This window comes from Hermetia illucens, chromosome 2 (genome assembly GCF_905115235.1).
Source record: "Hermetia illucens chromosome 2, iHerIll2.2.curated.20191125, whole genome shotgun sequence".
Taxonomy (NCBI): Eukaryota; Metazoa; Arthropoda; class Insecta; order Diptera; family Stratiomyidae; genus Hermetia; species Hermetia illucens.
In genome coordinates this window covers 183,128,881-183,200,039 of record NC_051850.1, presented here as the reverse complement: position 1 = coordinate 183,200,039, position 71,159 = coordinate 183,128,881, and the positions used below count along the sequence as shown (strand labels likewise).

The following is a 71,159-nucleotide window of genomic DNA, read 5'->3' as shown; positions in this document are numbered from 1 at the left end:
GTTTAAATCCATCGTTTCCATATTCATATTTTTGGACACCTTTAGTGTAGTAGTAAACTACTACAGGCTCCCCCACCACGACAAGGTGGTGTCCGAGGGGGAGCACAGGCTTGGTACTAGCATACGAAAATAGCAATGGATAGGTCACATGTTAATAAGGGACGACAATTGCATTGCGGGCTATTCCATGTAGTGGAATCGACTCTCTCAAGATGGCCGACGAGTGAGCCACCCAAAGGACAATTGGCGCAGAACAGTAGAGGGCGAGTGCGAGCGTCTGGGAAGTTCATGGGAGGAGTTGAAGCTCATTTCAGGTAAACCGTTAGTGATCGCGCGTAAGTTTGGTTGACGTGCCATACCTCACCAAGGAGTGAAGGGCAACCATATATATAGGCATAACGACGGTTGTTGCGCCGTTGATAATTATGAAAGTCCTACACAACCAGATGCGGAAACAGGGTTTTTTCATGCTTACTAAAATGTCGTAATCACTAGTAGGTATGAGCCTAGAAAACTTTTATAGTTTCCTAATTTGTATTTCTGACAACATTTTTAGACAGCTTACTAGGGAGCCAGTTTCGCATTTTACCTTCCTTTCTTGCTTGATGAATTGTCTGTCATTTTCACATACCTGGAAGCAAAAGGAAAATAAAGTTATTACAAATTGCTTTGCAAACGAAATTTCAAATTTGATATAAAAAGTTTAAGGATCACAACTTGACATAGATAAATTTCACACTGCAATGCAAACCTGATTACAAGATACCTTTGTACGTTACTCTATACAGGATCATGCTCCATTTTCCCTGAACAACAAAAGGCATCAAAGCATAAAAACGACTCCCATGTAGAATAGACTCCTTTTCCATATTACAACTAAAGTTCCGACCTTTTGCTGCCCCAGAAAAAAGCAAAAACCCCACTCTGACGCTCACTGAACTCTCTTATATTAGAGCCCCTAATCCATTCATCAGAGTTAACATTAGGTTCCTCTTTATTACGGAACTTCAATAACCTGTTCGGCTTTTGTAGCTGTACGTACCCGATCCGACTAGACTATCTAAAACGACTACACATCCCTTCATCAGCGTAGTCTGCAAGGACACCAGCAACATAAGTAGGAGCTCCAGCTACAAGATAACATTATTTGACGTTCAACTGATGGATTTCTCATGGGAATGTGTATATTAAATTCTGTGACATTCCGGTAATTACTATTCCGGAGGAAATTCACTATAAATTCAGAATAAACCTAATGCAGACAGTTGGAATTATGGCAAAACAATGGGTGATGAAGCTTCCCATTTTTCAGGAATGTGCGTTTATCAACAATGATTTATTGCAGATTTATATGTTCCCAGTGAAAAATGAGCCTATCTGGCATCTGTTCTACGTGGGCTCGTTTTTAGTCCTACCATAATATGTTGCCTATTGCCTCAACTTGGGATCGTTTGCAAGTTCAAGTGTGTATCTGAAGGTTGCCGCTCCCGTTTTCACTCTCTCCGTACCTTCCATATGGTGAACATCCCAAGACACGGCTGTCAAAATGTTTACACCTTCCCTCAATGAGCCTTAAGAGCCCATGCCATCGTGTCAGTCCATGCAAATACTTTTCCTCCTTTTGTTCCTTTTTCTCGGAATGCTGTAATCCGCATTTGAATCGTATTACCATGATTTCCTATTTTATTAGCACTTTCCAAGGATTCTATCGTGATTTTTTGCGGAATAGGTCATGATGGCTGATGGAATCTCTCCTCATTCACTCTCAACAAACTTGTGCAAAACATGATGTAAGGGACGATTGCGAAGCTGTAGTTTGCCTCCCTGTGTGGATCCTGTGATTTCTACACTATCCGTCCGCCGGTTCCTCCGTGTTCCTCGCAATGTCTATGCAGGCTTCATGTCAAAACAACAACAGGATAATTGTGGTTCAGTTGAACAGCGCCCGATTCTCAGTTAAAGGGAAGCACTATGCAGCCATAATAGGTTATGATGTGTTAACCACTGGTGTGCCTTTGGAATGTTTGCATAATTGTTCAAGAAGATGGAGATAGAATAAGGACCCTTGGAACTTCAGAAATTTCGTTGGCTCCGATAAGTGTAGGATATGCCTTTTTAAGATTTGGGGGTTTCTATCTCAGAGTCTCAGATGGAGGAAGCCACAACTATTCACGGTAAAAAATACCGATTCCCTCCAGTCTTCAGACCAAAAGCGCCACCATTTGCCTTAAAATCATCGCCCACATAAGGTTAAACAATCCTTTTCCATCTCATCTATTTACCACCGAGTTTCTTTCGCTGTCTGCTATGTCCTATTGTGTATAACGTGTTGCAAATGGAAATGAGTTCCAACCAGGACGTGATTTGAATATCCCAGCAATGAAAATCTTCATTGTGGCTTTTCCAAGTGATGCCCTGATACTCTAATATGATGCTGCAACATTCCTCATCCTGTTTTTCTGTGCGCTCGGCGTTGTTCTCGGTAAGGACGACGGCAGGATATGGAGGAACAGCAACCAGGCCGCGATGTTATTCCAGAATTCCATATGCCTTTGTTCGAATCTATGCCACGATTCACAACATTCCGCTGTTGCTATCGTCCTGTAATAGCGTTACAAACGTTTTATGTGTTCACAAGAAAAACAAGAAATTCATATCGAAGGAAAATGCCGATTGGAACTATATGGGGACCTTAACCAGATGATGGCTGCAATTTGTTAGAAATTAGGTAATGATCGAACGTTTTTCAGGGAATTTGGGTTTCGCCCTAAATCTTGCTAGATTAAATGATGCACGATTTTTAGATTACCCGATTTAGTATAGAAAACGTGACCAATATCAATTTGAGGACAAGGTCCTTCGATAGGCATCTTACTCCCAGAAAGTGAGTAATAATAGTGAGAGTCAAAAAGAGCTTCCAATGGCAGTAGACTGACGCAGCAAGAGGAATTCGCAAGATCCCAACCAAATAGGCAAAACAGCATCGAAAAAAGGAGGAAATATTGCAACATCAGCGTAAGTTGGACAACGACCACAATGACCCCACTAAGGGAAAGTTGATGTTAACGACGATAGTAGTAGCGACATCAAAAGGAAAAGAAAAGGACCCCGTCGGAGGGTCCTTCCATCAAGCCGACCCTTTTTGCAAAAGTTCTCTGAGAAATCCACAACATCTTCAAGATCTGCCGAACAACGGTCAAAGAGTCAAAGACAAGAACAGCAAAGCAGTCCAGAGCACTTAAGAGACGAACGCAGTTGTTTTTTATCCTTAAAATAAGAAACCTGGACTATCTTATGGTCTAGGAAGATATCAGAGGGAACAAACGAACAACTGCCTAGGTGTGCCATATCTCGCTGCGATGCAGTCAAAAAAAGAAGGAAGGCTGCCGCTGTTGTCCAGTGAAATACCCCAATGGACGTTAAAAATGACACAATGGAAGTGAAGGATCTCCTGGATCTTACCAAACTTATCTAACAATCCCTCGACAGCAGTGCCTCGGTGGTGGATTACTTGGCCACCGTTGCATCGAATACTACAAGTAACCTGGAGAAAAGGGCATTTAAAAGGAGTACATCACTCCCGAGAGCGCCTGTTCAAAAAACACCGAAAGACGACCCACAAAGTGGTTACTCATTAGCCCATATTGGGGCGACTACACCTGGTCGGAATATGCCGCAGGACTTAGTACTAGATCCATTTAGGGGAAGCTCGACGATCCCGCGATCTCCTCCGAAATCAACGTTGATGAAGGAAGGAAATCAGGGAAGCTCCCGGAAGGCTAATAAATACGGAAGTGTCCAGTGGGAAAACCAAGCAGAGGAGCAGTGTCAGAATACGGAAAATTCATCGTTTGCCCTACTCGGAGGAAAAATAGTAGAGTTTGTCCGAATTTATAAAGGATAAACACAATGTGCATCAGGTCATCAAAAACATGGTCTGTACCATTCGTGTACTGTATAATAGTGCCAAGGACGGCAGCAGAAGTGACACCCGCTCAAAATCCAAAAAGCGGTAAGCTTGAAAAGAGGAGTAAATAGGCCGGGCACGATTTTTTCGGATCCTCGCAGGACGCGAAAAGGTAAAAACGCCTCTCACCGGCAAAGGGGAAGGCAAGCAAATTTATCAAGATCGTGGAAACGGTGGCGCCGGCTCTAATCGACCCAAGGGAGGTAACGCCCCAAAAGGAAACCAAAGAAGCATGGTCCACGGTTGGCGGAAAGAAAAATGCGACACATAAAAGAAAATTACGGCCCGAATTAATTATCATCTCCAAAAAAAGTGATACGACTTATGCCGATATCCTCAGGAAAGTCAAATCTGATCCTGAGCTGATGGACCTTGGAGAAAACGGCAGCCAAGTCAGACGCTTCCAAAAAAGAGATTTGATGCTGGAACTGAAGGAGTCTCCGAGCAAACCGGTTGAATACTTCCTCGGCAAGGTGGAGAAATCTTTAGGAGAAGAAGCACAAGTATGGAGCAGAAAGCAGGAAATTGTTTTACTATGTAAGGAGATTGATGAAATCACGAACAAGGACGATATACGCGCCTTAGAAAAGCAGGAGGAGAGAATGAGGAGAATGGCATAGTTTGCCAGTGAGCATTACACTCATAGCGATCACCAGACAATTTTCCTCCAGATCGAATATGGGCCATGCGACGATGTGCATTCCCGCGGAACTGGAAACCAGGGTTGGTCCGTGAAAAAGTTTGAAGAGGATGCATTCACAAAGATGCTATTGTGAGGCCACTATCCCGGTGGTGCGGCTGCATGATGAGACCATGCGACGTTGCTATGCTGATGCGGCGGGTCCTCGCAAAAAAGCGCTCAAACTATTGGTGGAATGAAGAGATCGCGGAGTTGCGGGATGTATGTTTTCGAGCTAGAAATATCTGCCAACAATCTAGAGGAAGACCGTACTTCGACGAGAAACAACAAATATATGTAAACCTTCGAGGTAGGCTCAAGCAGGCTATACGGACCAGCAAACGAGAATGCTTCAAATAACTTTGGTCAGAGGCAAACCTTCTTGAGGAACAGCGTACAGAGTGGTTATGAAGAAGATGAGAGGGCGAACACCACAACTGATAAGGATGGACTATCAAAGTGACAATTTGGATTTTGACAAGACCACTCAGCGATCGGCGCCGTAGACGCTGTTTTGAAGCTGGTTCCAGACGCGATGTCATCTAATAAATACTGTGCCGTGCGTTCAAATCCGCTAGCTGGGAAATGCTCTGTCGGAGGGAAACTGGTGTACGGTGATCTCCACAATCAAAAGTATGTAGGAGGAACGCGGAGCGCGCAAGAATGACGCGAAGAACGGAAGATTTAGTCGCTTAAAGCGCAGTCCAGCCCGCAAACTAATGCTTTGCGGCGATTCGCGAAGGAAGAAACCTTAAAAAAAGAGGAAATATTGCAACAACAGCATAAGTTGGGCAACGACCACAATGACCCCACTATAGGAAAGTTGACGTTAACTGCGATAAAGCACCAAAAGCAAAAGAGAAGAGACAAACCGTGGCCGGAGGCCCCTTTCATAAAGCCGAGGCTTTTTACATAGAAATCCTGAACATCTTCAAGAGGGAAGACTTACCGAACAAGGGCCAAACAATGATAATGAGCAAAGCAGTCCAGAGCCCTTCAAAGGCGGAAACTGTTGTTTTCTATCTTTAAAATAAGAAACCTGGGCTACCTTATGGTCTAGGAAGATATCAGATGAAAAAGACAGACGGGATTACCCGACGTGTGACATATTTCATTGTAAGAGTCACACCTGGCTAGTCGCAGAGAAACAGAGATTGCTGAACAAATGCGAAAGAAAATTAAAGTTACCGGCATCGTCCAGTGAAATACCACAATGGACCTCTTGGATCGTATCAAACATACATGATCGCCAAACAAAAATCGAAAAAAGAGCAACCAGCTAGTGTAACGCCCAGTGCCACAAAGCATGACACTCTCAATTCCCGGAAGAATACGAAGTAATCAGCAAAAAAATGAGGAGATGGTGTCGTCGACCAATGATGCAGCGAGAGGAATTCACAAGGGTGCAAAAATCGCATAAGTTGGGCAACGACCCTAATGACCTCACTATATCAAAGGTGAAATCAACTGTGATGGCAATAACGGCGTCAATAGGTACAAAGAAAGGTACAAACTACATCCAGAGGCCGTTTTCATCACCCCAATCTATGGAAGGCTTTTAGCGAATGTTCTTCAGGAGATCCAAATGGCCAAAAGACGACTAAGTGTCGAATCCACCCAGTAGACTCGAACCAGCGGTATACTTATAGAACTTGGATGGAGCAGTAACAGAAGGAATATCTCCTTCAGTGCAGACCATCCCAATAACAAAAGTAGATATTGCTATGCTCAAATCCAGCTCCACCCTTGAAATAAAATACATAAACCACCTTGTGATCTAGAAAGAGGTAGGGAAAGCAATCAAGTAGGACTACCCAGATATGAGCAATCCTGAGATATCTGTCATATTTGTCAACTTCAAATTATAAAACTGGCCCTTGTGGAAACAGCACAGGAGCTTCTCGATGGTTGGGAAAATAAAGAGCGGGTAGGTTGTGGAGGCGCTGTAGTGTGGAGCAGAGATTCGTCCGATCGTCAAGCAGAATATGCACATTTATTTTTTTCTTTACACGGAAGGAATATAAAACGAACCAAAATTAAAACAATTGGTGACTCCGAAATTCGTGTGCAACTAGTCATTCAAAGCACGTTCGGTACAATCAAAACTAACGACTTGTTGACGGAGCTCACCTTAGGCAACCGCTCCCCGCGCTAACTGCTACGTGAGGTGAAGCATTTGGGTGGGAACAAGGTCGGGATTGAGCTTCTGAAGTCGCTGTGCGACTTCCGAAAAGCACCCAGGTCATCTTGGCCTGTCCAAGCTCCGGATCTTTAGACGTGTTAGCAAATGCTGGTGACAAAATTCACGTGGTCAGTAAAATGCGCGGGAAGCCACGGACCAAATTGCTGAGAAAACCTCGCGGCAAACTGGTAGCAACAGTCGGGGCTTTGCGCTCAGGAAGTAGGTCCCGAATTCATTCGCGGTTATCCAATCGAAATGGGCAATCAGGTAGTCGCGCGTCAGGGACCTCAATGAGTCATGCAATTTGCTGGTATCATTGCATCTTTGCCGACAATTAGATGATCCCCTCGATTCCGCTAAGGTCACGAAATATGATTTTTCGACGCTTAGATTCGCTTTTACCGATTTAGTTTACACTAGAAATGTTATTAATCGAATTTGTCTCTACTGTCACTGCTTGTCTCCCACAAAAGTTGCTCTAATGCTAGATAAAGTACGAACGATTTACCTTCATGTTGCACCGGCCCAACCGACTCGAGTTGACATACACTTAAGAGCAACCCGCTATACCCAAGCATTCCGCATTTACATGTCGAAAATTTCACTTTAGTTAGAAAGAAGCATTAGAATTACATTCCGGAATATGCAACAAGATTAAGGATTATGGGTAAACAGCAACACTGAATGAACATGTTTTCTAAATGTTGGAAATTGTTCTATATTTACTCGTGGGGAATTAAAAAGGTGATAACACTTTGTTGAGAAAATTGTGAAAAGGATATATTTTGAGTTTTTATTTTAATTTAGAACAGATGAATGTCGGGACAGGAATTTTAAGGAGGGAAATCGAGGTGTTGAGGGGGTTAACTAAGCGTAACGCGAATATGCTGCTTTGGAGGAAATGAATCTCTCAACCTCTCGTCACTGAACAATGAAAGCCAAATGATGGATGAGGAAATGCCACGGACACTACAAAAGTGAAGGGTCTTCATGGACGCTTCAGTCCATTACGTGCCATTTACCAAAATTTCGCGTGGCTTTTAACAGATGCTGGTCATACCAGTATTTGGAAAACAAAAAGGGATTGTCTAGCGGATCTAGCGGAAAGTACAGGTTAGACCACATCTTCAATCGATTCGGGGCTTTTGTGGTTCCTCCGTGAAATTTTGGTAATTAAACCACCCCCGACTCCCTCCCTGCCCCGCGGAACGACCATAAGGTATTACATCACGGGGCGGAGTCAGCTCACTCTAGCCTAATCCCATTTCTCTGCCTTTCGCAATTTATCTTGAATAGATGCGATCATGGAGTTGACCGCATCCCAATTCTCTTGATGTGCTAGCATCTTCGGCACCAGATTTTCTGGTACCAGCACCTCTCCTAGAGTCTCCTCTAGATTCCTCCTTTCTTCCACAAATCTCGGACAGTGGAAGAATACATGCTGTGGGTCCTCTGGCACTCCCTCGCAATTTGGACAGTCGGGTGAGGTCTCCAATTTAACCCTGTGAAGGTATTGGAGATATCCTCCATGTCCCATGAGAAACTGGGTGAGATTATGATTAATCTCACCGTGTCGTCTCTCCAACCACTCCTTGATGGCAGGAATGAGCCTGTGAGTCCACCGACCCTTTCCCGAGCGTTCCCACCGCTCATGCCATCTATTTATGGATCTCTCCCTCTTAGCGTTCTTCGTCTGCAATAAGGGAGAGATTGGCTTCGCATGGTATATATTCGCCATCTCATCTGCCAAGATGTCAATGGGCATCATTCGAGAGATGACGAATGCTTCATTATCTGAAACAGTCCTGAAGGCAGAGCATACCCTCAGAGCTGTCCTCCTGTAGACTACATTCAGTTTGCTAGTGTTAACTGACATCCGCAATGGCTCGCTCCAAACTGGGGTCGCATAGAGCATGATTGAGGTCACCCCTCTGGCTATAAGCAACCTAGAAGTATCCCGTGGCCCTTCCACGTTCGGCATCATCCTCGCCAGGGCTATACTGGCAGTGGATGATTTATCACAAACATACTGTACGTGTTGCTTATAGCTGAGCTTCCTGTCTATCACCACCCCCAAGTATTTGATGGTCGGCTTGAAAGTGATGATATGATTCCCGATTCTAACACAGACGTAATTTCTCTTCCGGCGCTTCGTGATGAGGACCGCTTCTGTTTTTTCCTCCACAAGTGTCAAACCAGAGCTCCCCAACCAGCATTTGATAGCACCGATTGCCTCGCTTGAGAATAACTCAGCATCTTCAAGATGCTTTGCGACAACAACCAGTGCTATGTCGTCAGCGTAACCCACCACCGTGGCTTCCGCCGGAAGGGGAAGATTAAGTATATCGTTGTACATGAGGTTCCACAGTAGTGGGCCCAATACGGAGCCCTGTGGGACACCCGCGGAAACAACGTACTCCTGCGGTCCGTCATCAGTGTCATACCAGAGCCTCCTTTCAGTTAAGTAACTATCGACGATAGAAGCGAGATAGGCGGGAATACCAACCTTCGCTAGGGATTTGCGTATTAGATTCCTATTGGCCGAATTGAATGCATTTTTCACGTCCGGGGTAACTACCATGCAATATTTGCTGGTACTACCCTTTCCGTGAATTGCATCTTCGGCCAAGCCAGTAACCAATTTGATGGCATCAATGGTTGATCTGGCTTTACGGAACCCATACTGCCGATCTGAAAGGCCGCCTTGGCTCTCAACAACCGGGAGTAATCTATTATAGATTACCCGCTCTAACATTTTCCCCACCGTGTCCAAAAGACATATGGGTCGGTATGAGAATGGTTCACCTGGAGGTTTACCAGGCTTAGGCAGAAGTACCAACTTCTGTCGCTTCCAAGCCGCTGGAAATATTCCTTCGGACATGCACGCTTCGAACAACTCAGCGATCATGTCCGGCCTGGATTTCACGGCAAGCTTAAGGGCCTTATTCGGTACTCCGTCCAAGCCCGGCGCTTTATTGTCTCCTATTCTACCGCAGATCTCCAGCAGTTCGTCTCTGGTGACTGGAGGAATTGCCGTCACATTCAGAGGTGGTTGGAATATGTCGGTGCTCTCCTCTTGCTGGGGGAATAAACCCTGGATGATTTTCAGCAAGAGGGTGGGACACGTGATCTGCGGAAAGGAGCGGCCTCTGAATCGTCCCATCACTATTCTATAAGCACTCCCCCACGGGTTTATATCCGCTTCTGAGCAGAGCTCCTTAAAGCATTTCCTCTTGCTTCGCTGGATGGCGAGCTTGAGGGTCCAGTTGACTCTACCTACCGCCCTCTGAGCCGCTGAAGTATCTAAATGGGCCTCCACCCTCCCGAGACTGGCTAGCACAGAGGCGGACAAGTCTAAGTCAGCGCGACCTCCTTCAGTGTAACTTGATTAACTTCGACATATTTTTAAGTTCTTGGCATAGTTACATATTCATTATCAAATTCGAGCCAAAGATAAAAGAAAATACTGTTATTTATTAAAAAAGGATTCTCAAGTACATATGCAATGGGAAATGAAGGAAGAACCACCCAGCTCTGTAGGCTGGAGCTAGGAAAACATATTCCTCCGGAGGGAACCAAAACATTCCATGACTCCTTGAGATGGGTTATTTAAAGGAAATACGAACCAAATTAAATCCATGACATGGGAGAAAAGAAAAAGCAATAATTTTGTAAGATACCCTGTTGACAGGGTAGTTTAGTGAGCATTACAATAAACTCAAGGTTTTTGCTTCCTTGTGGCTCTGCTGAACATTTTGATAAATCATAAAAACCTGCATCAACTGCTCCTTCAATTCCAGCTCCACCAACAACGAAGGAAATGTTGCCAGTAGATGAATCCCTACTACCCCCATTGTGCTCGTCCTTTCCTGCATAAGAATATGTGAAATTGCTGGATTCTCATTAAAACAAAAGGATCTCCTTCGATTTGAACTCATTGCATGAGTGACTATATTCCTCTCCTTTAAGGTACATTAAGGAGCCCCGGGATAAAAGAAAATTCCTGCAAATTGTACAGGAATACACAAAAAATGCATAGAACCAGGAAGAGAAACGATCAAACTGCAAGCCAACAAATAAACAAGCAATAGCAAGTCATCAAGGAACCGCACAAACAAATTATTCTGTAGTTTGTCTAAAAAGGACATGGAACGGAACGAATGGAAACATTTCTATTCTATTCTATTCCGTGTCCTATACAATGTTGTGTATTGTTTGCGACCGGATTAAGGTTTTCATACATACACAAACCTTCCTTGTTCCTGCTTCCTGCATCCACCGCGCACACTTGTGTACCGATCCTCTTAGGGGTTGTTTGCTTTCGGAATTATGTGCTAAAAAAGGAATTTTTCACATGGTTGTTTCTCCACAAAGAATATTTCCTAGTGAACTTTTTACCCACAAACTTTGTACTTAGACGACAGAGAAAGGAAACTTAAATAATAATTGCAGGAAGTCTTTTAACGTTGTATTGTTCTTGCAGAGTTCCATGGCTTTCATCCCCTGAATCCTGCAATTTGTCTGTGATATCTATCTATCGATTGGGATTTTTTGGAGCAGCAAAGCTCGAGATTGGAATTATGCGATGGCAATAAAAAATGTTTGCATATAATCGAGCTTGGGTAAGATGTTGGGGTGGCCAGGATACTTAGTGCTGGAGGAGTCTATACATTTGACAATTGGGTTGATTAATTTGAGCAGGAAGAGCTGTTGTAGGAAGAAAGCGGAGGCGGGAGGGGTAGACCACATGAGGGAAGTTTTTCTTAAAGAAGAGGGAACGGGTGAATTTACGTTGCACATTTTCAAGAACAAGACAATCACAGTAACGGGAAGGTGACCAGATCAAGGAGCAGTACTCGAGGGTATTCTTCACAAGAGAATTGAAGAGAGCTAAGGAGGGTTGAATGGAGTCAAAATCACAGGAGGAGCGAAGTATAAAGCCTGACAATTTTGCTGCTCGATTGGTGACTTCGAGTCAATGAGTGTCAAAGCGGAGCTTATTGTCGTAAGTGACTCCGAGGTCTTGAGTGGAATTTAAACAGGATAAGGAATGTCCGTCAAGCGAATAGGAGAAATAAGTGGGTGAGGATTTTAGGGAGTAGCACATAGAGTGACACTTTCTGACGTTTAGCGCTAAACCATTAGTTGAGGACCAACGAACCAGAGTGTCCAGATTATTCTGAAGGGAAACACAGTCCATAGGCGACGATATAGCGGAAAACAGCTTAAGGTCGTCTGCATAGAGCAAACAGGGACAAGTAAGGAGGAGAGGAAGGTCGTTAATAAAAAATAAAAATAGTAAAGGACCCAGAATAGACCCCTGTGGGACGCCAGAAGAGGGGGAGAAGGAGCGGGAAGTACAGCCGTCAAAAGAGACGCGGCAGGATCGGTTGGAAAGGTAAGAGGCAAGCCATAAAACAAGTGGTATGGGAACGTTTAGGGACGAGAGTCGAAGGCTTTCGCGAAATCAGTGTAAATGGTATGCACTTCTTGCCGTGAATTTAGACATTTGGCGACAAAGTTGGTAAAGTCAAGCAGGTTGGAGGCAGTGGACCTACGTTTAATGAAGCCGTGTTGTTCTTTCACTATGTGTTAGCCAAAGTGGGCGGACAACCAGTCGCTGACATATCTTTCCAGGATTTTGGAACAGGAGGAGAGGAGGGAAAAGGGACGGTAATTCTCGGCAAGCGAACGATCGCCACTTTTGTGAACGGGGATAATGAAAGCCTCTTTCCACAATCCGGGAAAATGATTCTCTTTGAGACTTTTGTTGAAAATAAGAGATAGGGGAAGGGAGACGGTCTTACCAGTTTTGAGCAAAAAGAGGTTTGGAAGGCCATCGTATCCAGGTCTGACGTTGGCATCAAGTTTGCCAATGAAGTACTCGGCATGAAAAAGGTAAGAAAGCGAATGGTAGGCGATAGGGGCAGGCTACATCCACTATCAAGAGGGGTTCGAAGGAAGGAGGGGGAACATAGGCTGAGGAAAAGTAGCTGCAGAGTAGTTAGTTAGTTTTGTTAACTGGGGCGAGCCGCAGCTCCGAGCACTCAGGCCATTATTAGGCCCATTGTACTATCCCCGTAAGTTGCCTATTCAATGGCTTTCCGCCTACAGTGCTCACAGGCTTTAGCGAATCTGAGAACATTCTCAAGAGGCAGAGAATGTGCAGATTCTTCATTGAAGAAAACCTTGCCAAGGTGTCTTCGTCTGAGATCTGAGGATTCCGGGCAGCTGCATAAAAAGTGCAGGGCTGTCTCCTCCTCCTCCTCACATTGGCTGCACACATCCGAAACCACTACTCCAATCTTTTCCATATGGTAGTTTAAGGGGCAGTGTCCCGTCAAAAGCCCTACTAGGGTTTTCATGTCCCACTTCTTAAGGGACAACAAAAATGCCGCTCTAGTGGCCCTAGGCTCCTCAACAAGGATTTTCGCTTGCGGCAGAGTAAATCACAAAATAGTTGGGGGGAGTTAACTGAGGAGCCGAAGAATTTAATGGACGGAGGAGATAGCTGAGCAGGAAAACGGGAGTTGCTAATGTGGGACCAGCAATGTTTGAGGTTTCCGCGCTTTAGTGAATTTTCAACATTTGACCGGGGAACATAGAGATTTGAAAAAAGCTTAAATTCTAGACGGGTAAGAGCGTATGCATTAGGAGAAGAGGGGCGTAACAAGGAAGAAGATCAGATAAAATGGTATAGAAGGTCTTGAGTGCTTGGTCACACGTAAATGCAGAGAGGAGGGGAACCCAGTTGATTGTCGCCAGGATTAAGTTCAGACCTTCGAAGTTCGCATTACGAAAGTTGAACTTGATAGGCTTGCGAGCGACAGGAGAGTGTAGTCGGGATATCTGAGCATCGAACTCGAGAGCAGGATAAAGGGCGTCAGGGGAAATGTAAGGCGGGATATGAAGAAAGGACAATGTCACGAGCGCGATCTGAGTGGTTTTTAGAAAGGTTAAACTGGAAGACGGCACAGCTATACATTAAAGTGGATAGAAGAAGGGGAGGGTGAGTGAAGTTATTAGGGAGGGAGAGAAGGCCAGGAGAGCATGGGAAGATTAAAATCGCCACAGATGATGAAAGGAACTGAGGGAAACAAAACGATTAGGACCTCTTATAATCTGTCGAAGAAATCCTCGTACAGAGAAGGCGGACTGAGGCATGGAAAATATACACACGATATAATAAAGGGGCGTACGTTTGGCGGAATGACTCGTATGGTGACAGAATCGCAGGTGGAGGAGGAAGAGGGACGGACTGTGTACTTAACAGCTATTAGGGCATTTCTGCCGGTTGTCTTGCCAAGCCCAAGGCAGTTTCTGTCACAACGAAAGTCAGAGTACATTTTGGTAAAAGAGTGTAAAGTTGTCGGAGTCATTTGGATTTGGCGAGGCAGGCGGGCGGGCGGGAAATTTTCACAAAGTTTAGTTCTCTGATAAGGCTTGACGAAGATCCCCTATAGTCAAAAGGAAGATTGGATGATAGCATCGAAGTGATGGGGATATGTCACTTTGAAGGAAGCTATCACTCGGTCAGCAGAGTCATCCTTCGTCAGCTTTGGTTGGTTTTGCTTCTAATATAGGCCGGAATTTCGTCAGGCGTGGTAGAGTACGCTAGCCTCGACACGAATAGCTATTTCGGTGGCGAGGCGACGTTCAATTAGCCGCTCGGGTGGCATGAGGTCGGAAGGGCATGTGTTTCAGCGATAGCGGGCGTCGATGATGCACAGGAGGAAGCATGTGGTGTTGCTAATGCAGCGACAGTAGGAAAATCGTCAGAAGTGCGTGGCGTAGCCGATTCTGAGTAGTGAGCATGTCCCTCGAATGGAGGACGATTTTCCAATTGGCTAGTGGACGTCGTCAGGCTGATACAATCTTTTATAGACGCAGTGGAACAGTGCGTGACAGATATAGGCAGAGAATTAGTCGACCGGGGCGACTTAGATATGGTGCCAGTATTGTTGGCGCAGGCAGGTTATAAGCAGAGCCAATCAGCAGGTTATAAGCAGAGCCAATCAGCGGCTACGCTGGTGCTCGATGAAGCAGCAGCTTGAGGGGGCAGAATTAACGGTGATTTTGAAACTGCATGATGAATCAACGATGAATTAACGGTGATTTTGAAACTGCATGATGAATCAACGCTAAAGTCACCGTGTGTTGATGCAACAGATAGCGTGGTGTTACAACGATAGGTACCGTTCGGTGAAAATTTTGGGTGAATTTCGATGAACGCAAACATTTTGCGCGGAAGGTCGTATCACAGTACTCATCGCACTCTAGAAATTTGGAATGAATAGATTCCGGCTCCTTACAAATAGCACACAGAGGTGATCTACACCTGCACGAGGATTGACCGCCGGAGCATTGCCCTACGCGGTTAGTCTCTGTGAAAGTCCGGTGAGGAGCCTTGATAAAAGGAGGGGATGAAAGAGGGAGGGGAGGCGTGATGTTTGACAGGGAAATTATTGTCTGAAAGGAGAGGCAGCCATGACATGTAGTACCCCTGCTCGCGTAACGAGGTATTGAGCCTAGCGAGATATTTTATCAGTGGGTTAGGGTGGGACAGCCACTTCTTCAGTCCGACGCACGACAGGTTGATCACATGCAGAATTATGGTACAAACCCCGAAGTGGTCGTACAGAAGAGAATTTTTGTGAAATTTTAGGTTTGACCTTCTGTATTTCGCCGTGTGGTCGAGATGGCTCAAGTGGTTAGAGCGCTGGGCCGCGGAAGGCCGCGGTTCAAATCTCACTGGTGGCAGAGAGATTTGTTATAGCGACTGGATGTCGGATACCAGTCGACTCAGCTTCGAATGAGTACCTGAGTCAAATCAGGGTAATAGTCTCGGGCGAGCACCACGCTAATCGCATTGCTTCCTACAGAGTACTGTAGTGTACCGTTACGGTCTTGAATGAAGTGCTCTAACACACTTTAAGGCCCTGATCCAATACGGATTGTTGTGCCAACGATTATTATTATTATTATTTGGCTGTGCATTTCCTGAGTATCGTCCTTTCAAAGCATTGGAGGGCTTCTGCTACGTTAGTTGACATGGTATCCCATGCTGGGAAACCAAAAGTCAGGATTGGTCGAATAAGAGTTGTGTATAAAAAGGTTTTGGTGGCGGGGAACAGAGCCCGAGATGAGAGGAGGTTTTTTAAGGCAGCTGAGGTCTTAGAAGCATTGGCAATAGCTTATCTGACGTGAGGGTTGGATTTAAGTTTGTTATTGAGAGAGATCCCCAGGTATTTAATGTTTGGTTTTGGCTTAAGAGTATGGTTGGCAATGGTTCTTATTTTCTGGCACTGTGCGCTAGTGGCACTTCCCGCTGGGGTTTCTCAAGCAAATAACCTCAGACTTAAGAGAATTAACGGTGAGGGCGTACCGGTTGAAATACGCGATGGCCCTATTTATTAAGAGCTTGATATAGAGAGAGGCTAGTGAGGACCTGGATCCGCTCACATATAGGTTAGTGTCATCAGCGGAGAGGATCCCTCCTGATGCGGGAGGATCATTGTCGTTGGGGAAAAAGGACGGATGAGGGGCTGCCTGAGTTGCCATTGGCGTGGGGGATACGTTTACGGCAGGGAGGGAAATATCGTGGAGAAAGATGTTAAAAAGTTTAGGGCGTGAAGGGCTCCTAAGTTTTCCGAAAAGTGGATGGGGCGAAATCCACCGAAGCGCACGTGGCAAGTTCTGTTGGAGAGTGATTCTGAATAGGGCGAGGGGGGGGGGGGGGGGCAATTGGTCTGAATTAATCCTTTTTCCAAACAGAATCAAATTCAATTTTCAAGATCTAAGGCGCAGGCCACGGTGCAATGCCTATTTTCCAGGTGATTGAGGATGAGGTCTTGCAGATGCAGGATTGCTTGCTCGGTGGATCTGAGGTTTTCGAAGCCGAATTGATTAAGCGGGATGACAGGGGAGTAGTGTCTATTGAGGTGACTTAGCAGGATACGTTCGAAAATTTTTCCAATATTGGAAAGAAGAGAGATAGGCCTCATATCTTTGAAATCGCCTGAGCACCCCTTCTTAAGGATAGGTATAAAAAGAGCTGATTTCTATGACATCGGGAAGTGTCCCTTGTTCGAGCAGTTGTTGAAGAGAATGGCAAGATGTTCACTGATGTTAGGCGCACACTTCCGCCTCACAAAGTTGGAGACACCGTCGTGGCCCGAACATTTTTTATTGTTGGTGATTGAAAGTTCGACTTCTTCTAGGGAGGTAAAGAAGAAAGCAGACGGAGCTTTTCTGACTATATTAGCCCGGCAGCTGGCAGAAACGGGGAAAGGTAAGATCCTTCCAAGCTCAACCTTTTAACCTTTTATCGTTGACAGTAGGGGCGACCACCGAGTTCCAGATGACGATTTTGCTCTGAATAATTAGCTGAAGTAGCCTATACAAGCGGATATGTTTTCCACGGGGGATTGAAACCGTAGGTTACCTATTTTAATCGGGTAGTAGTTGCCGTTAAGAGGAGATTTTTTTCTTCCAGCCAATCGATTAATTATTGAGAAAACTTGTGGCCCAGGTTTGAGGGATTTGAGGAGTTTCTTTTAAGACGCATTCAGTTCGGACCGAATAGCTCCTTTGATTTTCCTGGACAGTTCTTTGATGATCTCAGAGAGGAGACGGTAGTCAGTGTTGCATCTGTTCTGTAATCGATGAATTAATCGTTTCCTGCGCTGCAGTAGTCTGTTTCTATCACGGACTAAGAAGATTGTTAAGGGGGAAAGGCACCCGTATTTGCAGTAACCAAGTTCTTTAACTGGAGCGTGTTTACCAATTGTAGTTTCGAAGGCGAAGTTGACTTTCCAGATGTATATATCTAGTTCAACATTAGAGTGAATGCGCGATTTGTCCAAGGGAGGACCCAGCGCGATTTCCCAGAGCTCGGACAGAATGGGAGTGACGTGATGACCTGGGCCGCCCGGGAAGTAGAGAGAGCCGATTAGGATCAGGAGGACGCCTCACCCTTAACAGGAAGACTGACTACTGCTAACAGGCAGTTTGATGCCAGTGCAGCGGATGGGATTCTATTTGCCCTAATTCCCGCTTTGACTAGAATGTCTCCGGCCGCGTCGTTGCGGAATATAATGAGCATATAGTTTTACATTGTCGGCTCCCCCAGTCTGGTTTTGTCTAGGAGAGCGAGGTTATGATTGGAATCCTCGAGGGGTTTGTGGAGATCGAAACGTTTGTCGTTAGAAACAAACGAATTAGTGTTGAGTCTGAGCACCTTCATTTTGATTGTCTAGCGATTTGAAGAGGAATTGTAAGTATGGTTCGGGTTTGTCTTCAGGGGGAGACGAAGATAGTTGTGGTAGAAGTCAAAGATTATGTTCCACAGGAGAATGACATATTGAATAAGGGCCTGGCTTCCATGAAAAAGCCCCTTGGAATGGAAGAATGTGGGGGTGATAAAGAGCTAAGAGATTCAGGTCTTACTCGACCCCTAGCCACTGCGGCGAAAGACCGTGTCATCTTGGCATGCGGCAGAGGGCTAGACTGGGAGACACGAACAGCGGAGGGCCTGTCAAGGTTGAGGAAGAACGGAGCAGATCGGGAATGTGGGATGCTTTTAGCTCTCTTTTTTACGCTAGATTGATTCCGGTCTACGGGGGTATTTGGAGAAGTTGGCCCCAGTTTGAATATTTGAGGGGCGCCGCGACTCCTCATCGGCGTTGTCTTGTACATTTGAATGGGGGCAGTCCCTAAAGGCGTGTAGGTCTGCGCACTTGACACATCTGGGGTCATGTCTGCAGTTTGGGGAAACTTGGCCACATTATTGGCAGTTAAGACATTGGGAGACGTTCCCTTTTCTGGGTTTCTCCCAGCTAATCCGCTGATGGTTTAGTTTAGTTTAGTGTCTTCGGGAGTGAATTTGTTAGGGGAGATTCGTCTGAGGATGAGGGTTGACTTCTTCTCCTCCTCCACGGTGAAGGAATTCGCTTCACCGTTCCGAGCGTCAGGCTGGTCCCTAAGAAGGAAGCTCTGATCATCGTCAATGATTATGGCAGGGCAGTGGTCGTTAATCATTTCTTCAACCGTAATGGTCTTGGCGGCCGAATGCAGGAGTTGTGTGGTGACGTTGGAATTGGCCAATCCACAGGACCGCCGCGAGGCTTGTGCCGGCTTCGTTTTGTTATCGAGAAGGCACGTGTATTAAATCTCTAACTGCCACTGTTTTATCGTTAAACCGGCTAAACAACTAGAAACATTGACACGCGGAATTGATTTGCTAAAATCAAGAACACGCGGAATTGATTTGCTAAAATCAATTCCGCGAATGCCACTTAGTAACCTCATCAAACTTTTTAAATTTTCCTGGAATCGAAATGGGATATGGACTAAATTCCTCGATAATTACTCCACAGATGAAGCATAGTCATCGATTAACTAACAACACTTCAGTGGAAGGAATTTTCATTAAAAAAAAATTTCAATCCTAATCATCACTTTCGGAGAAGCAGGGACGTGACTGACTCGACGATGGTGTCAAAGGAAAGTATCTTGTGTAATTTAAAACATTGTCATTTTGAAAAGACATTTTTCCATCATTGGAAGTCATTAGCAGCAAAGGTATCTTCCTTGATGTCAGGGTCTCTTCTATCTCTCCATCGTGCTGGAAACCCCAGTGGCTCGAATTAGCGGCGGAAATTAGATGACTGCAAAACCAGATCTTCGTGTGAAAGTGATAGTGTAACATTCTGAGCAATCTGAAATAGGAAAACTTGGGCTGAGAGTAATGGGATGAGGTTAACCCAACCATGAACCAGTGCTGGTTAACTTTTTCACTTGAATGGTGCGAAAAAGTTACAGATGAATGTGCCATCCTAGCACCATAGAACAGCTCAATTCTTCAGAGTAATATTGTCCATGGCGGGGTCGAAAACCGCTCTTCATTTTTCATTGATTCACAGACCAACTTCGGCAAAATCAATTTCGTATTCGTCAATGCAACTCTATAACCAACAATGAAACCTAAATGATTAGAACCTGAGAATCCAATCATCTCCAATTTACAATATTCAGATTGAAACACAACTAATTGTCAATGAACAATGCGGGAACAGTATGTTGCCAGGCACACTCAAGAAACTTGTCTCCAAGCTAGCCAGCATCTAAGAAAATATGCAATGATTGACGTGTAGTCGAGGTTGTCGTTCTGCTTCATTTGCGACCAAGGGAAGTCTGACTTTGTCCCATATCACGAGACGGCGAGACATCAATCAAAGATGACTTTATGACATCAGAAGATGAAACGATCAATATTTCCCTGATACTATCCATTCTAGCTCGGAAGATATATGAGTGTCACTGTAAATTCTCGCTAAAAGTATTTAAATTTATTTTATGTATGCCGGGGACGTAGTTGTTAACATGATGTCTTAGTTATGCTTCTGGGTGTGCACGATATTGGTGTGGTGTCGGTTCAATGAAGTTATGAAAAGATTTTTCATTATTTCTACTTAGGAAATTAGATACAGAGAAAAGATATTTTTATTTCTTGGTATACGACCCCATCATAATTGGAAATTTTTAGGCAAATAGTAACAAATCCTTATATGACTCCTCAGAGTTGATAAAAATCATGATTTTTTGTTTTGATTAAAAAAAATCAAAAAAATTATGATTTTTTTTATTTATTTGTATTTATTGTAAATTTCTCCTAATTAAAATATAAAAAGTGGATTCTTCCCTTAATAAAAGCTAACTAGAAAGTTACTATTTAATAAAGATACTATTTTTTATACTCAGGGCGATGTTCAATCCAATGCGTTCCCAGTAGAGTGGAAAAGTTATCAGGGGAAATTTTGAATAAAACCACGACATCATCTCCGACATCAACAAATATTTTCGGAAATATCCTCGAGGACTTCCAATAATTTTCGTCGGGCCGATACGGCAAAAAAAAATCTGGGATTCCTTTGTTCCTTCGTTCATAATCGTTCGTCGAATTTACGGGTGAATCAACTGGAAGCCAGAAGGTCGATGTACTTTCAACGGTAACAAATGCTATATGATTGAGGCCTCCATCTCAGTAGAAAATATTGTAACATCTTCACCACCTCCGAAAACTGGAAACCTCAACCATTGTCAATATTTGGTAGTAAGGATTCTGGGTGAACTCAAGTAATAGATAGATGGGCAAATTTTGAAAGTTATATACGACATAAAGAACAGCTTTGCTATGACTGAGTATCAGCCACAATCACGATTTGACTTGGGAAAGAGATCACTTGATGAAACTTAAAATAAAAAGAAGGGAAGGGATTTTCTACTGTAAAAGAGCAGACAGTTGATTTGTCATCAGAGGTATGTTCAAATGTTCACATTGATCCTATTATTTTCAGGTATATTACATCCACTTGATGACAGACTAGACCAATTCAACTACTTTTTTGGGGCTAACGCCCAACGTAAAAAAATACAAACAACTACGGTTTCGTCCATGGTTAGGCAGCGTCTCTAATCGGCTGAATCACAGTTAAGCAGCATGGTCAATTAATGCCTATCTTGTGCTAGTTGTTTGCAGCCCTGGCTCCCTCTTTCTCCGCATAAAAGATGTTTCCAAAGTCTGGTCTGTTCCAATCCAAACTTCGGAGCAGACTAGGTAGCGAATAAGCAGCAATAAATATTTCAGTAAATATGTCTTGCTAACTAAGCTCCGCAATGTTATTTACATAACATGCTGGCCCCAAACCGAAGTAAAGAAGGAGGGTTTTTTTTTTTTTTTTTTTTTTTTTTTTTGGAGTAGGGTAGGTGAATGCGTTTACGCACAGAGTGTTGGACTCCCGCAAAAGCACGCTGGCGGACTAGCAACTAAACACCTCCCTGTCATCAGAGAACTAGCCTGGAACCGTTTGACACATTACTTCGGGCTAGCCCTCCCGCTCTCCCGGCTTTGGGAGCCTTCAAGTCAGGGAATTCCTTTCACCAACGGGAGGGGAGGGGAGGAAGGGAGTTGTTAGTTCAGGGAACCCCTTACCGTCCGATCCCTCTGCCGGTCGAGTTCAATCTTCTTCGTAGTAAGAAGAGCCCGAACATAATGCGCAATACGATTCCAGCTGCCAGCGCTCTTCAGCATCTCTCTGACAATGTTGTCTGGAGAGAGCTCCCCTGTGTCTGCATAAAGCTGCTGGCGGAGGCCATCCCACCTCTCGCAAGAGAAAAAGGTGTGCTCAGCGTCATCCGGCACTCTATTGCAGAACACACAATCAGGAGATCGCGCCTTCCCAACCCTGTGCAGGTAAGACTGAAAACCTCCATGCCCACTTAGAAGTTGGGTAAGGAAGTAATCAATCTCACCGTGCTTTCTGTTCAACCATGGGTCTACTTTGTCGATGAGCCGCGCAGTCCACTTGCCCCTTGGCTCATTTTGCCAAGAAACTTGCCACTCGTTAAGGGTGCGTTGACGCTCTTCACGGGCAACCACTTCTCTTAAGTTTTCGCCCTTACGGCGATAGATAGCTTTGCGCTCCTTGGCAAGGAGGGCAACGGGGATCACTCCCGCAATCACCATCACAGCCGGTTCGGAGACAGTGCGATAAGCAGACGCCACTCGCAAAGCTCCCCGCCTATGCACTTGAGCTAGGCGTTTACGATGCACCTCCTTGTCAAGGGCATCAGCCCATACCTCCGCACCATAGAGAAGGACGGACTGCGTTGCTCCCATGAGGAGACACCTCCTAGTTGATATAGGGCCGCCCACATTCGCCATTAGCCGACTCAAGGCCGCGACTCCTGTTGCAGCCCTGTCCGCGGCTGCTTTGATTTGCTCGAAGAAGCTCATCTTCGAGTCGAGCATTAAACCAAGGTATTTAACCGCTGGTTTTGACTCTATAGTCAACTCGCCGATCGATATGGGACGCAAGGTCGGGATTCTCCTTCTGGTCAGAATGACTACTTCGGTTTTTTCCAGCGCAAGGTTGAAACCGTGAGCAGTCATCCATCCGCTTACCCGTCGCATCAATATGCCAAGTCTGCTTTGCGCCTGTTCAACAGTGCGTCCGGCAACAAGTGCCGCAACGTCGTCTGCATAACCGACCAGGCGCGACTCTTCAGGCATATCGAGTCTCAGCAGACTATCGTAGGAAGCGTTCCAGAGGTCCGGCCCTAGGATGGATCCCTGCGCTACTCCCGACGTGATTTCCATCCTCCTCTGGCCCTCTAGCGTCTCATAGAACAGGGAGCGGTCTTTCAGATAATCCTTCAATATCCGCAAGAGATAGCTTGGCACGTGAAAGGAGTTCTCTAGTGTGCCCAGCATATCTGTCCATCTTACGGAATTGAAGGCATTTCTGACGTCAAGCGTTATGAGGAGCACTATCCGTCGAGATCGGCGGCTGTGTGCCCCGGCTCGATTAAACGCATCTACGACCTCCATAACAGCATCCACTGTAGATTTCCCTGTTCTAAACCCGAACTGCCTTGCGGATAAGTCCCCGGCAACACGGATCGCTTCAGCGAGTCTACCCCTGATGAGCTTCTCGAGCACTTTTCCGGCCGTGTCAAGCATACACAGCGGTCGGTATGCAGACGGGAGCTCCGGTTCTCCTTTACCCTTACGGATTAGCGCGAGTCTGGCCACTTTCCAGCGAGAAGGAAAAATGCCCTCCTTCAAGCACGCGTTGAACGCTTCGAGCAGCAATTCTGGCCGTTGGCGGAACACCAGTTTGTAAACTTCCGCCGGGATGCCATCAGGGCCTGGCGCCTTCCTGTTTTTCATAGTGAGAACCGCTTCTTCGAGTTCTCCCATTGTGAAAAGGGGGCAATCCACGAGGCTTTCCGCGCTGTTTACATCAACCCGTACAGGGTGTCTGGGGAACAATGCCCGCACAATGCGGTCCATCTGGTCGGTGCTCAGTATGCAGGGCTTCCGCAGAGCCCCGATTTTCCGAGTGACAAGCTTATAGCCAAGTCCCCACGGGTCATCATTCACCTCATTAACGAGATTTTGCCAGCCGCGAGCTTTGCTTTTATTTATAGCGCTGCGGAGTCTCCTTTTCGCTGATCTATATTGTGCCTTTATGGCATATGCCTCCTCGTTGGCGTACAAGCGTTGTGCCAAACGGCGGAGCTTATGACACTCCTTCCGTAGGTCGGCAATTTCCGCCGTCCACCAGTACATAGAAGGCTTGTCGCGCCTGGGGCCCCTCCGGGGCATGGAAGCCTCACACGCCGCCGTTATCAGATTCATCACTGAACTCACGACGGTGTCAGCTGCGACACCACCACCCCCCGGAGTGCCCCCCGGTGCGGCCCTACCTGTTCCAAGAGCTTCGACGAACCTTCCGATGTTCACCTTCGCGACATTCCACACGCAGGGGGAACGTCGTGTTGGTGCTCGCCGGCAAGTAGCGTCAAACACTTCGAACGCAATGTACTGATGATCACTTGCCGAGAAGTCTTCTAGGACTCGCCACCCGTCCACCGATGATGCCAGAGATTCCGACGCAAAAGTGATGTCGGGAATGCTTCTTTCACAACCTGAGCGCCGAAACGTTGGCATGGATCCGGTGTTTAAAATTACGAGTCCGGTTCTCGCCGCCATTTCCAGAATCCGTTTCCCTCTGGAGTCTGATTGAGGCATGCCCCATTCAAGAGCCCTGGCATTAAAATCACCGCCAACCAGGATTCGTCCCTCCGTGCTCGAAACGGCGTCCTCCAGAGCATCAAGCCGACGTTGAAAGTCCGGAATCGACTCATTCGGCGTCAGGTAAACGCTAAAAAACGTTATCCCTAAACACCGGATCCAGGCAAATCCGTCTCCCCGGCCTTCGGCAAGAACACGAAGTCGAACGTCGTCCCGAACCCAGATGGCAGCGGTGCCCGATAAGTCCAGATACCATGAGGACGGGTCCTTGTTTCGGTATTGCTCGCTAATCAGCACTAGATCAGCATTTACTTCCGCAGCGAACTGTGCTAGCAACTGGTGAGCGGTTGCACTCCGGTGCATATTAATTTGCAAGATGCGGATCATGGCGTTCGCACCCTAGCCCTCTCCAATTCCGCCCTGAAGGTCGGACACCGTCCCGAGCCCGCAGTGTGTGCGACGCTTTCGCCAGACGCACCACGATCCCTGCAGAGAACACAACTCTCGTTTTCCTTGCAAGTCTTCGCTTGATGACCCGCTTGGCCGCATCTCCGGCATGCTGTCCTCCTGTCCGGACCCTTGCAAGCTGCTGACGTGTGTCCATAGTCCAGACACCTGTAGCACTTGGTGGGGACTATCCGCATTCGTACCCTGCATACTACCCATCCGATTTTGATTCTCCCGCTGCTAAGGAGCTTCCTCGCATATTGCTCGGGGACATCCACCACGGCAAGTTTTTGGCCTCGAGCATTTACAGAGGTAATAGCTACCCGGGCATTGGTTACCTCTGGACATTCGCGCTTTAGCGCCTCCTCTACTTCGACCTTTTCTGTGAGGCAGTCAAGATCCCGTATTTCCAGAGAGCACATGGGTTCTAGGCTGGAAACAAGGGCCTTCTCCCCCAATAGCCCCTTGACCGCTTCGCAGAACGTGCTCTTGTTGGTCGTCTTTGGGCCCAGTTCGACGAGAACTCCACCACTCCTCGTTTTCCGTATCGAAGACACCTCTGCTCCGTTCTCCTCGGGTTTCATCCTGTAGCGGATTTCACTAAGGACTTCCGCAAATGTCTTGCCTTCCGTCGGCTTAATGAGCAGAGCCGACGGTCTAGTCCTTCTTCGTTTCGTCGTTTTTTCCGCTACTGGCTTTGGGTTGGCAGCCTCCTTGTTTTTGGGCAGACGTGTCTCTGGCGCTGGAGTCCGTTGTTTCCTTTTATCCTTTTTCGCCTTTTTTTTTTGGGCCTTGGAGACTACTTCGATAAAGTCTCCTTCAGGCACGTCGTCCTCTTTCCGCTTTTTCCCCTGTTCACTTTGCAGAGGGCTATCTGCGGTCCGTTTGACGCAAGCAGCATTCTCAGCGGGGAGTGCGACTGTTTCTGCTCTACAATCGTCTTCCGCTGCTCTCCACGTGCGTCTATAAAAGGAAACGCGGTCCAGTAGTTCCTCCAGTTCCATCAGCCCGTTTTTGACGCCTTTGCTGACGTTTCTCTGAAGGAACGTTGCCGACCGCATACGCTTCACCACTGCTGCGCACTTTCGGATGAGCCTTTCCTCTTCGGCTCTAGCGAGGACAGTCGAATGCATTTCCACTCGATTTGTGCCCAAATCCATCTGCTCAGGACTAGCGTTTCTCACTGAGCTTACTTCCAGGACAGGGGCACTGCAAGGTAGTGGAGTTGCCATCCCCGCACGGTCAGTCGCACCACTTGATGAGGCTTCCTCTTTATTTGGGCGCCCCAGTGTCTCATCGGGTATATCAGCCCACGTTGCCTCTTTCACTGGTCGCTGCGGTGAGCGACGCATCTTTGTGCTCCGCCCAAACGCACCCAGCTCTTCCTCCTTATCTGTTGTTTCGTCTTTTTTTTTTTATAATTGTCAGAACATTCTCCATGAAAAAGTTACCAGAAGAAGGAGGGTTTGAGGTAACGTATTTTGTACTATCTTCAGCAAAACAAAAATAAAATGTTGAGATCAGAGAGATAAATAAAGTATAGTTGGAATCATTCCAACCTGATTTCATTTGTGACAGGTCGCACGACAGACCGACTAAGAAAATATATCCAATATATCCAATGGATTGAGTAACAAATCTCGGAGAAATTCTAGGACTTTTACCTCAATCGATGTTACAGGGCCGGCCCCGGTCCTCTCGAGAAATGGGCAAGGGTTCTTCACGCATGGGCGAAGTCAGGACTCAAGTTAGTTAGTCAGAGCAACCGAGCCAAAGAAATATGTGTCTACACGCTAAATATTGGCAAAACACGCATTGATATCTACGCTATAAGCTGAGACATAGACTGTGAATGCCGTAAAAGCGGCTATAAACTTCTTTATTTTGGTAGCCACACGCTCAGTGCGATCCACGACGCCATTGAAGAAGTCGAGCTATTTGATAACCGGCTGATGAAGCTCACCATTATATCAGCTGATCACATTATTCACTTCATCACCCCGTACGCACCACAAACAGGTCGACCTGATGCTAAGAAGGATGTCTTCTGGCAACTTCTCGATCCAAAAACCTACAACGTGCCTGCTAATGACTATATCATCATTGTAGGTCACCTTAATGTGGGTGAAATGGCAGATGGTAATAGGTGCAATGGGGGAAAGGGGTTTGAAGGGCTCAGTGAGGGTGTGTAGTTTCCGCGGTGGCACAGTATTCCATTCGTCTTTTGCGGGGTCAATTTGACCAAATAATCTAGTCAATAATGTGTAATAGTCCCTTTATCTTCAATTTTTTTCTACCTCTTTAGTTTTCCCAATTATCCCTCTTTATTTCACTATTCCCATTGCGTCCTTCATTTAAAGACAAATACTTAATACTTCAACTAATCAATTTTTCTTATTTTTTGAAAACCATCCAACAACTGGTCCCTCTCCTTTAAATTTCTTAGTCCAATTTCAATTAACCAATTTCGAATTCTATTCTTTCATAATTTCCAATGTCGCAAGTCAGAATCGACCGGGCCAACCTTCTGTTGACCCTCATAAATTTGCCCATATTGCACATTATTTGGTGCAGGCAGCCGATTGATTGTGGTTGAAAGAAATGACCTGCCGCACCTTTCAATACACCAGTGTACGTTGATGCTGAGCCCAGCGTGGACTTTTAAAATCAAGGCCATGGACTAGAAACGAAAATTAGCAAGACCGAGACCGGCTGATCGATTGACAGCGATGAAGCTAGACCAAAGAGATGAGCTAGTAGAGGTTTTGAATTTAGACGGAAGAGTGGCGAGTGCGTCATCGAGATTTTGACGGTGAAAAGGATAATCATCTTCTAAGGTATTTTAGGCGTGTGCTATAACGTTAAGAAAACAAACAATTAAATTGCTTTTTCTTTAAACAAAGTAGTGAAGGAAAAAAATGGAAATAATAAAAGAAAGAGCACCCCTTTGAAAAGTGTATGCAGAAGGAAGGAGGAAAACTAACCAGACCGTGTCTGCCGGTCATCGTAAAAAAAGGCCTCGAAAATGAGAAAACAGCATTTAGTGCTCTTTGATTTGACTCTAGGAAAGTTCTATTTTTAAGATTTTGTGTAAAGCAAAACCTTATTAAAATCGACTCAATGTCTGTCTGTCTGTCTGTTTGTCACACACACTTTTCTCCAAAACGGCTAAACCGATCCGAACGAAATTTGGTGGACAGATGGGAGCTATGAAATCCCACGTATACAGCGAGTGACATAACTTTAGGGGAAGTTTAAAGGGAGCTCCCCATACATGCAAAGGGGGGATTCAAAAATTTTTTTCACCGGATATAGTTGTGTGGGGTATCAAATGAAAGGGATTTGTACTTTCCGAAACTGATATTAGTTTTGACATCAATTGCAAAGTGCGCGAGTAAGGGTACGCACTTGACGTGACGTGAGACAGGACTCATTTTCGGAAACTACCCAACCTAAAAATCCGAAAAAAAATCAGGTTGGTGTGCCTGGATGAAATCTAGGCCTCAAAATATGTCCCATTCCGATATCTGCTCAAATAAACTTACTAATAATATATTACTACTTTTTAGAAATTTACTGAAAAAAACCCCTTAAATTCATCCTAGGCTTCCCGAAATTAAGCAATTGGGTGGGAGCAAAATCGACGACGACCTGATACTGCGACGACTTCCGAAGAGCACCCAGGCGGTCCTCGCGTGCGTCTCCGCTTCTTTATAAGCACTGGCAGCTGCAGCTCACAAGGTGCATGAAGTACACGCGCGTCCCACGATAGCGGCCGTGCCACAGCCTTCAGAGGAATTAGGTAAGCTGAAGCGTGAGATGGCCACTCTTGTGGCCAGTATGGCGGAGATGAGGGCGACGCTGGACGGACAAACTACGGACCGAAGCATTTGTTGGTACCATCTTGGTACCATCGCAGATTCGGCGAAAAAACTACCAGATGTACGCTCCCGTATAAATTCGCGCTTACCTCAAAAAACTAGGTCCGCGGGGGGTCCTGGCGACGGTCACCCAGAACGCAGCGCCACGTCGCCTAACAATTTATGAGCCTCTCAGCAGGCGCAGTTATCTTGTAGATACTGGTGCGGAAGGGTGCGAGTAAGATAGGACAGGATAGGGTAGGAAATGTATGAGGGGGTCTGGGCTGAAGGGTTAGTTTGGTGAGAGGGATGGGGCTAGGTTTTGGTAGGAAAAACGGATTGCGTTCGGCGGGTGTGAGTTTGAACGAACATCAGGCAGTTGTGACAACTCGTCGGATGCGCGTTTGTGGTCCAGCTAATGCAGGTGGAATTATCTCCGGCTTTTAGGGCACTGGCGCCGACCGTGTAGGATGGTGTACTTTACACAACGATAGGGTAGGTTGCAGTTGGACGCGGCGTGTCCAATTCGTTGGCAATTGCGGCATTGGGTAATCTCATGGAATCGGATCGCTCCGAATTTCAATAGGGAGTGAAACATCTGGACTGCTGGACTTTTGGGGAGAAAGCGATGAGAGGCATATGCGGAGGTTTATTGTTTCGGCGGGATGTACTCACCTCGCCAGACGATGGAATTCGTCTAGGATCTCCCGAGGGGAGTATGTATAATAAAAGCTAGACCGCTGAGGACTAGGTTGGTGTGTATGTAAAGGGGGGATAGTTCCCTTTCTTTCAGTAGAACCTTCGGTAATTTGTAGTCGGCCTGAGACGAGGTGAAGTCTTCTTAAGGATGATGTTGTTCACAACTTTGTTCGGCCGTTATCATTACGAAAATTATTGAGCTAGTCGACAGTATACTAAAAGTTATAAGTGAATATCTAACTAGTATACCCACAAGAGCAATATACACACCCTGAAAGAAACATTTAGACAGTCGGAGATGCCTTTTGCCAGGACGGTGGAAGTTCTATTCTGCCTTCCATATTTATGTCACCCCAATTGCGCTAAGAGTGTGCAGCGCATTTAGGACGGCGTCGACGGAGGCAGTGTGTGCTATCGCAGGAATGATCCCTATAGATATTCTAGCGAGCGAGGCACACTGGCTCTACGAAAAACGGAAGGCAAATCCAGCCGAGGTGAATGCGAATTTCCGAAAAGCCATCAGGAGAGAGTTGTGTGGCAAGTGGCAACAACGATGGGATACCTCCGACAAGGGCAGGTGGACCCATACATTGATCCCGTGTATCGAGAAATGGGTCAACCGAAAGCACGGAGAATTGAACTACCACCTGACACAGTTCCTTACGAGACACGGTGGCTACAGGAAGTACTTGCATCGCTTCGAGTTGGACGAGTCTCCCAACTGTCCTGAATGCGGTGCTACACTTGAGGACCCGGAGCACGTTATGTTCCACTGTCCCAGATTTCTGCAGCAGAAAAGGAGGTTGAACAGCATCTTAGGGGCGGACATCGAGCCCTCCAACCTGGTGGAAGAGATGTTGAAGTCGGAGGAAAACTGGATGGCGGTAAATGAGGCAGTAGCCGTGGTGCAGACAAAACTCCTGGAGTTGGATCGAGCTCGAAAGGCGGCGCGATGGAAACGTGACATGGACGAGCTGGTATTGCGAACCAGAGCCTCCCCCGCGAAGTAATACTTCACGGTGGTCCCGCGGGGAGGGGCGGAAGAGTGGGGGTGGTTTTAGTGGGTGTGAATCCCACACACTGCTGCAACCTGGCGCAGCAGCGTCTTTCTAAGATTTCCACCTCCATCCATAAAAAAAAAATATTTATGTCACCCTCTACAGTAAGGGTGGGATTCCAAACAAATGAAGCTATCTTAAGGAATTTCTACAAAGGAGTTGTTTAGACCCAATTTAGACACAATCAGAAGATATAGCCATACTGCTTTTCCTTGCTTCCATAGGAGCCTTATGCAGGCCAGTCCATATTACTCTATTCATCCAAAGGACCAGTTCTATGCTACAGGGTCTACCTTATTATCCATCGCAACGTCAAGAAGCATTTATTTTGGTGCAAATTACGGTATCGTCCTTGTTATTACATATTTGAGATGTCTGGGAGTACCAACTGTATGAAAAATACAAACCGTACACGTCACAATCTTTGGAATCTGATTCAACCACAACGCATTGGATTATGGCAGCCGAAACGAAAGTTCAAAATGGTGGAATGACCAGTTTCTGATAGCATCACGGACGATAAATAAGCAATATCGGAGGCAAGTGAACAGATATAACTTATTAGGCCAATTGCACAAACTCCTAGAACATCTCCAGATTCCCAAAATCACAACCCCCTAATATAATGACAATATTTAAAGAAAGATACATCCTGATTACTATCTTCAATGGCAGTAAAATTCCCTCAACAATGAAGACCTAAAGCCAATCATTATCCCTGAACACATACATAAATACCATCATCAACAGCAATCTCCTGAAGTAAGACAACATTACTGATGATCCATCACTGCAATAGCACTATGCCATGTTCCTCGCAAGGATTCATTAGCTCGTTCGTTGGCCGACTCATCTTCTTTGTAATCCTGTCTCATGACTGTAGAAATTCCTTTGGAAAAATTATGTGAAAGAACTATATGAGTGAAAGGCGGCCTTTCTTCTACGCTTTGTTCCTTTCTTCCTGTCTTTCCTCATCTTGAGAAATTTTTCTTGAGTGTCCTTTTTAACACAAAGAGCCAAGTTGAAATTCGAGAGATTTCGGATGGATATAATCATTCCAACAGCATCGTCATTAACTCTAATGTTGCGCCATATAAGCGATCCTGTGTAGGGCTTCCCGTCAGAGTTGATGGGAGTAATGCGCAATGGTTATAGATGTATGTAGTTCGCTCCTTTAAGTCGATGCAGTCATTCTGACCATAGACGTGAAACACACACAGATGCATCGAGGCTGGCAACTTCAACTCTTTTTGAAAGATTTCGGAAGCTTTAGGTTGGATGTCTGCTAAGTTGCTAGTCGTGTTCCACTTTCATTCAACTGAAGATTTCCTCTTGGATTTTTTGAATGAACTCCTGGAATGAGCCTTGTTTTGATTTGAAATGTCTTGGCTTGAATTGATAGACTTTTTTGCTTTGCTATCCATTTAAGTGTCCTTTTAGCGACTGATGAACTTAGTGGAAATGTAAATAGAGGTTTTCTATTCTTGGGTGTAGTTTGAGGGTTTCTTTTTAATCGAGAACCTTTACAGGACGTGTCGTATAGGCATAATCCCACGGTCCTCGTCAGACACAGATTGATTTTGGGACCACAATCAGAGCCCCGCCATGACAGTGGATGCAAGGCCTATCTAACACCTCAACTCCACGCTTGAGCTCCGAGGAGCTCTGCCTGCGATGTAGGCATAACCACAACCATCCTGAAACTCCCACTAGCGGGCCAACCGCAAATAACCGGGCCGAGAACACATCCTCCGGGAATTCTCCTGGAGCATATGCTCTCATAGGGCCATCCCGGTTCCCATGGTACCAGATAACTTCCGGTAAGGCTTCGTGGCAAGAACCTTGCAGACTCTGGTCTGATAGTCCTCCTCGAGTACGTGGGGACGGCAGTCCCCAACGAGTTAACTGGAATCAGCCCGAGACGGAGAACCGCAACGAAACTTTTCCACCAATTAACTACCGCTCTGCGTACAAAACATAAAGGACATCACAAGACACCACTAACACAAACATGCAAGACTGGTGGCTGTCCACCACGGCCATTATGGTTATTCGCCCATCATACTGCAGGCGAAGCAGCGTCGAGGAGTTCCCTCCTTCGTCGGAAGGTAGCACGCCCGAATTCATTAGCGCATTTCAGTGTCTCATTGCTAGCAAGGCACTAGCTAACATCGTAGATACCGTTCACCACGTGAACGCCCCTGTCGTCTAGATTGCGGGTGTCACAGTACGCTGGATAGCCACAGAGGACATGGAATCAGTCCTCTGAGTCTGCCCCATATAGAACACAACCCTGACGGGAGGCAAGGTTCCGCTTGAATAGAAACTGATTCAAGCTACCATGCCCCGTCAGGAGCAAGCCCATCTCAAGCCCGAAATTTACGACGAACTTCCTCTGGAAGACACTTTTCTACTCTTACGTGACCCAAGCTTTTCCACATTCATTCCATCTAAGCTGCCACTTGGATGTTATACTCTCGTCTAACACCCTTTTGACCACAAGCGGTCCTAGCCCCTCCACCTGATCAACACTCACTAAGTCTGTTTGCAGCAAAGGTACGCCTCTCCTGATCCTGTAGGCCGTGGCATGCTGGACTATCTCCAGATCAAGAGGAGGAACACCCAACAAGACCTGTATGGCGTCGGTCGAGACCGTACGACAGACAGGAAGACACGCTAACAATGCCACTCGCTGACAAGCATAGAACAGTTTCCTGCCCTGCACCGCCATTGCAAAAGCACACAACGTAGGGGACCCGTACGAACTACAAGTAAAGAAGAGTCCCACATAAATGCTTAAACCCCATTCACATCTCATCACGCGCCTCAACATACACACCAGTTTAGTCAAGCGTGGCTTAAGACATGCGTTACCAAGTATGTCACTTTCCACCGTAACTCCATTGACGGACGGATGTAACTCCATTATGGCGGACGACATAGGATGCCTTTCAGCATCATCGCGACGGTTTTTTCCGTAGAGACCGCGACACCGGCTTTCAGAGACCACGCGCTACCGATGCCCATGAATTCAGTAGCCTGTTGTTCGAGCTCAACGCAAGTGTTTCCCTCAACAAGAATGAGGAGATTAACCGCGTAAGCAACACATTCAACAACGATAGGAAGCTCACCCAACAGTTCGGCCATCATCAGGTTCCATATAAATGGACCCGCGATAGATCCCTGGGGGCAGCCGCGTTCCACATTCCCCACACACGCTCATTGACATCTTGGACGAATGTATTCTTACCATGAAAGTAGCTCTTCCACAGAGCTAACTTCTGGCAGTCACACTCACAAATTTTTGACAACACAGACGAGCAACTTAGGCAGTCAAATGCGCCTTTGAAATCTACAAAGACTCCAAGGACGTACTTGTTATGACAACGGACAATAAAATTCTTCGCATGCATTAAGACGTCATCGGTGGACCTACCCGTACGGAAGCCATACTACCTGTCAGACACCAGATGAGATGTTTTCACCCCGAATCGTTGGACCATAATCCTCTCCAAGACCTTTGCAAGGGTCGATTGAAGAGATATCGCCCTGAACGACCGAGTATTACTCTTACCCTTCTCTGGCGACTTCAGGAGCACAACCACCCTGGCAGTCTTCCAGAATGCAGGGAAATAACCCTCCCGAAAACAACATTCAAACAAACACTAGATATGAGATAGGATGGCCTGCCAGATGGCTTTGTACATCTCGCTAGATATCCCATCCCAGCCAGGTGACTTCCGAGACCTGAATCTCGCCATGCTCTCCTCGGTCTCACAACACCTCAAGGGAGGAATTTCTTCACCTCCTTGAGCGCGGCTGAGGAGATAAGCGCAATCAAATGAAAGAGGTAAATAATCCAGATCCTGTTCACAACAGGAAAAATCACCGCCAAAACCGCGTTCATATTAAATAGCAATGACCCTATCAATTTTGCCTAATTACCAGGTGTTTCGCACAGGGATGTTTCCGCCACCAAACACGATTTCTATTGGCACTTGCATATGTAAAAACGTAAAACGTTTACCGCAATTATAATTGATCCACTGATTTACACATCCTGCAAATGATCCTCTTTCGCTGCTCGTCAGGAATGCTCGGTGCAAGCCCAACAGGCTGGACGCAGCTACACAAATTCTGGTCCATCCTTGCATCCCATCAATGATACGTGTCGTTACGGTTGCATTCCAGTGTCCCATTACACCTGCCTGGCTCACCGACCTGAACTGCAAGGACGAATGTAATGTGAGTATTTGACCATCGTTGCAGTTGCCAATTACCGTAAAAGGATTCTCACCCATCAATATAGCGTCCTTAATCAGATTATGTCGGTTCTTACTCGTTGATGATTGCCCGTGAAAATTGTTCAACGGCAATTTCATTTTTAGAGGAAATTTAAAGGTGCCATCATGATTAGGTCTTTAAATGGACTTAATGGATTCCTGCTCGAACTATCGATGGGAAATGTTATAAAACTGATTCCAGTGAAAGTTGTGCAAGGACCAAATAAAAATTGATAAAATCGGGTTGATTAATTCTTTTTCGACGAATAAACGCGGAAAATACAGGAGTGAAAGCTCACATACCATCAATCAGCATGCGAGCAAATTAAAGTTCTCATCAAATAGGTCCTGGGGGACCTGAGCTCAGATCAAACGCAATTTGATTTGAATGCATCAATTAATCAGCCTCTGCCATAGACCTCCCCAAGCCCCATTGACAGGGCAGGAATGAGGAGCAACTATAGAGTGAATGACCGCCCAATACCCAGGCATCCCAGGGCATAGGCATGTCCTAAAAAGCGACTAAAGAAAGTAGATATTTGTGAGCTAACAACCTGCTAATCGATGTGAGCTCCCATTCTTATATAGAGTTCGAAAACAGCTACTATGCTTCGAAGGCCGGTTGATTTCCTGGCTGCAACCTTTTGCGATCAACAGATAACGATTTAATTCTGAAATATGCGAATGCTACGGGCTGGCTCTGAAGATCCGAAGCGGCTGGACTCTGCATCCCTGCTCCCATAACAACAGTCACGGTCTTAGGAGTTTGTGGCATCAAAACAGCGCACCAAAGCGCTAATTGGGCTCCTCGGAGCGGGCACTGATACCTACCTACCTACCATGCGAACGCTCCTAAAAAAATATATATAGACCCCCAAAATGCTGGTTCTCGACAAGTTTAGGGTTCGGTACAGACTGGTCATTCTGGGGTTAATCGAAGTAAAGAGGAGGGACTAGTTGCTACTAGTACAGTTCTCTCCTTCTTCCGGTACTGTGTTATTATACTTTGATAAACCTGCCGAGTTACTCTCACCTGGAAGCCGTTTTCTGATAGGATCTTAACTGCGAGATCCAGTTTACCGACGGAGAGATATAGAGAGCAAGGAGGTTTTCTATAAGCGGTCCAGGAAAGCCTCTCAAAGAGTGCATTGTCACCGTAATAGGCGAATGCTAAGATCATAAATGACAACACCTTTCTCAGACATGTCATGGGAAAATTTGTGGGTTCCTGTAGCTTCCACTGCCTCTTCACTAGTTACATAGTTGGGGCTCTATTGACAGGCGACATTTGAACACTCCAGTCCTCACCACCAACATCAAGTTGATACCGTCCGGAAGACTTCGTTGGTGCACGACCAGATACCCGTAGACGTATTGGTCAGAAGGCCGAGGTGGCAGTGAATAGGTCACATTGTTAACGGTGCCTTGAATCCAGTATCCGGAGATTGGGGGTCTCCTGAAAAACACTTGGGGCAGTACAGTGCAAACTTTTTAGGAAGTCCTGTATGGAGGTGAAACTCATTTTAGAAAACCGTCAGCAATGGCGGGAAACCGTGGCGCGAGGTGCTTCGTTTAGGGATTTATGGCAACCATATAGCTTCTGATCAAATTTGATGGGGACCATTTCTAGGCATTGGATACAAATGTTTATTATCGCCTTAAAACTCCCCCTCGGACAACGCTTTTTCATGATGGAGGAGCCTGCAGTAATTTACTACTATGTTAGCGGTGTCCAAAGCTATGATTATGGAAGCTATTTTAACTCTCCAAGTGGAAGAAGTCACAGACTTCGAATCCATCCACGATCATGAGCAATCAGGCCGCACGAGTGTTGGAGGTCTCATCAAATTTCTGTCCTCCTACGGAGCAACTTTGCAGTTAGTGCCGAGGTCGCAACTAGCCAGAAAGGAAAGTAAGGCAACTGTCCCCTTGGGAGAAACTGAAAATATGATCACGCTCGATCCGTCCGCGGTACTACAAGCTAAATCTACTCATAAGCGGAAGAGGATGGCTAGGCAGAAGGTAACTTCAGCCACGAAGGAAGGGGGACTATTGACTGAATCCTGCCTGTCAGAACCTTCTTGTTCGCCCTTAGCAGCAAAAGAGGAAGAAACGAAAACAGGTGACGTGGATGCTAGTGGTTTAATGGTGGTGGTATACGAAAATGAAGCCAAGCGGCCCAGACAACGTGAACCTGGGAAAGCTCCAAGCCGTCGGCACTGCGGAAGAAGGGAAAACACCTTGGGAATGAGGACGTGGATATAGCTGCATCACCAGATGCGGTAATATCCAGAGAAATTTGACGTAATCAAGGGGAATATTCGGTCAAAAGGTGAGGACAAACTGGTCACCCTGGTGAGAACCACACTGTACTCACTAGACTCTTCTGTTAGCGGTACTGTGCACAAAAGGTGTAAAACCAATACATCTGTGGATCGCCAAATGTCAGAGGGACAATTCACCATCCTCCGGGAGTGCCTATGGAAAAGAATGCTGGAGCCTGAAATATACCCAAGATTAAATAATCAAGGTTTGCGCGGTGGACTCCTTCATTTGGAGTGCGCTGATGGGGCTACTTTAAAATGGCTCTAACAGGTAATCCCAGCTCTAAGTTCTGGCGGTTGGCCCAAGTTAGCTATTGTGAATACCGAATTGCGCAGGACAAATTATGTTGGATACCTGGCCCTCGAAGCAAAGCGGAGGACATCATCCGTATGTTGGATGAACGGAACCCGGACAGGTATTCGGACAGTGGAGGCTAAAGCTCATGAGTGCCAGGAAGAACCAATCTACAAACATGGAGGGTTTCAGCTAGGTATTTGAACTGGATCAAAAGAACCTAAAGGTGCCCAGGGACTGTCACCAGATAGTGCTCCACTTTTTCCTCGATGGATTGAAATTCAAACATATCACGAAACTGTACAGTACCATCTTCATTTTGAGAGCGAAAAACAATAATGGTCGCACAAAACCAGAGGAGGTGTCAAATGGAAAACAGACGAATGTTCTGCATGATGAGATGAGATCTTTTGGGGATGAGGACATAGAAACTGTTGCACCTCCAAATGCGACAATTTTCAGAGAAGTCACACACGAGGGGATCGGGTCTTTGACAGTACGGTAAGAGGGAAACTTAGTCACACGTCGACCGTGGTAAACGGTTCTAACTGCCCTCCTTTCTCCCACGAATTTCGGAAGTTGTTAGAACACGTGTGGTGTGTCCTCCGGGACTCCATCGCAGTTTGCACAATCAGGTGAAGTATCGAATTTAAACTTATGGACATATCGACGTAGTAAACCACGGTCCTCCTCCGTTCGACATTATTCTTGCCTGAGCCATACTCAGGGTGAATTCAATGCGACATCTTTTACTCCACTTATTGCTTAAAACTGAGTTTTGCAGTTATCATCATTCCTAAGTATTTGATGACCCGCTTGGGAGTGATGAAATGACTCCCAATTCTAATGGAAGCGCAACTTCCCTTGCGGCGTTCCGTAACGAGGACCGCTTCCGTCTTTTCCTCTGGAAGTGCAGGTTCGGCACTCTCCAGCCAAACCTTAACAACACTGACTGCTTTGCATGAGTACATCTTCGAGATACTTGGTGACCACAACCAATGCTATGTCGTTGCGGAAACCCACTATCATGGCCTCCTCCTCAACAGCATTGGGTCCAGTGTAAAGCTTTATGAGAATCCAATTGATGCATCATCGATGTCATACCAGAGCCTCCGTTTTTTTTTTCAAATAACTACCAAAAATAATAATCTGAAGGGGGGGGGGGCAATCAATGGTTCAATATAAAGCTCCAATTGGCTGAATTGAACGCATTTCTCACGTCCAAGGTCAGCACCACACTATATTTGCTGGTACTATTCTTTTCGCGAAGGTCAGTTACGAGCTTGATGGTGTCAGTGATTAGTCATGGTTTACTGGAAGCGACCTAGCAGATTATCGTCTTGAACATTTTCCTTATAGTATAGAACGATGGAGGTTTACCAACCTAAGCTACCAGCACCACCCTCTGTTACTTTCATGGCCCGGAAAAATCCTCTCGAACATGCGTGCCTCAAGCAGCACAACGAACATGTTTGACCTAAACTTCTTAACGAGCTTAAGAACATTATTCAGTCAGGCGATGACAGCTTTACGGTTTCTTATCAGGGCAGAGGCAAATCGACAGACGCTGCCTCACCTCTGCCGTGGGAGCAGCGTGACCGAAGCGGCTCGCAGATGTTGAGTGCTCCTTTATATAACTCGCAGAACACGACCAGAGCTTGGCCAGAGCTCAAAAAAAAAAATACAATATTTGGTACTCCGTCCAGACCCGGAACTTTATTTTCGCCTATTCTAATACAGGTTACTAGGAATTTGTCTCTCGGGGATTGCCATCGCATTCAGGGGTCTCCGAAAGCTGTCAGTGTTCCTCTTTTCATGGGGGATTGATGAATGGGCAGCAAGAGAGTAGAGTACAGAGTCGTCCCATATGCTCATATGCACATTTTATATGCTCTCCCATATGGGTTAACGGCCACCTCTGAGCAAAGTTCCATTAGATAGCCAGCTTAAGACTTCTGGGGGCTTTCTTAGAGATATGGTGTTTTAGTCCTGGTTGTTCTATCCTGCCGCCCTCAAAGCTACTCGTCTGGAACTGTGGCAAATCGATTGAAGGTAGTCCACTAGCAGTTGGATCTTCTGCTAAGGAACGTGGATCTTATTGGCATGCGAACATGATATCCTTTAGTTATGCATGGCGTTATATGGACTGGCTTCTCTTATTAGGCTGGTTTAAGCATACCGCCATGAATTTTAGCTCATCCACTGCCTTTGCAGACCAACTTGAGATTCTGTTTGGTTTTGGCTGTGGGCATGCGGGTTTTCTGCCGCCTGGCTTCCTGTAGGTGAAGTCCTTGGTAAATTGTCGGGGCATATTACGAGTCAGCGCAAGGCTTACAAAAGTCCGATATACAATTGAACTAGACCCGTTTTACGATAAATGTTTACATCACATTCGTTGGTCCATACTACATCTAACTCGGTAAAGACTGCTAATAAACTGTGCCCCTGCGTTTTGCTATCTGCTCCCCCACTCGATAGCCCACGCACTGAAGTCACCGGTAATCACCTTTCAACTTCATCCCCTTGCATCAAGGACAAAATTGACTAGCCAGTCTTTAAATGCAGACAATTTGAGGTTAGTATGGGCGTAGCAGCATTTATTTTGGATCATACAAAGCCGCTAGCCGACTGATTCAGCGTATATTGTATGGCTTCGCGATCGCACGCCGATGTCACCGCTCCCCTATTCGCATTTGTCATTCATACATTTACGTCAAAGCTTCCTTATTCCTTCCTTCTTATTCTCAGCAAACACTGAGTGTCCCTGCTATGATAGTGATTGATTTGAATAAACCCTATTTTCTGATTTCGGGCATTTGCCACTTCCGGTGATATGCAGGTTTCCCTGTCCTTCCTCTTCTTCCCATAAAATGCGTTCGGGGTCTGCATTGCCCTCCTTGGCAATATATCCTGTCCTGTCTCCGCACACCTTCTACATTTATTTCTGTGTCCTTCGGTCCTTGTTAACATTTTCTCTTAGACTGCAGTCAGCCAAAACCTCTATTAAGATTTTGTTTCACACAATCGACTCGTATATATCTGTCCGTCTGTCTGTCTGTTACACGGGATTTATTTAATATCTCCGCATTGGACAGTTCGCCTTTGGTGGAGAGGATATTTCCCTCTGAGCGATTTCGCATCTTTACTTTTTTCTTTGCCTTTATATTCATGACATCGGACTCCGGTTTGCTAACCGACGTTGAGGCACATGATTTCCTCCTTCCGAACTTTGAGTTCCGATTTGTGAAACCGCCTTTTTTCCTTTTTGGTCCTTGCAGATGCGGTAAATGCCCCCCCTTTTCCAGCACTTTTTTATTCAGCTGCAAGTTGATGGCAATGAATTTTGTTGTTTTTGAGTCATCTGAGACCCAGTTGAAGCAGCCGTTTTCAGCTTCTACTTGAGACTTCTTTCTTTCTCATTCGACCTATTCTAAAGGACACTCAAAGCTCTTTATTTCTTTTCGCTAGGTGCATTTTGCGCTCGCCCTGATAAACTAGCAGTTCTTCCCGATCAGGGCTCTATTGTCCATGAGTCTCGGCGGGTTTACTCTTTTTACGTACTGCTTCACCTTTACCATTTGTGAAGCTTCTCTGAGATCTATCTCTTGCTGTCCTTGGCGTTGGAGGAGATCTTAAAATTGAATAAATGTAGTGGGTCTTGAAATCGCCTTCATCGCCAGCGATCTCCTTCCAGCCAACTACCCTTCTCCTTAATTGCTGGGATTCTTGGAAGAGTCGTGCTTCGTTTGAACACCTCCTCCTCCATAGCGTCCTCATATGCTTAAATATAAATTCAGAATATTAAGAATATCGAAATACTAACCTTAATTCCTTATCAGTCCATCCTGGTATGTCAATTGCATGTCTCCGCTTGCATGATATACGGTGGACGAGTACCGCCGAGATAAGCCTTTTACTTGAATGAGAATTAGATTCAATGCTGAAAGTGCACGTATATGCATATGTAATCCGCCTCAACAAAGAAAAATTATTTATTTGATTGATGTTTCATTTGTCCATCAAATAGATACATCTGATCAAATTTAATTATGCAAAGTCTCGCTACTTCATCAAGAGTATTTAAATCCATGTTCATTGTGGGTCAGGTTGAGTCAATCTGTAGCAACTAGATAATATGTGGCTGCATTGTTCCAAGTGGAGTTTAGCCCTGGCTGTATTTCTCAGTGCAGTGACCACAATTAAGGTAAGACCTCTTTTTCGAAACTGTCACAAATCTAGCTCTCCCCACTTTTCTTCAAAATATGATCAGTTTTACTTCTAATGACATGTCCTGATAGTAGTTTTGAATAATATTTGCAGGCACGCGAGTATGAGGTTCTAAGGGTTGAAACAGAATTTCAACCGGACAAGCTTTGCGACTTGTCAAAAATAAGAGTTAAAAAACTTCGCCCAGGTGTGTATGGTTTCGATGGACAAGCAGAAGTTTTGCAGACAGTTGGCAATGACACAAAGGTAAGAGAAGACTAGAATAAGGAAAGTATTGGATTTCTCCGGTAAAGCTTGGCTTCTGTGAAGTTTTGAACACTAGCTTAGAACATCAAGGATACATCGAACATATTTTCCTATCGACAGGTCGCAATTAAACTGTACTACAGTGCAAACGGGGCGGACAAGTATCAGCTATTGCCACATCACCTAAATCCAGGAAGCGTATGTGACTTCATGAATAATGATTACAAAAAGTATGTTCCAGATTTGTATAAAGTATCTGATTTTCCACACGTCGAAGATGAGTACTATTGTCCGCTACCTAAGGTAAACTTTGGTCACAAATTGATACAGTTGGTCATTCCGAAAAATTTTAAAAGCACCGGGTTGACCAGACTAATTGTGTAAATCAAGTAAACCTGTCAATCCTTACCGGTATCTTCTATTTTAGGGTGTTTACAAAGTGAGGAAGTACCAATTTGACTTTGAGTCTTTGCCGAAAATTTTCAAGCCAGGTTACTACAAAGCTCAAGGGATAATTGAACTCGATAATGGGGACAAATCTATAATCAACGTTTTCGTCAAAGTAAACGGCCCTTGATTGACCGCTTCTTCTCTGATCATTATTTCCTTGATTGTAAAACTTAAAGTGGATCAATAAAGCAGGAAGAACATTGGGAACCAAAGAAGTTTTGTTAAAAATATTTAAGAAAGTAAAGTTTGAAGGTATGCAGGTGAAGGTATGAAGGTGGCCAGCCACGTAAGCAGTACGACCAAAGAGAACAAGAAACGGATGTGATGTCCTAGGAGAAAGTGACAAAAAATGACAGATTAGAATATAAGCAGCTCTTACTTGAGTAGAAAGGAACAATCAAGAAACTGCAAAGACCTCTTGGAAATCGCCTCTATAAGAGCAGGTTCTGTCCCATGAGGAGGCGCATAGTAAGTAATATCGACAACTAAGGTAAAAGGTCCCTCCCCCCCCTTTGACGTCCTCTAGGTTGTTACGCGAAATTGTTACGGCATTGACCGCGCTGACAATCAAGACATTACAAAGTATGTTCACTCATGTGTTCACAGCTTATCTAAGGGAAGAGGTCTTCCTCATAGAATGGAGGGTACTGATTCCGAAACTAAATTATCCGCCGGATGAACTACAGACTCTGGGTGGTAAAATATAATAGGTAAGGCTCCCGAGAGGATAAATCATAATCATGCCAAACCCGCACCTTTGTTCCCGGAAAGCTAAAACTACTGTTACTGTCCTTAAAATAGTGCAAGATATTGCCAAAAAAGCCTTCGATGAAGGGAAATGTAGGGCACTAGTGACCTTCGACGTTAAATATGTATTCAATTTCGTAAAGTGGAAGCATATCTTCGAAGCCTTTCTTTGTGCTAAAATGCCAAGCTTCCTCTTAAATATCACCAAAGGCTACTACTGGCACCAAGCACTATGATACACAAGAAAGTTAGGGATCTACAGGGGTCCTCGGATCTATACCATGATGTAATATCTTATATTGCAAGTATCTTATTAGATCGACATCGTCGGATTCACAGATGACGCCCGGGTTTGCCATTATTTCTAGGCATCCTGATGAAACCGAAGTCAGCGCAAGCAAGGATATCTAAATTACTAGACCACAAAGTATCGGTCTTGCAACCAGCTAAGCATAAAGCGGATATCGTATTCACAATGAAGATGCGAAAACAAGCAGTGGTCCATGAGCCCATTAGCCAATCTATGATATTATCCGCTCCCAACCAGAAGTTGAGCATCAAACCCCATTTGAAGGAGGTAGGATATGTATATCTAAGGGTGTAAATGAAAATTTGGGATATAGCTGCTACAGGTCTGCAAGCGTAAGAAGAGATTTTGAAAGAAAATTAGGGTCTCACTTGATAGTGGGTGACGTAGTGTTCTATATGTGCGGATCAGAAAAGATCCGGATAACAGCGGTAGCTTCGGTGGAATTGGAAAACCATATGCAGAAGCAAGCTGAATTTGGTAGAAATATACAAGGTTGACCCCCACAACAAGTGTTTGAAGACGCACAAGTTATTGTGGAAAGAGTAGTTTGAAACGGGAACGACGTGAAGCAATGTCAGAATGGCAGTTCCCCGGGGATGTGCGCGGAAGTTTTGGGAGATCCAAGTCGATAGGAGTTCGACATGCGTGTGACTGATTTCGTATGCGTATCTATGGGATACCCATATATAAAAACACCTGTCTAGTATGATATGAAAGATCGTGTCGTTTTTCTTATTTGGGGTTTTAGTATAGACACCAACCGTGTATAGACGTAGAGGATAGTGACAGATGTTTTCCGAGTCCCTCATGGTTTTTTACATGCGAATTAGCAAAGTCCTAGTGGGTGTTCTAGTCCTAAAAATGATGATTTGGATTACTTTTTGTGAACGTGTCTTCTTTTTCATTTCTTTATTTCCAATTGTCAGTTTCTGCTGGTATTCCCACATCAGTTTAGATATGCTTTGACTTGACGGTTAAGGCTGCCTGGTTGTCAGAGACCGTATAGATTTCAACACGCCTGTACTTCCCCGGTAGATCCCCTTTAATATCACTGCACGATTTTCGTAGTACACATGCAGGGGAGTTTTTGGAGCCGCAATTAATTTTTCTGCAGCCTTTTTCTGCTCAACCTCTGCCCACCATACTCAAGTTAAGGTCCTAAGGGTTTGACCAAAATAGTAATAATAATAATCGTGGGCGCAACAATCCAAATTGGATCAGGGCCTTGATGTGTGTTAGAGCACTTCATTCAAGACCGTAACGGCACACTATAGTACACTGTAGGAGGCAATGTGGTCAGCGTTGCGCTCGACAAAGATTATTACCCTGATTTGAGTCAGGTACTCATTCACAGCTGAGTCGACTGGTATCCGACGTCAAATCACGATACAAATCCCACTGCCACCAGCGAGATTTGAACCGCGACCTTCCGTACGACAGCCTTGCGCTCTAACCACTCAGCTACCCCAAAGAACCTGGAGTCAATATGCAGTCACAAAGAAGCGAGTTTTTGTGCCATTTTGGATTGGATGATTCTCTTAATTGTCCGAAACGTGGTAGTAACCCGGCCATTACCACAGATTCGAAAGAAAAGTGCTTAACAAGGTATGTATGACATAAGCATATATTTGGGGAATTGTTCAAATCAGAGGAAACTTTACGTTAATTGTGGAATTACGAAAAAAAGGGGAATCAGAGATTATAGAAGGCAAAGCCAAAAAAGTTCAAATAGCGCGAATCTTAAGGACCCAATGGAAAGCTCCTCCAATGAGGTAATCCTTAAATTATGCTTTAAGTTGGTAAGAATCCCGTATGTACCTATTCTAGACTGCCTAAAATGACTTAACGAAAACCTCAGAATCAAGAGTGAATAGACGCTGCGGCTAGACTCTGCACACTGCTTGTCACCAAGGCTCACCAGATGAGCCGGGGAAGCGCTACGGATCGAAAAGTCTATGCCAGTTACCTGTGATAGTACTATATGCGCAAAACCTGTCCGATGCACTAATTACAGGAAGCGTTCCTCCCTAACGTCCTGACTATCAAATACTTCGGTTACTTTCGATTAATGTAATTATTATTATATTACAAAAAGTCGACGGTTTCGTCCAGGGCAGACACAGCTCATCAGACACAGCCTCGCCTCTGCCCTGAGAACCTAGTGATCGAAAGCGGCCACTGGTAGTAATCACTCCATTTATATATAATCGCAAACACTACACGAGCGCGAATTATATTGAAGTGAAAACCGCCTTGTGCTCAAATCCGAACTGCGCCGAAGTGAATTTTGTTTGTCTGAGGATTGAGGGAGGCCTGAATCTGCATTAACTTGAACGCGGACCGGACCAATTAGAAAACAACATACTTCCACTAATGTAGTCCACGGGCCCGCATTGTCGATCTAACCCCACCGTCTTCTGGGAACTACAGTCAGAGCTCCGTGTTGACAAACACACCGGTACCTGTTTACACTGAATACCGGCTCAGCATTCATACTGGTGGATGCAAGACCTAAATAAAACCTCGACCGAAGTAAAGAGTACCGCACCCGATTTGTTTAACACAACTCCGCGCTTGAGAGGGCTCTGTCTGCGATGTGGACATAACTATAATCCCATGAAAGTCCCAACCGAAAATAGCCAGGCCAAGAATATATGTCCCAGAAATTCTTCTAGGTATATGAACTTGGAGGGCTATCCCGGCTCCAAACCCAGACATCCTCTGGTGAGGCTTCGTGACCGAAGACATTTTAGATAGACCCGTATAGGCTCCGATCTGATCGCCCAAGGCCAGTAGGTCAATACGAATACATCGTGTCCCATCACATGGAGTTTCTTCTTAGCCACAATTCGGTCGACTAGGTTAGCCTCCTTACCGGGTCAGAGCGCCAAAGAAAAACTACGTACGGAAAAGGATAAAGACGAGTCTCCCACATGTAAAAAAGAACAGTTATAAATACTCTATTTTGCTTGCTTACTCCTTCCGTCTAGTGAACGGACCACCCTTTTTGGACGAATACCCAATTTTTAAAGAAGTGTTTGTTGACGTTCAAACTAATCGTCCAAGTTTCCATCATACAGCGGAAGAGCCAATGCTGCCAACAGCTAGCCCACACAATGTGCCTACAAAAAGCAGATATCGCTTCACTACAAGAAATTCGTTTGAGAGAGACTGGTTCCCTGGATAAGAGCGACAATACCATATATTACGGCTTTCTAGTCTCCCCAAAAATGAAACCTGCTGTTATTAGCCTTGAAAACATATGCGAACGCGTATATATCCGCAAATGAGAGGCAAGTTTCGCAATAAACGATCACTGCCCCGCACAAAGAAGGCTGCACATTGGAAGAAGCGCGAAGTCTCTCTGAGGTATGACATTAAAATCATACTGAGCCACCTACATTTTGCATAAATATAACAAAAACACTGAAACGTGGGTCATTCAACTGGCAGTGTCAAATAAAATGGTCATTGGAAGCACCTTATTTGCACGGAAAGAAATCCATGAACAAACTTGAGCTTCTCCAAATGGGATCACATCTTAACATTTTGATGAATGAACCAAATGATAATGAATGTCAGAACCAAAATGGGTGTACTAAAGACTCAGATAATTTCTATGGTTCTTCAAAGTAGAGTATCGCGGTCACCACGAATCCTTTCTAGCAATCAAGCGAGATTCAATAAAAAGGCATTCTAGAATGTAGCCCTTCGTATTACCCAAAAAGAAGAAACATCAAAAGCAGATTATCACAACGAATCACGAGTCCATCGAAATATCATTGGTATGACCACAAATTGAACCCAGTCGCTAAAAAGTCAAAGTGACTGCTTCAATGATGATAGGGAGCTGGCAATATTTCCAGCTCCGCCGACGAAAGAAACACCTTTCTAGGGAGAATAAGGAAGCCTATGAAAAAAGGTCTATGAACCCTGAAAGTGCAGAGAGCAACCGTATTAAGCAGGGAAGCATTACCAACAAGTCAGCAGGATGCCGAAACAAAGAGAGAGAGAGAGGTTTTAAAAGTTAGCGCCGAACTGAATTCCACAAACCCACGGGCGTCACTAGGTATCAGCCGTCACCAGCGAAAAATTTTGCAAATAGTGCAAACATCTTGTATTTTTCCGTCATCAACTGACAAAACCTTCAAAGTCAAATGTAAAAAGTTATCAAGTTCTTGTACGCGAAAAAGGAATTTTCAGGTGTTAACTATTATTGGTGGCCCTGTGAGTTGTGGCTTAGATACACACTGAAAGCTTTCCATGCTTGTCGTAAAAGGCAACTAAAGGGGATAGAAACCACCCACCGTCAACACGGCCTTGGATAGAGACTGACCACATGGCAACGACCTTTGGCTATCAAAAACCGACTATGATTGATTGAAATGTGCTCACGCTCCTCGACAACGGTAGTGAGGGTCCCCAGAATACTAGCTCTTTTCAACTTTCGCGGGAATTCCAGCGATATAAACTGGACATTTTGGGCCTAAGCGAAATAAGATGGTGGGACTCTGGAGAGTACTCCTCTCCCTCTTGCAGCAATGTGCTCTTGTACTTTGGAAAGCCAAATGATAGCAGCAACGAATTCAGTGTCAGGTTGTTTCTCACGGCTACCGCAAGGCACACTCTCTTGACCTGACCGACGATTTCTGGCAGACTAACTGCAAGATTTCCGTTCAGGTTAAGGAGCATCACAATTGTGCAATGATACGAACCAACGGAGTGGAGGAGGATGCTTTCTATGAGTAATTAAAGGTGGCTCAGGAGAAGGTTCCTAAAGGCGACATTCTGATCGTGATGGGTAATCTGAATGCCAAGGCGGGATCTGACAACACCTTGGCCGGACATGTGATTGAGAAGCACGGTCCTGGCAACCGCAACGGTAATAGTGGTAGGCCCGTGGTTTTCTGCAACTTCCACTGCCTAATCATCGGTGGCACACTGCTTGAGCACAGAGCCTGCCATAAGGCCAGTTGGATTTCAACTGATCGACGCCGTACGATCAACTAAATCGACCACTTTACGATCAGCAGTAGGTTTAAGAGTTGTTTCCTGAATGTGCGTAACAAGAGAGGCGCTGACATCGGCCTCGAAAGGGATCATCTGATGGTCGCTTACTTTCGCTTGCGTATTGCGTCCGCCACTTCTCGCAGGGATGGGGAGCTGCGACCCCCAAATTCAACATCGACCGCTTTTATGACCCAGCCGTCGATAGCCAGTGGGAGAGCTACCTTGCTGATCGAGCGGTAGATAATAGTAATGCTCCTGATAGTATCGATGAGCATTGGACCAGCATCAAAAATGATTTTTTCTCGGGTGCTGCACAGGTCGTCGGCCACGTCCCGAAAGTGCGTCATAAGATCTGGTTGACTGCGGAGTCGTGAAGGCGGAAGGAGTTTAAGACTCTACTAACCACTGCAAGTGATAGCAGGCGTGCTGATAGCCATTACCAAAGCAACGTTCGATGTCGTAAAGTGTCACGCGCTGAATCGAGGTAAAATCTGGGAGGATTTAGAGGTCCAAAGCGGAGTCCGCCAAGGTTGCATCCCCGTGACTACGCTCATGGCATCTGTTTGCTCTCTCACCGGGTCATGGAGCTTGGCCAGTGGTCTTGAATTTGAGAAGCAAGTAGAGAAACAAAGTTCTCAGTCTGTCTTTCGATATGACAAGAAGACGGAAGAAACAGTGGATACGTTACACGTTAAGAAGGGGCGACAATCGCATTGCGAGGATGCCATGCATTGGAATCCACTCTCCCAAGATGGCCATTTGGACATTTGGCGCAGAGCAGTAGAGAAAGAGTGCGAGCGTCTCGGGAAATCCGAGGAGAAGCTGAAACGGGGTCACGATTGAGTTGTGACCAAAGGCTCGTAATCACAAATCGCAATTCATATGTTTCAGCTGACATGGCATTTAATGGATAACACAGACATTTCCCGTGTTGATCATGGAGATACTTTGAATGATTAAAAATCAAGCATGTTGTCATACCCGCACGTATTTCCGCCCCTGGATTCACACCGAACAACATTTCCGTTTTATTTATCTGATTTGAATATTCCATTTTTGTTATCAAATGGATTTCCACATTGATCAAATACCACGGTGCCATTATTTCTAGATTTTTGAAAAGTATATAAATCAATGTTCAAACCAAGCCAGGGTCAGTCAATTCATTGCAATTGGATACTAGTTATGTCAGTTTATCATTTTGAGTGGAGACATGCCGCTACTGTGCTCCTTGGAATTTTCGCTGTAGCTGGTGTAAGATAGTTTCTGGTGCTTAGATAGTGTCAAAGTTTCCTCATTCATACAATTTCGAGAAAACAACCCTTGTAACGAATCACCACTATCTTCCACAGGCTATGGAATATGAATTCATACGAACCGAAAGTGAATACAAACAGGATAAAATTTGGGATTATTCAAAATTGAAGATTAAAAAGGTTCGACAAGGAGTGTATGCGTTTAATGGACAGGTCGAACTTTTACAAACACTGGACGATAAAGTTAAGGTGCGTGTGCATAGATAGAAACAGGACAAGCTGGCTTGAAAAATATCCCGAATCTAAACCAACATTAAATAATCCTTTTCTCTTTACCAGTTCTCAGTGAAGGCTTACCACAGTTCAAGTGGGGCTGGTAACTACCAACTGATGCCATATCATCTGGACCCCGGAAACTTCTGCATCTTCATGAATAATGACTACAAGAGGTATCTTGCTGAATTATATAAAGTTTCCAACTTTCCGCATGTTACTGATGAATATTATTGCCCGTTGCCAAAGGTAAGACAAGTCGCATCTTACTGGTCCAGAAAGGAGCGCTTTCTCATGTTAGTACTTTCTCTTCAGGAGGTGTACAAAATAAAAAACTATGAATTCGATGGTACGAAACTTCCAAGCTCGTTTAGGCCAGGATATTACAAGGTCCAAATGTATTTCGAGATGCCAAATGGAGACAAATCTGGGCTGAATATCTACGCTAAAATTTCTGCATCGCTATGAGTAGGTCCCATATAGACCCGGGGATAAGATATATTCCAATAACTTGGATGTGGCTCTTCTACTAAAAATGATGCTTCTCACAGAAAAGATAGTGTGTATTTAGATTTCTCGCTCAATGCGAACAATACAATTTCCTCAATTTTCCTTGAAAGTTTTTTTTTCAACCAAGAATCATCCCCGGAATAGTGGAAAGCTGACAGACTAGAAGAGAATAAAGAATGGCTCTTTTCAGTGCTCAGTTGGTGAATTCAATCCGATGTTTTTTAAGATTTTCGACGTCAACTGAAACCAACACAACCTTTACTGAATGCAAAAAATTCAAATGGGGCGAAAGCAAGTGGTTTGGAAGATTCTAGACAGGACATTTTTCTTTGGAGGACGAACCGCTTAAAGGTCGTCCAAACTCCTCGACTGTAGATGGGAAGCCCTAGTGAAAGCTAAATTAAACGAAGTGATAAATTGGGCTTCCATGCCTTGGCAACTTACGAATATTTGATCATCATAAGGGATACATAACACACTTGGCCCCAGCCGCAAAAGGAGTCAGAACGGCTGGTTTGACAATGAATGTAAGCTAGTAACGGAACGGAAGAATGCCGCATACCGAGTAATGCTGCATTCTCAAAGAACGCGGGCACGCGCAGAGACTTATCACGAACTCCGTTGAGCGGAGAAGCGACTTCACAGACGGAAAAAGGAAGCCTGGGAGAACCAACAAGTCTGTAAAGTAGAAAAGTACAGGGAGCAACCGCACCAGGTGCGGAAGTATACCAACAGGTCAGCAGGATGAAGACTTATACACCTCAATGCTCACCCTGCGGAGACAAAGAGGGAAATCTGATTTCCGACAGAATGGGCATATTAGAGCGATGGGTTGAGTACTTTGATGAGCTACTGAACAACCAGAACATCGGCGAGTTGGAGGTCCCGCCAACTGAAGACGACGGGCAAATGCTGCCACCACCAAGTTTAGGAGAAACAGTCCGTGCAATTCATCGGCTAAAAAATCATAAGTCGCCAGGAGCCGATGGAATTACAGCCGAATTGGTTAAATATGTGGTTCATCAACTTGTGCTCAAGGTATGGGACAGCGACTTAATGCCTGACGATTGGCAACGAGGCATTATCTGTCTCATACATAGAAAGAGAGATATATTACACAGTGCAGCAATTATAGAGGTATCACGTTGCTGAGTACCAACTATAAGATATTATCCGCTATCCTGCTAGGCCGGATAGCCCCATACACCCAAAACATCATTGGCCCATACTAAACAGGCTTCACTCGGTCTCGGTGACCCTGTGAAGAACTTTAACGATTGACTCCTCATCCACGAGACGAACAGCTTAAGAGGGGGAGGGAATAATTCCCAACGATTTTCAACCGAGCGAGTTCATTGCAGCTCCAGCTCTCCTCTCAAAGCTGTTTCCACTCATCCGTCAAACTTGGGAAAAGGAGATTTTTCTCAGAAAGTGGGAGAAGGGGATGATTGTCAAGATTCAGAAGAAATAAATTTGCCTTGAGTGCGAAAATTGGTGGAGTACTTGTATGCTTTCTGATAATAGCAACGCATTAAAGAACATCAAGAAAGCTGAATCGACAGAGAGCACGTTGGTTTCTGCTTTGGTTCTTCATGCATTAACCACATCAACATTTTGCCACTTCAGTGAGTATATCTGGAACTCTTTACCCAGAAGGCAGTTGCGAAGAAACTATAATCAAAGCGGCATATGATGGCGAAAAATGTTACATGTTGCATCGAGCTAAAATGTTGGAGGAATTCAAGGCCCAAAGTGGGGTCCGCCAAGGTTGCATCTTGTCAGCGATATTACTTTTTCTTTGTCACCGGTGTCCATACTGCTCCGGAGGACTCCAATGAACCATGACACCCTTCCTGTGAATTGAGCTGTGAATTAAAGCATTTAACAACGAAGTCGGTAAAGACCAGAAGGTTTGAAGTGGAAGGCCGATATTTCACAAAGTCATGTTGCTCCTCGACAATGAGGTGCCTGAGTTGCACGCTTAGCCAGTCGCTGATACATCTCCGAGGATTTCGGAGCAAAAGAAGAGAAAAGATATAGGACGGTAGTTCACAGCTAAAGGAAAATCTCTGCTCTTGATCAGCAACAGATCATCGACTTTAAAACCGCCTATGATAACATAGTCAGGGCCATGAGAGAATTCGGTATCCCCACGAAATTAATAAGACTGACTAGGCTGTCCCTGACCAATGTACGAGGCCAGATAAAAGCAGCAGGATCACTCTCAAGACCAATCGACATCGACAACGATCTACGACAAGGGGATGCCCTATCATGCGTCCTCTTTAACCTGGCCCTCGAGAAAGTGATCCGTGATGCTGATGTAAATGCAAGAGGTACGATCCTCTTTAAGTCCACCCACCTACTGGCCTATGCTGACGATATCGACATCATAGGAAGAACCACCCGAGATGTACAAACTGCCTTCATCCAGATCGAGCAGGCGGCGCGAGATCTTGGGCTACACATCAATGAAGGCAAGACAAAATACATGGTGGCAACGTCAGCACCGAAAACAAACCAGCCAACAACATCAAACCGCACTGGTCAAACGGGAAGAATAAAGATAGGAGAATACAACTTTGAGACCGTTGATAATTTCTCCTATCTGTTGTTGTCAGCTAACAGAGCCTATTTCAGGTTACAAAAACTGTTCCTCTCGAAAAGTCTCACCATAGGGTCAAAGCTCTTACTGTACAAGACTATGCTCTTACCAGTCCTCATGTATTCCTCGGAGGCTTGGGTCCTTAGCAAGAAAAATTGCGAACTCTTGGCCGCGTTCGAGAGAAGAATCCTCCGAAGAATTTTTGGCCCCCCACATGAGGATGGACGATTCCGTAGCCTACATAACGACGAAATCTATGAGCGATATCTTGACCCTCCGGTTGTGGATAAAATCCGGATCAATAAGTTACGGTAGGCGGGCCACTTAATCCGTATGGATGAGGATGATCCAGCCCGGAAAGTCTATAAGGGCAATATCTATGATAGAAAAAGAAGATAAGACAGACCCTGCCTAAGATGGAACGATGGCGTAGGTCAGGACGCCAGACAGCTTTTAGGAATATCGAATTGGTGGACCTCGGCGCAAAACCGGGATGTCTGGAGTTCCTTATTAAAGCAGGCCTAAACCGGATACCGGTTGTTGCGCCGTTGATGATGATGATGAAGGGGTACACGAAAAAACCTTCTCGATATCCTCCACGAATTTTAACTAACGCCAAAAAGGAAGCACGCGTTCACTTCACTAAATATTTTCTTAGGACATCTAAAAACGGCCAATCTAGCATCTTCCACAATTGTTACAGGAGATTAAGTTTGGCTCTATAAATACGATCCGGAATCCAAACAGCAATCTATGGTGTGGATCCCAAAAGAAACCAATCCGCTCGTCAAGGCAAGGAAATAAATCATCACTTTTGTTACCGTGGTTTGACGAACGAACAATTTATTTGAACGGAGCCAAAATTGTAGCTGCTTTCCTCTGGAAACTGGTCAAATACCAACTGTGAAGTGGTACGCAGAAACGGGCTTTCCACAAATTTTCAAAAGTTGCTTATAGGCAAGCCAAAAAAGGAACTTCGATGCTACTTTGTACACCATTACGATGCGTCAGTTCACACTACTGAAAAAAAAAATCAATGACTTTATTGTACTCCCAAATATCGGAGAAATTCATCCAGCTCCATACTTGACACCATAGATGTGAGGCAGCGTCTGATGAATTGCCTCTACCCTAAACGAAACCGTCAGTCAAGATTTTTGACTGTCCAATTGTACGTATCTTAAGCCAGGAAAACATGGTCAGGCAAACCTGTCAGTCAGCCCACAGTCTATCCGCCTCTTGAACTGCACATTTCATGCACATGCGGGTAAAGTCGCACCATCAGTTCAACCCTTGCGGTGAATAGCGTTGGACATGAAGTTCATATGCGGTGAACGTGTCACCCGGGCGCATAATCCGACTCGCATACCAGCTTGCCTGACAGAACCTTCCTTGAGACCAAAAGCTTGCGTCCTGATGTCAAAATTGTTAGAAGCAACAATGCTGACAAAATGCTGTCCTGTTAAGGGAAACAGGGGAAATGTCACAGTTCCTTACCCTACTATTCTTTGTGACCTTCGCCGACGCAACAACTAAGGGATCTGGCAGTGTATGCAGAATCAATTAGCCTTAAACCTTTAATAGGTTATCATATTCGCGGAACTTGAACGTGAACGTGACCTTCTGGCGACTAAAGAATGTTTTGGCGATAGGAGATCAATTGGAAACTCTGAATAGCACACTTTCACAGTCTTTTGAAAACGCTTATCCTATTTTCCGAATCAAGAACTGCAAAAAAAAAATTCAGGAAATCAACCAGACAACTTCTGAATCGTACTTGTAAAAGCAAAAAGGTTAAACCTCTGGAACTGACAGCGTAAACATGAAAGGCGGTAAACATGTAAGACGTTCGAAGCGAGATTCCTATAGAGCATACTATAAGAACCTGGAAGAGAAAAGAAGGCTTGCAGGTTGTGCAGAGTACTCAAAAAATTAGTCGGCCAATTTCAACTGTCTTAGAAAACTGGATGGATTTTTAACAAACTCCAGAGTTGAGTCTATACAGACTTCCTTGGAAATACACCACCCGGGAGAAGAGGTGATCAAAGTGAGAGGGAGAGAATTGGCGATTTCTGGAAACCTTGAAAGGTTTCGAAAGAGTTACAGGAGGGTTAACTGCTGTACTATCCTTGGATCACTTCAAATTACCTGGCATGGGTGGGATCTATTCAGCGACGCTAAATGAGGGTAGGGAGGCCTGGCAAAGATAACTGTTCAAATCCAAGAAACTTCAGATGAATGAAAGCTTAACATTATTTTCGCTGAAATGTCAGGATATGAGAGTCATATTCGCGGGAGAACGCAAAGGTCACACCCAGTAACTGAAAACCAACATGATCGCTTACGTGGAAAGTTCTGCAAGACTGCTCTTCACTATTTAGTTTTAAAGATAGAGGACGCAACTCTGAAAAGCTAGTACTAGATGGGGTGTTCGTGGAAATTGAAATGCGCCTTTCCAAAAGTTCTATGATGGCGCCAGAGAACCAGGTGTTGATGAAACTTTAATTAACTGAACCTATTCTGTATTAACTCATAGATTGCTCTATGTTGAAGTGGGTGTTGTGCTACCTAACAACAGAAGCGATGCAATGCTGCCCTTAAGGGGGTGTGCTATCGCCACTTCTGTGGAGTATGTTTATGGACTCACTTCTATGCGATCTGCCAAATCTGCTAATACAAACTCCAACTTATACTGATGACATGGCTGCGCTAGTTGTTGGCGAATATGGGAGAGAGGTGGGTAAAAATACAAAACGCGCCGTTGATTTGATTGACACTTGGTGAATCAGGCATGACTGAAAATCCATCAAAATGAAGCACAATGGTATTATTTACAAAAAGGAGGGAACTGAATAGTCTTTGCCTTCTAGAGAGGTGGGACACAATCCTTCAATTCTCCGAAGATGTGGAATATCTCAGAGTTTCTTTGGAACAGACACAGAGCATTGGAAGAGTTATTGGGAGAACTGAATCCAGTTTTGGCAATGCCTTCTGATTTTCAAATCACCAAACATTGGTTTGACAGGATATATGAAGTTATCTTCAAACGAGGAGGAAATTTTGACGACCCAGAAGAAAACGTGGCAGTATATACTGATATTTCCAAAACCGATGGCACAAAAACAGAACAGGTTTCCTGAGCAGGAGTCTACCTCTCGAATAAAAATATGAAATGAGCTTCTCCTTTGTGACAATATGCAACGGTGTTTCAAGCTGAAGTGAAGGAAAGTGAAGTGCTCTGCAATCTGGGTGATTGACGAGCGGTTCAAGGGCAGGTACATCGCCACTGAATCTGTAGAAATCGATTGAACTATTTCTGGATACGGAGATTTCCGGGCTGATATGCTCCAACTGCAGCGAGTAGCATCACATCCACGAACCAAAGTTCTGTGATACATAAAAAACTCCGGAATTTTCCATTAAACTCAGGACAGGATGCTTAGAAACTTTGCTTGTCTCTCTCGCTCTCCCCAGCTTATACACACACACAACCTAAGCCTACGCCTTCTCCCGATTCCGGGTGAATTGTCCAAAAGTAACTGACAGGCCTGCCGAAGCGTGCATGGGCGGCTTTAAGTAGGTATCTTCATTGGTCAATTGACCTAGGTACCTTAGTGGAGTCGATAAGATACTGCCTGCTACTACTCCAGATTTCCATCAGTTTTCAACAAGCATACAACGACTATACTATAGCCAATAAGGTGATTAATCACCAGCTTCGATTCCAAAAACATTTTAAATATTACCACAAAACTGTTACCACATTTTATCCGAATAAAGCAAGAAGGTGACGGATCTTACCTGAAAATAGAGAAAAAGGAAATAAGTGGTTATTCATGGAATTGAGAAAATGCCAAAATTAGTGAGCACCTTAAACAAAATCTGCTACTTCAACCCAGATCGTGTCCTTAAATTTTATAGAATTTCAGGTACATCGCATAGCATTTACTTGAGTCATGATAAACCTCAGATATGAACTTGGTTTTCATGTGAAGAAGTTGGTTTACTAAAGGTTCAGGTTCAGAACACCCTGTATGAAAAGGGTTCCCAACCAGTGAGACCGACAAAGAAACGACTATAATGTCTCAAAAAGACGACGATAGTCGAAGGAAGATGTTTCGAATGCTCGCTTTCTATTGATCGACCCATAACTCTAACGATACGGTCTAAACATTCTGATTTCCAGGGAGGTAAACTTTTAGCAAATTCACATTAGAGGCTACCAAATTGTCCTAAAGTAGCTCAGTTAAAACATGAAGCTGTTCCTTATTTGCCTATGGTTACCATGATCCGTCATCTATGTGCTTAGTTGCCGGTGAGCCGAAATGTGTTTCAGCTCAGTCCTACCGAGAAACCCGAACTGCTTCTCTATTGTTCTGCGCCATGCCGAGAGGGCCAGAGAGCCAACAGATTTCCACTCTGCTCCTTGCTGCCCTGAACACCTCAACGTCCTGCGGATCATTTTGGAGCAATAAAATCAGTGACAAATATATATATATTTTCGGAATGTATCCATCAGAATGTTTACCTCGATGCACCGTGTAACATTTTCTGTTGACATATTGTGGTCTATTAATGGCCAAAGATCATAAAAGCTGGATATGACCAAAAAGAGAGAGCTATCCTAAAAACCTGAAACAATTAGCAAAAGCGACCGTGAAGGTCTACTCACAATACGCGCTCGTTTGCCTTTATACGGGCCAAATCCACGAATATGAGGTATTCCCTTGAACACTTCAGTCCCTCACGGAACCTAAAAATCAAACAAAGCAGAAGTCTTTTCTGCAATCCTTATTCCTTCCGCTAAGACCGGATAACTTTTTCTCGGGGTTACGAGATCATACCAGAGTGGGAATTCCGCTTTATTAGTAAGAGACTGGTCCACCAAATTTTGCAGAATCAGTGTTGAGAGATTTTAGAGGTATTAGTGGTAATAACTGTAGTAGTTTTTGTGGAGTTGACAGGAAACTCATCCATCACTACAGAATTCGCCACAGCAGTCGTTGGCTCACTGAGTGCAACTTCAGAAACTGGGTTGGAAGCAAGATCCTCCAAGCCAGCGTCAGCATAAACCTTCCTTTGTGTAGACGTTAGGCTCGGATAAGTAGCCTTTCTAGTTGTGGGCCATTTGCCACCGGTTCTTTTTTTTAGGGATTAGGGAGTCGTAAGTCCGCATCAGTTGATGCCGGACCGGACCAAATGGAGAGCAACTTGCTCCCACTCTTGATAGTCCACTAACTCTTCTTTTTGGGTTTAACACCCAAGTTTCCAAAATTAAAAGAGGGACGAAGACGGCTAGGGTTTCTTACCAGGGCAGAGGCAACTCTTCAGACGCTGCCTCACCTAGGGTAAGAGCAGCGTGACCGAAATGGCTCGCAGATTTTATACGCCCCTTTTTATAATTTGAAAAACACGACAAGGGTACGGGTGAGGCACCGTCTGAAGAGTTGCCTCTGCCCTGGTAAGAAACCAACGCCGTCTTCGTCCCTCTTTTAATAAATTAATCGTTTCCAGACAACTTCGGCTACAGTGGGGTGTTTCAATTATGTTCGGAAAGATTTTCAAAATCTTTAACAAATATGGAAGAAAATAGAGGATTAAAGAAGTCACTACCCTTACCCTGCCTAAGGTGGCACGTGATAGGTACACGACGCAAACGTTCTTTCTCACCATTTCACTGCAGAGGTAACGCTTACCTCTGAGTGAACATGTAATAATTTGATTAATTTGATTAGATGTGGACGATACTTATTAATTCTGGGCCTAGAATCGCATGTCTTCATTGACATGATATCCAATGGGTGACACAAATTTTTTCCGTGTTGATCACGCTGATATTTTATTAAAAATCAAGCATGTCTTACCAGCACGTACTTCCGTCCCTGTATTCGTTTCAACTATCTGATTTTAATAATCTATTTTTTCTTGAAATGGATCTACTCATTTAAAAAGCACAATGTGGAGATTTCTTCATTTTTTAAAAGTATATAAATCAGCATTTGGCACAGGTCAGTATCAGTCAATTTGTTGCAATTGGATACTATGTCAGTTTGTTATTTGAAGGGGGGTTCTGCTGTTGCTGCTGTGTTGCTTGGAGTTCTTGCTGTAGCTAATGTAAGATAGTTGTTACTAGTGCAGAAGATTCCTAAAGATTGAATACATGGCTGCCATAAACCTCTCTACGCCATAAGGCCGTCAATCACACTTAAAAAAAAATTATCAAAAAATTCATCCCCGAAATTTGGAAGCGAAATTTCAACAATTCCGTACTTCCTCATTTCAATAAACATTACTTGTAACAAATCACAATTATCTCACACAGGCTATGGAATATGAATTCATACGAACTGAACAGGAAGTAAAACCTGATAAAATTTGGGACTTATCGAAGCTGAAGATTAAAAAGCTCAAACCAGGAGTATATGCATTCAACGGGCATGCCGAACTTTTTCAACCCCTCGACGATAAAACCAAGGTGATTATAAATAAGAAACTTTGATCCAATTTTAATCATTGCAACTTAAATAGCCCAACCAATCTTAGAAAACTTGCAGATAACTATCTTATTATATTACTTAATCAGCATTAAATCTTTTTTCATTACCAGTTCTCAGTGAAGGCTTACTACAGCTCAGATGGGTCCGGCAAGTACCAGCTAATGCCACATCACCTGGACCCCGGAAATGTCTGCACTTTTATGAATAATGACTACAAGAAGTATCTTTCGGAATTATACAAAGTATCTGACTTTCCGGAAATAGGCAATGAAATCTACTGTCCATTGCCAAAGGTACTTAAGTCACATCCTTTTCAAATAAGGAGGTATTTCTCTTGTCAACAATTTCTCCTAATTTTTGTTTTATCTTTCAGGCTGTGTACAAAATAAAAAACTATGAATTTGATGGGACAAAACTCCCAAACTCATTCAAGCCGGGATACTACAAAGTCCAAATGTATTTTGAGACGGGGTCAGGAGACAAATCTACCCTCAACGTCTACGCTAAAATTTTAAATTGATGCAGGCGCAACAACTTTTTAAATTTTTTAATAGAGTTTAAACTTAACTAATAAAGCAGTAAAATAATCAAAAGGTATATTTTACCTCTGAGTTGTCCTTAAATAATCCCTGCAATGGAATGTTCCCTAGCATCTTATCCCTTATCCCTGCTTCATATAATAAAAATTATTTCATCTAGAAGGAAAACAGCGTATGGATACAGTGGACCGATTTGGTCAAACCAATCATTGAAAAAGGATAAATAGTACATATTTTCCACCAGCCAAAAAGGATAGTACAGCAACTCTCTTAACGAGAGCACGGTGACACTGTTACCTAACTCATCCAAAATACAGGGGTGGAAGGCTCGGCTGAAGGAAACTTCAGCCGCAAAGGAGAAGGGACTACAGGCTTGCTTGTCAGAACCTTCTCCTCCGCCTGTACCCGGAAAAACGGAATAAAGGGAAGCTGGTAATGTGGACGCAACTGGTCTAACGCCGGTATGTGAAACTAGATCCATGCAGTCAGGACTCCGTGAACCTGGAAGGGTTCCTAGCCGTTGACAACGGAAGGCACTGCGAAAGAAGGCGAAGTTTCTTGTGAATGAGTACATGGACGTTGTTGTTTAGGATCTGCGGGATCGTAAGTCCCCATCCACTTGATGGTGGACCGGACTAAATGAGTTGCCGCTGCCCTGGACGAAACCGTCAGTCAAATTTTTGATTTTTTCAATTCTTAATGCTTGGGGTGCTACGCTCCAATACTAGGGATCCATGGACTAAAAAACGAGGGAGTAAGTTGCTCCTCATTTAGTCCGGTCCACCATCAAGTGGATGGGGACTTAGGATCCCGCAGATCCTAAACAACAACCTGGCTTTAGTCTAGCTTAGACTACAACGACTGGTGTTTTAAGTCCAATATAACTCGCAACCTTGTCCTGTTTTTGCGATGATAAAAGGGAGCGTCTTTCCACCTGTTGGCACTTTCGGTCACGCTGCTCCCAGGGCAGAGGTGAGGCAGCGTCTGATGAGTTGCCTCTGCCCTGCACGAAACCGTCAGTCAAATTTTTGATTTTTTCAATTCTACATGGATGTTGTTACACCACCAAGGGTGGCGATATCCAGAGAAATCGGACGCAAGAAACCGGAATTTTCGGTGGAAGGTGAGGACAAACTGGTAACCCCGGTAAGACCCACACTGAACACAGTTGACTTTTCAGTTAGCGGCAGTTTCCATATTAGACTGCACTTATGCCTACAAACACAAGAGTTAGTTAAATCAACCTGCAGCACGCCAAAGCTTCTTCCTATCTACTGGCGGCAAAGCTGACAAAATTGCAGGACTGTCCTTATATATTTCTGGTTCATGAGCCATGGGTTCGTTTTAACAGAATCTGGGGGATTAGATCAGTCAAGGATACCAGGATCCTCTTCGACGAAAAATCGTCTAGACCGAGGGTATGCGTTCTGAGACAATTCTGTTCACACGACCTTGTTGCGGTCAACTTAAAATACCAGGTTAATGGTAAGAGGAGAAATGTTATAGTTGCCTCTGTCTACTTACCCTATGATTCTTTGTGCCCTCCGCCGACGCAAGAACTAAGGGACCTGGTAGTATATGCAGAATTGCCTTGAACTTTTAATAGGTTGTGATGCGAACGCTCAGTATATTTGTTGGCGCAGTAGCAGATGCAATCCTAGAGGAGAGAAACTGCTTGATTTTATCACTTCAACTAGTCTGATGGTTCCTACGTTCGTGGGGCCAAGAAAAAGTGGAGTAATTGACCTAACAATCTGCACTTCAAAGTTGTTAGAGTTGATTAGAAACTGGCGAGTACTAGATGATGTCTCACTCTCAGATCACCGTTACTTAGATTTTGGCCTAACTATTGCAAACGAACAGCCTGTAATACAAAAACGGAATCCTAGGAAAACGGATTGCACAAAGTTCATTGAACTTCTTGGTGACAAAGTTGAGCTCCCTAAGCGACTAAGTACTCCTTTGGCGATAGAAGATCAATTGAAAGCTCTGAATCGCACACTTTTAGAGTACTTTAAAGAGGCTTGTCCTATTTCTCGAGACCAAAGTGGTAAAACGATTCCATGGTGGAACCGAGAGCTGCAGAGACTCAGGAAATCAACCAGACGACTTCCAAATCGTGCTTGCAAAATCAATAAAGATGAAGACTGACTAAACTTTCACAGCGTGAATATAAGAGCATACTGTGAGGAACTGGAAGGCGAAAGGGAGACTTCCAGGTTGTGCAGAGTCCCTAATAAGGATGAGTCGGCCTAGTTCGACTCTCTTAGAAACCCGGATGATAGTTTCACGAACTCCAGAGTTGAGTCTATACAAACTCTCTTGGAAGTACACAATTCGGGAGAACAGGTCTCAGAAGTGGGAAGAAGAGAATTGGCGGTTTCTGCAAACCCTTCAACACGAAGGTGCTGCAAGGGGAATTGGGACGCTGCGAGAGCGGTTGTTACCAATGAAAAAGCGAGAGCTGCTATACTATCATTTCACACTTCAAAGCACCTGGTATAGGTGGCATCTACCTAGCGATATTTTTCGAGGATGTCTTGCTCAGGGCTACGTGCTTTCCTCTTGGCAGAAGGTGAACGTAGTCTTCATACCAAAGCCTTGGAAAGATGACTATTCTAATCCAAAGAACTTCAGACAAATCAGCCTAACATCATTTTCGCTGAAATATTTGGAGAGACTGGTTGAGCGTCACATTCGCTAGAAGGCGCTAAAGTCGCACCCCCTAAATGAAAACCAGCATGCCGACCAACGTGGAAAGTCCTGTGAGTCTGCTCTTCATTCTTTGGTTTCAAAGACAGAGGATGCAACTCTGAAGGGTGAGTACGCGATGGGGGTGTTCGTAGACATTGAAGGCATGGTGTTGACGAAACTCTAATAAAGTGGATCTACGCTATGCTAACGCAGAGATTGTTGTGTGCTGAAGTGGGTGTTGATCGCTACTTAACAACGGAAGCGACGAAGGGTTGCCCTCAAGGAGGTATGCTATCGTCACTTCTGTGGAGTATGCTGATCAGCTCACTGCTATGCGAACTGCAAAATCTGCCAATACACGTTCAAGCTTATGCGGATGACGTGGCTGTACTGGCTGTTGGTCGAGATCTCGGAATGGTGTGTAGAAATAAAGAAAGATGAAACGAGCTCTCATAGCTTATGGGCTGTGTAGGCGGACCTTCGCCTCGACATGGGGACTTAGGCCTCAGGTAGTAATGTGGATATATGTTGCTATCATTAGGCCGATGTTCGCTTATGCATCCGTAGTGTGGTGGTTTAAGGTGAAACAGACGATTTTTTGCTGTAAACTAGCCACACTGCAAAGAACTGTGTGTCTGGGTATCAAAGGTCCCATGAGCACCACATCCGGCGTAGCTCTGAATGCATTACTCAATTATCTGCCCTTGGATTTATTTATTCAGAGCGCTGCAATGAGAGCGGCTCATAGACTAATTCGATTAGATCTATGGGAAAACAATGAACGTGGGGGGCACAAAGCATTGGAAGAGTCATTGGGAGAACTGAATCTAGTTTTCGCGATGCCTTCCGATTCTCAGATCCCCATACATCTGTTTGGTAGAGGATACGATGTTATCTTAAAACGGAGAGAAAACTGGGACGAGCCAGACAAATGCGTGTCAGGATATACGACGTCTTCTGCACCGATGACTCAAAGACAGAAAACGGAACTCGAATAAAACCAAAAAGTGGGCTTTTCATTTGGGACAATACACAACGGTATTTCAGGCTGAAGTGTATACGCTCCTAAAGGCGCAACCTGATTGATTGACGAGCGGTTGAAGGGCAGGCGCATCGCAATCTGCAGTGACAGTCAAGCTGCACTGAGGGCATTGAGCAGTCCTTTGATCACCTCGAAAATCGTTCAGGAATGCAGAAACCGTTTGAACTCTATGTCTAGATTCAATACGGTGGAACTACTCTAGGTACCTGGTCATTGTGGAGTAGAGGGAAATGAAATCTCGGATACCTTAGCAAAAGAGGCTTTAACTTTCCCCATGCCCGGACCGGAACCAGCAATTGGGGTGTCGGTAGCATTGGCTGATGGAGCTATCAAAAACTGGCAACAACCTTCCCATAATGACAGGTGGCAAAGCTTTAATTCTGCTAGACAAACCAAACTCTTCCTGCCAGAACCAAACAAACATACTGCAAAGTTTATCCTGTCGAAAAGCAGGAGGACCTGCAGAAGTATTGTGGGCATTCTGGCCGACCATAATTCACTAGCTGGGCATATGTTCAGAATTGAAATTATCCAAGATGATACCTGTCCATCCTGTAATGAGGAAGCGGAATCCACGGAACATTTCCTATGTGAGTGCCAAATGCAGAAGCATTGTAGGCATTCTAACAGGCCATAATTCACTAGCTGAGCATATGTCGGAATAGGAATCCTCCAAGATGGTGGGTGTCCATCCTGTAATGAGGAAGCGGAATCCACGAAACATTTTCGATGTGAGTGCCCCGCCTATGGACGCATTAGGCATCCGATTTTTGGTGCTGATGTGCTACTACTGCAGCGGGTAACATCACATCCACTAACGGAAATCCTGTGTTACATAAACGAATCCGGGATATTCCGTTAGACAAGGGAATCTTCACTCAATCAATGCGCCACTAGGATGTGAGTGCTCAGAGGCTTTGTCGCTCTCCCACCTCAAACACGCAGACACAGAATAAGACAGATATCTTCGTAGAGCATGTAAAAAGTACCTTCCAGTGCTAGATACACAAGTTTCTACATGCATAACCGCAGTCAGAAAAGTTAACCATTATCCTATGCGGGGTTTAAAATTAAATGAGCTGAGGACAGCAGTTGCAACTAAAACAAATGTGCCTCTTAATAAACCTCCTGCCTAAGAACTTATTGCAGGGAGAATACCTAATCGAGTTGCTACAGATAGTCAATACAGCGTTCAAATTAAGGTACGTTCCTCGACTATAGAAAGTGGCCGAATTTATAATGGTCCCTAAATCAGAGAAGGAAACCAGTAGAGTCGAATCAAATCGGCCATAACCGCTACTCCCTACTATTCCAAGTTATTTGATGATTTCCTTAAGATACTGCGGATCCAAACATAACACTGCCTCACAACCGTACCGCAGGGCAGGGCCTAGAGCCAAACACTATTTCCTTTGTATGCCAATGATATACCTTGCTCTGATGAAGCCAAAATAGTGACATTTGCGCATGACAATGCTAACACGGGTAAAAATAATGCGGAAGTATAACGAGACGATTAAAAAGAGTAGAGCCAAATAAGATACTAACATAAAGGATAACCTAACTAAATATATACAGAGCAAGAACCAGTTCCTCAGTGAAGCTAACCAATGTTCTTGGGTTGACCATAGAACCTCCTTCCTTTAAATACAAAACTCCAAACTAGCAAAGGAAGCTGCTGGATTTGTGATTCTCAATCATAGCTTGGCAAGTGGTGGTTTTATTGCGTAAAAACCCGACACTCTCAGGGGATGTGAATATTTCCACCTCTTAAAAAAGGCATACGCAGAGGCATTATTTTGAAATTCGGGTTATTCTTTAACTAGACCACTTTAAAAGAGGGACGAGAACGGCAGCGGTTTCGTACCACGACAGAGGCAACTCGTCACAGGTTACCTCCCCTCTAGCCTGGGAGCAGCGCGACCAAAGCAGCTCGCAAATGTTATACGCTCTCTTTTATAGTTGACAAAAGACGACAAGGGTGCGAATTATATCAAACGTAAATCCGCTCCCCGTTCGGACCAAAGAGTGAGAACAAGTTGCTCTCCATTTGGTCCAGCCTGATATCAAGTGAAGGCGGATTTAGGACACCTTGTCACGATCCTTCTACAAGGCGAACTAAGCTTCGAAAAGTGTTGAACCCTAAGCCAACCACACGTAATATATGATAGGCTTCAAAGGTGGGTGGAATGGTCGTGGTGGTAGATGTTCCAAAGCATTGTCTGTTTTCGATGAAATACTACGTAACAAGTGCTACTAACATATAGCGTGCTGATCTCTGATATAAACGGTGAACCAGCTGTACAATGTTGAAATATTTATTGAGTTTCTGCATGTTTCTGTATGAGGGACAAAAAATTGCATGTCATGATTAGATTCTAGCAGAATAGAATAATTGAAATGTCTGATGACACCGTGACAAGTATATTATTTAAGTCATTACCTATTCGTAGCAAAAATCAGTTATGTTGGCAGCCATGGTAGTGCACTATCTCAAATGGAGTTCAAGTACAGTTCTCTTACTCGGCATAATGACGATTTCATTCGTAAGTATTACTTGAGGCAAATTAGGGTGTGGATACCAGGATTGATCAGGAAGGGAATATTGACAATTTTCAAGTCAGTTTTTTTGACCTTCAATTCCGGTCAAATTTCAGGCTTTCGATTATGAAATTATCAAAGTTGAAGATGAAATAAAAGCTGACAAGATTTGGAATGTGAAGAAAATAAAAGTTAAGAAACTACGACCAGGCGTTTATGGAATTGACGGTCAGGCGGAACTTCTTCAACCACTGGGTAATAGTACGAAGGTAGTAGCAGATCTTGTAGTGTCAATAAAACCAATGAATAGATTTGTAAAAAAATGGGTACCTTCTAATAGTTCCGTCAACAGGTTACAGTAAAAGTTGGATACAATCCGAATGGGGCCGGAAAATATATGCTACTACCATTCAACATTGGTGCAAAATCGGCATGTGACTACCTTAATAATGATTACAAAAAGTACCTTTCGAATTTGCCTGAGGTATCTAATTTTCCACAAGTAGGAGATGATTACTATTGCCCATTGCAAAAGGTAAGTGTTTTTGGAGGAAGGAGGTATCGTCCAAATATCCTCTAAAATATACAAGGACCTACTTTCCATCCTACTTTCCGATAATAAATTCACAAACGTTTTGGTAATTATGTATGTGTATAAGTCAAACGTGGTATATTTTTTCAGGGAACTTATCGCGTAAACACGTACAAAGTGGAAACTACAAATTTACCGGATATTTTCAAACCAGGATACTACAAAACTCAAGCCTATTTTGAAGCCAGCAATGGTGATTTATCTATAATCAGCTTTTTCACTAAAGTCATAAGGACATCACTAAACAACAGCATAAGCAATTTACAACAATCCCTTCAATATCTTCACTAGGTTAGCTTCACCAAAACATCTGTTTGACGACGGTAAAAATCAACTTGCGACTGTTTAATTTCAGAGGAGTCAACGAAGGATATATCCATATGTCAAATAGTCCATTATCTGTGAGGATTTGAAGAATGAAATAAACTGCGATGAATTTTCTTCTAGTTTTGAAACTCGTTTTATGTTTTGAATTCTTGAAAGTGTTCCAGTTCCTCCAAAATATAAAAGAAAGAAAAATTGTTGACACCTAAATGGGGCATATGGTAAGGATGGCTTAGTGATTACAACAATAAGCTGTCGCAATTGAAAACCGCGGTTCAATTCTATTTGGTCGCAGATTCTGGATATCATTTCGCTTAACTGTGAATGGTTACCAAATTCAATTAGAATAACGAGCCTTGGGCCGCACAATATTGTGCCGGGATGGTCAAGAAACAGGTATTAGCACCATCGATTATTATCAAACTGAAAGTAGTACGTCAACTGTCTTATACGCCAAAGCTGTCAATTTCTACTGGTGCGCAAGAGTATCTCATGAAACTTAAACTTTTCCTTAACTCTTCTTCATCCGCCTTCTGGATGGTCCATTCAACGATCTTCCTGGTAAATAAGGTCCCAACGCATAGCTCAATTAGGAATATCGCCCTTCTACTGTCTGGTCAGTCCCTTACCTCTGCCGACGTAATTTAGTTAATTTGTCTGGTCCATAATCAAGTGGATACACACCCAGAAAGACTTTCATGCTCATAGAATGTGATTTATAAGGTCCCTATTGAGGATATCTTTAATGTTGAAGATGCTGAGAGTCCTGAGTCCGCATCCACTTAATAACGGATCGGACCACTTAGGAAGCAACTTACTTCTTCTCTTTTGGTCCATGGACTCCTCTTTTTTAGGTCGTCAGTCAACTTTTTTGATAAACATGAGTATCTAATCCAAAAACGAGGAGTCCGTGGACCCCAAGAGAGGAAGTGAGTTGTTTTCCAAGTGGCCCGGTCTGTTTTCAAGTGGATGCGGACTCAGGACTCCCAGCATCCTCAACAAAAAATTCTCCTCGCCCTCCTTTCGGTCTGAACTTACGACGAATTTCACTTCAATATAATTCGCACGAATATCGTGTTTGGGATTATATATAAATGGAGCGATTATCACCTGTCGCTACTTTCGATGACGCTGCTCCCAGGCCAAAGGTGAGGCAGGACCTCATAGATTGCCTGTGCCTTGGACGAAACCGACAGCCAACTTGTTTTATATCGCGACGTTTGTTGCGTTTGCCGCGCTCCAATTTTCTTCTGACATCACCATCTTATCCACGAGACTATAGGGTATGATAGCTACGTTGAGGGTATCATTAAACCTCCTTCTTTCATCCATGAATCTCAGATACCTCTACATAACATGCGAATTTTCGCAACGTATTCGGGACAATCCATAGACTTATCCAATCCAAAACTATAAAAATACGTGCTATAATTACCGTATCCCGCAAGGAAATCTGACGGATAGTAATGTCATTCTCGATGTCTTCCCTCGACCCATCTCTCAATGCGCGGGATCGTTCCCGCGAAATCGCCAACTACCCTATCGAACGCTGTCCTGTATGTGTATATGGACAACCTCAGTGTGATTGGCCGGTATGCTGAACATACTCTTCTTGGATTCACAGTGGTGTCCTCTGCTGCCACCCAGTCGGGAGCCACATACAGTAGAATAGGTTTAACCACCCTTGATATACTCATAAACAACCTGAAGCTATATCTTGCGCGCGATTCGAAACGAAGGTAACGCAAGCGAGAAGCAGGCGCTGAACCGTCTCGACCTCCAACCCGTCTTGCGAAGGCATAAACTAAATAGTCTTGTGAAGAACCCAAAATGTCTTAGCCTAAGAACTCGTGACTGGTGCCTTCAACGAAAGACAACTTCTGAAAACTGTATCATCCTGTAATATTCCTCGAAAACGAATATGGGTATATACGGTTACAATAAAACCCTTATATGGGGCATAGTGCGTTAACTACATCAAACAAGAGCCATAGCTGTCGGTAGCTACCAATGTGCTTCAGCTCCTCACCAGGACTTGTTTTAGAATCTTACAATATTCCTCTGCTATTCTGCATTTCTTAATTATCAAGCAACCCACTCGCTGGCAATCCTGGGAGAGTCGGTTCTATTACATAGCATAACACGTCCTTTTTCAATATGTAATCTGTATGTGAAGGACTCAATTTAGACAACTCTTGAGATAACTGATCACGGAAACCAGAAGTCAGATTATATTGGATGCAATGGACAATGAAAATACTTCTAAATCAACAAGAAGATATCGCATTCCAGATGACGAATTGCAGTTAAAAAAGGGTGCCAAAGGAAATTAATTACATGCTGAGTAATGCGAAACCGAGAGTTAGAAGAAAGCCCAAAAAACTCTGACACCGAAAGATGAAAAGCCACAACGGAGAACAAGTACAACTCTCTTAGTGTCGTGGTGTAGGTCAATCAACCAGCAAATCATTGACAGCAAATGGACCGTCAAACTTAAGTTAAACTGCATTGACAAATATGAGGCAAAACTCGGAGATATAGGCCTCAGACTGATCAGGCTGCAAGTATTGTTTTAACCGAAACGTTTAACCCAAAAACTGTATACGGCCATGAGGGAATTCGGTATCCCGACGAAATTAATAAGACTGACTAGGCTGACCCTGACTAATGTACGAGGTCAGATAAAAGCAGCAGGATCACTCTCAAGACCATTCGACATCGACAACGGTCTACGACAAGGGAATGCTCTATCATGCGTCCTCTTTAACCTGGCCCTCGAGAAAGTGATCCGTGATGCGGAGGTAAATGCAAGAGGTATGATCCTCTTTAAGTCCACCCAACTACTAACCTATGCTGACGATATCGACATCATGGGAAGAACCACCCGAGACGTACAAACTGCCTTCATCCAGATCGAGCAGGCGCTGATTGGCGCGAGATCTTGGGCTGCACATCACTGAAGGCAAGAGAAAATGTATGGTGGCAGCGTCAGCACCGAATACGAATCAACCAACAACATCAAACCGTACTGGTCACTGGAAGAATAAGGATAGGAGAATACAACTTTGAGACCGTTGACAATTTCTCCTATCTAGGGTCGAAAATAACAACCGATAACAGTTACGATGATGAAATCCGGGCACGGTTGTTGTCAGCCAACAGAGCCTATTTCAGCTTACAAAGATTGTTCCCCTCGAAACGTCTCACCATAGAGTCAAAGCTCTTACTGTACAAGATTATGATCTCAGGTATTCCTCAGTCCTCAGGTATTCCTCGGAAACTTGGGTCCTTAGCAAGAAAAATTGCAAACTCTTGGCCGCGCTCGAGAGAAGAATCCTCCAAAGAATTTGTGGCCCCCTACATGAGGATGGACGATTTCATAGCCTACACAATGACGAAATCGATGAGCGATACCATGACCGCCCGGTTGTGGATAAAATCCGCCTCAATAGGTTACGGTGGGCGGGTCACTTAATCCGTATGGATGAGGATGATCCTACCCGGAAAGTCTATAAGGGCAATATCTATGGTAGAAAAAGAAGACGAGGCAAACCCTGCCTGAGATGGAACGATGGCGTAGGTCAGGTTACCAGACAGCTTTTAGGGATATCGAATTGGTGGACCTCGGCGCAAAACCGGGATGTCTGGAGTTCCTTATTAAGGCAGGTCTAGACCGGATAGCGGTTGCTGCGCCATTGATGATGATGATGATGATGTTTAACCCAATAATGAGATTCAGCTGAATTAGGCTTGCACACTAGTGTGAGAAATAGAAAGTCGGTAGCAAAACAATTTACAAATTCAATGGTTACTTACATGGCCTCAAACCGGATTTTGGAAATACAAACGAAGGCGGATCAGGCCACATTAAGTTCAGTTCAGCCACCGGTAGAAAAAAGGCCC

General features: G+C 44.6%; 4 protein-coding genes across 6 annotated transcripts; all 4 read left to right on the top strand.

Moving 5' to 3' along the window:
- The first annotated feature begins 41,458 nt into the window (after window positions 1-41,458).
- On the top strand, window positions 41,459-42,528 carry LOC119649789. The gene is made up of 4 exons (XM_038052096.1): window positions 41,459-41,597; window positions 41,714-41,866; window positions 41,987-42,169; window positions 42,294-42,528. Exons 1-4 carry the CDS (start codon window positions 41,529-41,531, stop codon window positions 42,441-42,443), a joined length of 555 nt encoding a protein of 184 aa, XP_037908024.1. The 5' UTR covers window positions 41,459-41,528; the 3' UTR covers window positions 42,444-42,528.
- Window positions 42,529-49,506: 6,978 nt separating this feature from the next.
- LOC119649788 lies at window positions 49,507-50,524 on the top strand. The gene is made up of 4 exons (XM_038052095.1): window positions 49,507-49,637; window positions 49,736-49,888; window positions 49,979-50,161; window positions 50,228-50,524. The coding sequence occupies exons 1-4, from the start codon at window positions 49,518-49,520 to the stop codon at window positions 50,378-50,380; spliced, it is 609 nt and encodes a 202-aa protein (XP_037908023.1). The 5' UTR covers window positions 49,507-49,517; the 3' UTR covers window positions 50,381-50,524.
- Window positions 50,525-59,006: 8,482 nt separating this feature from the next.
- LOC119649792 lies at window positions 59,007-60,117 on the top strand. Its single transcript, XM_038052097.1, has 4 exons — window positions 59,007-59,141; window positions 59,350-59,502; window positions 59,635-59,817; window positions 59,898-60,117. The coding sequence occupies exons 1-4, from the start codon at window positions 59,070-59,072 to the stop codon at window positions 60,042-60,044; spliced, it is 555 nt and encodes a 184-aa protein (XP_037908025.1). The 5' UTR covers window positions 59,007-59,069; the 3' UTR covers window positions 60,045-60,117.
- Window positions 60,118-66,263: 6,146 nt separating this feature from the next.
- LOC119649787 lies at window positions 66,264-67,390 on the top strand. 3 transcript variants are annotated; one of them, XM_038052094.1, is made up of 5 exons: window positions 66,264-66,345; window positions 66,457-66,609; window positions 66,693-66,875; window positions 67,023-67,223; window positions 67,288-67,378. In XM_038052094.1, the coding sequence occupies exons 1-4, from the start codon at window positions 66,265-66,267 to the stop codon at window positions 67,221-67,223; spliced, it is 618 nt and encodes a 205-aa protein (XP_037908022.1). In that variant the 5' UTR covers window position 66,264; the 3' UTR covers window positions 67,288-67,378. The 3 variants fall into 3 exon arrangements, with proteins under 3 accessions (XP_037908022.1, XP_037908020.1, XP_037908021.1); XM_038052092.1 differs by having other exon boundaries at window positions 66,681-66,875; XM_038052093.1 differs by having other exon boundaries at window positions 66,681-66,875; window positions 67,023-67,390.
- Window positions 67,391-71,159: the final 3,769 nt, after the last annotated feature.

What these genes read in the sequence shown, in the direction of transcription:
- LOC119649787 (XM_038052093.1), top strand. Translation starts at nt 66,265, where the DNA reads ATGTTGGCAGCCATGGTAGTGCACTATCTCAAATGGAGTTCAAGTACA. An exon ending in GCATAATGACGATTTCATTC is followed by an intron (nt 66,346 to 66,456) that starts GTAAGTATTACT and finishes GTCAAATTTCAG; the next exon opens with GCTTTCGATTATGAAATTAT. An exon ending in CACTGGGTAATAGTACGAAG is followed by an intron (nt 66,610 to 66,680) that starts GTAGTAGCAGAT and finishes ACCTTCTAATAG; the next exon opens with TTCCGTCAACAGGTTACAGT.
- LOC119649789 (XM_038052096.1), top strand. Translation starts at nt 41,529, where the DNA reads ATGTGGCTGCATTGTTCCAAGTGGAGTTTAGCCCTGGCTGTATTTCTC. An exon ending in GTGCAGTGACCACAATTAAG is followed by an intron (nt 41,598 to 41,713) that starts GTAAGACCTCTT and finishes TAATATTTGCAG; the next exon opens with GCACGCGAGTATGAGGTTCT. An exon ending in CAGTTGGCAATGACACAAAG is followed by an intron (nt 41,867 to 41,986) that starts GTAAGAGAAGAC and finishes TCCTATCGACAG; the next exon opens with GTCGCAATTAAACTGTACTA.
- LOC119649792 (XM_038052097.1), top strand. Translation starts at nt 59,070, where the DNA reads ATGTCAGTTTGTTATTTGAAGGGGGGTTCTGCTGTTGCTGCTGTGTTG. An exon ending in GAGTTCTTGCTGTAGCTAAT is followed by an intron (nt 59,142 to 59,349) that starts GTAAGATAGTTG and finishes TATCTCACACAG; the next exon opens with GCTATGGAATATGAATTCAT. An exon ending in CCCTCGACGATAAAACCAAG is followed by an intron (nt 59,503 to 59,634) that starts GTGATTATAAAT and finishes TTTCATTACCAG; the next exon opens with TTCTCAGTGAAGGCTTACTA.
- LOC119649788 (XM_038052095.1), top strand. Translation starts at nt 49,518, where the DNA reads ATGTTCAAACCAAGCCAGGGTCAGTCAATTCATTGCAATTGGATACTA. An exon ending in CACTGGACGATAAAGTTAAG is followed by an intron (nt 49,889 to 49,978) that starts GTGCGTGTGCAT and finishes TCTCTTTACCAG; the next exon opens with TTCTCAGTGAAGGCTTACCA. An exon ending in ATTATTGCCCGTTGCCAAAG is followed by an intron (nt 50,162 to 50,227) that starts GTAAGACAAGTC and finishes CTTTCTCTTCAG; the next exon opens with GAGGTGTACAAAATAAAAAA.